Source organism: Theobroma cacao, chromosome 10 (assembly GCF_053813885.1).
Source record: "Theobroma cacao isolate CCN51 chromosome 10, ASM5381388v1, whole genome shotgun sequence".
Classification (NCBI taxonomy): Eukaryota; Viridiplantae; Streptophyta; class Magnoliopsida; order Malvales; family Malvaceae; genus Theobroma; species Theobroma cacao.
The window spans coordinates 915,691-974,399 of NC_142648.1; the positions used below are offsets into that span (position 1 = coordinate 915,691).

The following is a 58,709-nucleotide window of genomic DNA, read 5'->3' on the forward strand; positions in this document are numbered from 1 at the left end:
GATCCAAAGAGGACGAACTGTGGCCTTGCTGGTCCCACCATTTTTCACTGTCTTTCCTCTAAAAAGCTCTTTTTATCTCTTTCTCTTTCTCTCCCTTTGAATGTGAATTGGGAAAACAAGGTGGAGCCTCGAGGAACCCTTTGCCCAACGTGCTTCTCTCTGCTATATTAATGATATACGTTTGAGCTTTACTTGGTAGTTGGGAAACCAACTACACTCGCTTTTTTCTTTTAAATTTTTTTTACTGAACACTAACTCCAACAAACATACGAAAAAAGGGGTTACTCTTGTTAAACTTTTCCAAGATATAAGCACTACTTCTGTCTATGTTACATTGGCATCTTTGCATGGGGACACTGCCTATGGAGTCCAGAGTCTATTGTTAGCTTTTTCTTTAAGAAAACAAAGAATCTATAGTCAGGTTTTAGCATGACAATGTGCCTTACCTTGTTTATAGACATGAGGCTTTGATACCAACTAGGGGATGGCAAGGTATTGTCCAAATTTAATAATATTAATAGCGTTACTAAAAAAAAAAAATTTTTTGACATACTTGGATGTCATTGTTTATGTACTTTGCTGATATATATATATGAAAAAGATTTCAAAAATCAATCACTAAATTAGGGGACATTTGGCTGAAAGAGAGGTATGAAGTATTTATGCAATGGAGAGAAGACAGATGAGGAATTGATGGTGGCATAAAGTAATTCGCGGGCAGAGGGTAAGGGAGGTGGTCGGCAGCAGTGGTTTGGGTAATAACCCACCAAACTAGCCACCAAACTTTGCACCACAATAAATTGTAACACATTTCTTTCAATACCCAAATTAAGAAAAAGTCTTGATCCATCCTTTTTTCCATTCCATATGACCATACTAAAACCCTTCATAATATCACCATTGTCCTTCATTTTTCCACATCTGTTTAACAAGCCTGGTACTGATCCGAGGAGCATAAAAAACCTGCCAGCTCCATGGGGCAAAGGGTTTTCCTGATTGGGACAGCTTGGAAGGAACAAGAGTGGGAAAAATAAGGTTTACCAGAAACCAACAACTAATGCAGCAATGATTTATGAGTAATAAAGCAAAGGACATTCGGAAAGGAAGCCATTAAAGATTAAACATAAGCAGAAACTGGTTGATGAGTCTGTTTCTCTTTGATAGCATTTAATACTATTTGCCTGAATTGTGCCATCATTCAATCAAGCTCCTGTCACAAGAAAGGAACGAAGATGTATACGAGGCCACACGATACGCTTCATTCCCACATGCCATATAAAATGTTCATTAATCGATAATCAGCTGCTTCTGCTCTTTATTGAAATTGATCCATTATTGTCTGGAAAATGATGTTTCTTACAGTTTATAACTCGCCCGGTTGATGGGGTTTTACAACAATGACAATGTAATAAATTTTTTCATATCTTTGAAGAGATAAAAGAATCAATCTGTCAATCCGAGTTCAAACAACCTGCATGGAGGTGGTCTAAACAACGGGGGCAAAAAATATTGAATCCTAATATGATATTAAAAGTGTAAAGAATTGAAGAAACTACTTCGGAAACTGTATTTATGTCCAAGTCAACGCTTTCCTGACTTGCAAAAGCCACAGGGCCATCTGCATTACTAAAAGACGAGCTTCCAGGATGACCTCCTCCAACCAGATATTTAACCAACGTAATAAGGATTTCTTCTGCATCATCTTTGCCTCAACAACTGCTTCAGAAGAAACCTTCCCAATGACCAGAAATGTCTCAAGAGATGAACCCTGTAACTGTATATGAACATCCAAATCCGACCAGCAGTCAAGAAAATTTGGTGACAAATCAAAATTCATAAGTATGGTAGAGTGCTCAAACAATAAGCCTCATTGTGACCTCATGCAAACAAAGAATTCAATGGAATCAAAGATGTGGAAATACCAGAGAGTTATTAACTGCTCTTAAGCAATCATTTGTCTTCAGCATCAATAGAATAACACGGGGCAGTCTCCTGAGAAGCTCTGATATTTGAGGGAAATATTGAGATGCATACATCTGCAAGAGAAGATAGATATGGCCAACCAAGAAGTGAGAACCAATCGATTAAAAAATCCAACTTACTAATATAGCAACAAACACTCTCCTAAGAGAAAAACAGAGCTTCATTTGGAATCAGAACTTTATTCAATTATCAGTAACATCATCTATAGAAGCATCTCAGAACCCTTCTATACAATATCACCTGTAATTCTGAAAGATCACTGTCAGTGCCTTTTATGACCAAATGATCCACAGCAGGGTCAATGACCCTATTCCAGGGCCTCATGGTTAGAATCCCCGCAAATAGCACATATAGATCCTCCCCAGCACCCAATTTGACACTATTTTCCTTTATTCCATTAGCATCAGCAAACACCAATGCCTGCAATGGAAGTCAAAGCATGAAAGGAAAACATCAAGTTGCTCACAAGTAAAACTCATAAATGCACCAAGAACTAAATCCAAATTTTTGGAGAGAGCAATGATGTACCCTCCAAAGAGAAGCATAGTTGAATCTGGTAGAGAAGTCTAGTTCCTTATAAAGACCATGGTCCAGAAGTATCAACTGTGGTTTTTTCTTGCCTGCACATACAAAAGGAGAAATGGAAATAGAATAAATATTCAGACAAGGAATCCTAACATTGTGTTTGGAAAAGTAACTAAACTTCACAACCAAGCACATTAAAAGCCTCAAAAGAAGTTCATCATAGGCACTCAAATTTTTAATAAGGATGGCCCATTATATGTCTAAGTGGAAGTCATAATGTTTTCTAGATTTCTCTATTTTCTTTTTTCCATGAATATATTTCAGAGTTCCTGGAAAGAGGTACAGCAGGTTTTAGTCAATTTTATTATGAATACAGAACATTGAGAACCCAACATTTTTGGCCTTAAGAATCACAAGCTCCCCAATATATTCCTTTATTTCAAAATTATATGATTGAACATCTAAAAGATGACATCACTACTAGCAGTCAATAATTTCATACTGAAAGAAGGGGCACCATCTTAGAGGATCAAGCTGGAAGAGTTCCAATAGCTTTCACCAAAAACAGACAAGTTCCAATAGCTTTCACCAAAAACAGACAGAACAATACTCTTATTATGGATAGTTAAGAAAACAAGAAAGATTTAACATCAACGTTCTCCATTGCATCTAGTTAAGCACTACTAGAGACGTTCTCATTTAATCTCAACATAAAAGGGACCCTCACCAAATATGCTACTTTTTCCAGAAGGTAATGGCCGAACTAATAAATTAGCAGCATGTGGATCACAATGAACAAATCCATGTTTAAACATCATCTCAGCAAAAGTTTGACTAACCTGCATAGAATTAGATTAGATATCAAGATTAATTTCTTGTATATATTTATAACAATCATATAACTGTAGGCCTAATATATATTCTTTTGACACAGAAATACTAAAGTCTCATTCTAAAAATACATGATTCCTGTACACATATGTTGTTAATAAAAAATAAAGCTTAGGGTAGAGAAGTTAATACAGCTTCTAAATGCAGAAAAACAATTTGGATGACAACATTAAGTCAAACTTACTAATCTTGCAACATCATTGGGTTGGATTCCAAGTCTTCGAATGGCAATCACATCATTCACTTGCGCACCATCCATGAATTCCATTGTTAACAGCTTTGAGGTACTTAAAGACCAATGCACCTCTGGTGCATATACATAATCTGCAATATGAGGAGACAGCTTCTGGAAATTTTCCAAACATTTCACGCTGTTCTTTGCCTCTATCAAAAAGTCTAGCTCCTGAGGTCAAAAGGCTAGAAACAATCAAACTTCATGCTATACCACCTTGGATGGCAAGAAAGCCAAACACATATTGGATGACTGAAAACATGTCTATCAGAGCAAAAGACAATTATATATAGTTGACTCTAAGTCCCACCTCTTACAGGCAAGGGTACATGGAAGGTATACCCACAGAGAGTAAAACACAAGCACCATGTCATAAGAAAACTGGTTTTATAATACATCTAGATTTCTTAAAAGAGTAAATTAAGAGAATTTTTTATGGAATATCACGACATAAAGAAATTCCTGGAAAATATAACGAGAAGGTTATCAAAGCAACTTGCCTTGGGTAAACTTTCTCGAATTTCAGCCACCAACCATCTGCATGCATAAGCCAAGAAAATTTCAATAAACTATAACAGTTTGAAACCATGTAAAACCCACGGACAAGACAGCAGAAAACCTGTATGCTCAAATCAAGCAAATTCTGCAGGCATGCATTCATTTATGTATGCATCATAACTCATAGTCTAGAAGACAAACAAGGAAATTCTAAAAAACAGTACCTGTAATCTAAAGACGGGAATAACCAATGCAGAGAGTTGACAATAAATTCCACAGTAGCTTGATCTGCAGCAGCAGTATCTGTCATATGAGTGTGCTGAACCTGAATTTCAAGCAAAATAATTTGGACATGGAAAGTAAATACTAACAAGAAATACCCAAGTCCTACATCCACAAAATTCAAATGGAAAATATTTTCAGGTAAAAGTAACAAAGATTGAAACCTTCACAGCAACTTTTTGGCCATCATGGGTACGAGCAACATGAACTTGTGCAAGGGAAGCACTTGCTATTGGTCTGGGATCAAATTCATTAAAGATCTGCACATGAAAAGTTAGATTAAATTGACAAGTCTAGCTTCTAGTCTTCTACATGCCAAAAAAAGCGCCAATATCAATTTTTAAACTGGAAAAGCAGTCATGCAGCCTCCAATTCTGCTTATGTGAACATTATGTTTCAAAACAATACATACTTTATCAGGTGTCTCTCCGAGTTCCTTCTTGAAGACTTCACACACTTGATCATATGAAGAAACTGGACACCTATTCAACATCGACTCCCTCATCGTCTGAACATACTCCTGAGGAACTAGGTACTCCTAAACAAATAAAAAAGAAAACAAAAATTTTCGGCTCAAACCCACAATTAAAGAGCATCTAATGAATCCAAAATCCCAATTGCCAAACTTTATTCAAAGACACAAAATCAGCAATACTAAGAGTATACCAATTGCCCAATATGTTGGCCAAGCTTGATATAAATTCCTCCATTTCTAAAACAAAGTTCTTGAAGCTTCCGCGCCGACCTTAAATGAACTTCATGCTTTACCTTAGCTCTCTCGTTACTTCCTTCTGGTAGTCCCCATAATGAGTATTCATAATCTAATAGTATGATTAAAAATATGGGGGGTTATAAAAATTGAAAAAGAAAAAGACATAAAGCAACCCAATTCCCAATACTTCACTAAAATTCTAGCCATGGCATTTACAAATCTTAATTATCCCTTTAAATCTAACAAAGTCAACAAATTTTTCCATTAAACTTATTCAAGATTGAAACTTTAAACTCAAATTAACTCTCTCAATCAAAAAAACTAAAAAAAAGTTTAAAACTTTTGAAAGAAATTGAAAATGGTTTGACGTACCGACGACGATGGAGGCGGCAGTTACGGAGTCACGGACAAGGCGGAGAGGAACGGTGGTGCAGACCTTGAGAGCGGTGGCGGGGTCGTCCGAAGTGGCAATAGTAGCTGCGGCACCTCCCGTGCAGAGGGCAGTGGCGGCAACCGCCAGCTTGGGGCGCGAGCGCCAAAGGGATCGGACTACCATGTTTTTTTCCTTTTGGAAGACAGCAAACGGGCAAGCGAGCGAAAATAACGCGCTTATGTTTTCCTTCTCTTTTTTTTTTTTTTCTTATTTTTGACGGTTTGGTTTGAATGAGCTAACGGGTTCGGGTTGGCCCACCCTGTGAAGGCTCCAGATTTAAAAAGCTTGTTAAAAGACAAGAATGCCCATTTTAAATTTATGAGTAGGAGTTATATGTGGGTTAAAATTGCAAATTAGACAATTAAATTAAATAAGTTAAATTTTTTTAACTATTCAAAAAATTGAAATAAATTTTTATTTTTTTATTATATTAAATTAATTTTTTTATTTTAATTTTGAATTAAATAAATCTTTGTAATTAATAATTAACTAATTACTAATTACTGTTTGTTTAAATATTATTTGTTATGCTATGCCACATAACGTTGTCATGTTATCATGGATGTTATAATAGATTATGAAAATCGTATGTTGATATGAAATAATGATATGATGATATAATATTTTTTACTCTTCACATTAGTGTTATGTTAAAATGATAAATGATGTTTTTATTAATAACAGTTACGTAAAATCTGAATAGAACATGAAACATTACTCAAAGCTTAAATAACAAATACGTTTTTAAATAAATTATTATAAATACTCGAATATTTGATTCATTAATTGATGTATAATTTTTTACCTAAAAAGTAAATTCGAATTCTTCCTCTCCGATTATAAGAAATAAAAATACTGTTGTAAAATGTTTACAGTAGTTTCTCTTGCGTAGTACACAACCAAAAGTTCCTCTAAGCAAAAAGGCCAATCCCAAAAGAAGAAAACAGGGGACCCCAGGATCACTTATAGCAAGCTAGCTTGGGTAATCAATAGAGTAAATTTGACTGTGTTCTTAGACTTTCCCACTTTACATAGCTTAGCAACCATCTCCTATCTGGCTCACCAAGAGGTTTGCTAGGGTACGCGACCACCTAGCATTAGAAAGAATCTGGCAGATAAGATCAACAACATATGTGGTTGTGGTTGTGGCTGGTCCTCAACTGCTCAGTCAGCTGGCTATCGGAAAACCTTATGTACTATGCAGTAAGGGTGGATTCTGTTCTTCATTTCTGACGGTTTCTCATTCTTATGGTGATTAGTTGACTGCTTCCTGAGTTATGCAGTCAAAAATCAAGGTTCCCAGTCTTGGAGGAACCAGAGCAACTGCCAGATGTGCCATACGAAGTTCCACTTGAACCATCGACAGGGGCCTGATTTAGACATTCTAAAACCAAAAACCTTCGCTTTTGTAACTTGATTGAAAAGGTTGTTGCATCAAGAATCACGGGAACCTGCTTACATTTGGACAAATGAGGTATATGATTAAGTAAAACAATGTAAAATAATGAGTGCAATAAGGCTACTGTGAGTAAATTTTCAGACCAAGGAGCTCCTAAGTTAGGAACCAATTAAGTTGGTACAACACTAGGATGAAGGGTAATGCTAATGAACCTGTGTGTTGATGCGTGCTACTTTGTGAACGTTGAGAAAGCCAACCATATCCTGGTAACCAGTAAGGAGTTGTGACAATTCCTTGTCTTCATCTGAGATATGCATCAAATGAGATCAATAAGTCAAGATACATTTGAAAATAATGCATACCATAAGCGCAAGGTACAGGCTGATATAAACCTGGGATTGCTTTGACAGAGAGCAACGTGTCTGCCATGTGCTGCCATCTTTTACAGAAGGACGGTGAGAGAAGAGAAGGTGGAAAGGTTATCAAGGCAACTGCATTTGAAGACCGTACCATGCTTTTGAGAGATCTAATAAATGAAAGCATATCCCATTCCTGCAAATGTATTACATTAACAGAAGCAATGGATTACATCTTTAAAATCAATGGATGTACCATAAAATGAATTTTAAAACTATGATTTCTACAGTCTAAAAGGTGCAAAATCATTTTCAAAAAATTCTTAACTTAGAAGAGAACTTTTCAATGAAGGAAGGAATTTATAATAATTAACAAATCATATGGGCTTGCTACTAACCATGTTGGAATACGCACACTGAGGAGCAGAAAATGATTGTATAGCAATTCGACCAGCACATGAGATGCTGCCATCATTTCTATAAGATAGCCAAAAGAGGGAAACCAATGACAAGTAAATATACAAAATAAAAAAAAAAGACATTAATGGCAAGTTAGTTGAGACACTAAAAATATGACTTCAGAACCTTAAACAGTATTCTCAATGGAGCTGTAAGAGAGATGACATAACCGGTAAAAATGAAACAAAAATTTACTAATATGGCAGCATAATCATATGTTTCCAAATATTATGAATATATGACCAAGAAAGCAAATGATGATACCGTGGATACTGAGATAAAAATGTTGCACTACGGTCTTGAAGAGCAGAAAGATTAGGAGAATCTTGGATGCTAACACAATCTACACGCTGTGCACTAAGAAAGTGTCTCTCTAGGGGCTTCCGCAAGTCAAATTCATTAGAGTACTCATGTTTACCATCTGCACCATAATAACATAAAGAGATATGAGTGTAGAACTCTCAAGGAGAGAATAGCATTAACATAGGTTAAGAACAGTGCACTTTCAAGCGAACACCCAATAATGCATAATGAGGTGAAAGAATAAATCTTGGCTTAACCTTAATTAAGACCCAAAACCAAGCTGCATTAACTTTTTGTTAAACCTACAAGTAAAAAGAAACATAGAATAATACCAGGGAAATAAAAACTACCTCTTTGGCCATCAAAATTTAGTTGACTTTCACCGAAGTACTTCTTATACTGCCAAGCAATTCTCAAGCCTTTCTCCTGCAAGTTTTTTGGAATATGCTATTCGCATTCTTAGCATTTACACATGAGATTTCAACAAGACTGAAAAAGATACAAATAGACAAAAGGGGGTCAAGATGAGGGGCACCTGATCTGGATCGTGTTTATGGGATTTCTCATCTTTGGATGCGGCAGGACTGGGCAAAGTGCCCAAAAACCCTCTTGGGTCTATGGCTGGACTAGCATAGAGAAGAGGTTGATTATGAACAAGTCCCTGAGACATGAAATTCCTCAACAAAAGCATGTGATGAGGTGCCTCTGCATCTTCCATCACCATAACTAGGCTTCCCAAAGGGAACCCGCCACCTAGTATCTCTACATATCAAGTAAAAACTACACAATAAGAGAACAAATCACACTAATCACATGAAAGAACTAGAAGAAAGCAAAGCCAGAAGAGAATGTTATGCAACAATAAGAATGAGGGAGTGTAGGACATTACTGTCAAGGTCAGATATCCCGGAAGATAGAAAGACCGTGCCATTTGGCCCACACTTGAGTCCGGGGCCTTGAGATGGGGCTGCAGCCGAAAGGTTTCGAGAGAAGCTACTGGTCCGAGTCTTGGCCGCAGCCATAGCAGTAGCAACAGTCAAGAATCAAGACACTACACAATTCAGTGAACAATAAGGCTGATGTAAGGCTTTCCTGATTCAAAGTCCTGCAATACTTAGTCAAAACAACCATAAAAAACAATAATAAATACTCATACTATAGAAAACCAAAAGCTGCTTCTTCTTTACATTAATAATTTAACATCCTTGAGGGGCTCTGGAACAGCAATGAAATCATATGAAAGAAAAAGCATATCAATGAAGCAAACTACATTCATAATAATCCTAATCTCATTATTAAAATTAAACATATTATATTTAACTCAAATTTGAGCTTTTTCTGCTCAGAGTTTTTTCCTTTTCAATTTCATCTGTAAGCATTCAACTACACCTTTGCTAAAACCAATCAACATGAAAAAAAAAAAAATCAATTTTCCTTAAGAACCCAAATTTTGTTAAGCCCTTTTCATTCTTCTTGCTCAATAAAACTTCTTTTCTCTTTTCATTCAAGCCTTTTATCAAAGAAATCGTGCGCAGTTCTTTAGTAAACTTTACCAAACATGAAAAGGCCCCAAAATAGTTTGTTTCTCTTTCACTTTCCTCGGGTTTTTCTAAGTAACCAAACAGAGTTAGAATCAAATTCTCACCGCCGGACTCTCTTTGAATTGTTCTGAAAGGAAGTATTATAGCAAACTTCTTCACGCTCTTCGCTTCAACGTTTCTCTGCTTCAGAGTTCCGCCGTTTTGCAGAGCAATTACGCGCCGTTTCTTTTCTTTTGTTATTCAACCCAAAGTTCTGTACGGGTTTTCGCCTCAAGCCGAAAAAACGCTCCGTATGGTTGTGGTTTGGGGTTGGCCCAGAGTACATGTTCATCTGGGCTAGAGCCCATGATCTCTCCTTCATAGGCCATATTGATCAAGCTTTCTTTATCTAGTTATGGGTTGGAACATATAGATGATTGGGCCCTCACTTTAGCCACCCAAAATGGATTAGGAGTACAAAATCATATCGGTAATCAAGTTCTTTTATTTCACGAGTGGGTTTAAAAGGTTCAGACCAATCTATTTAGAATAAATTATTTAGTTATGAACACCTTGGTGAATGAAAGTGAGCCTGAATCTTAACATTTATAAGAAAATTTGAGGCATCCAGTGAGAAAAAATGGGAGCAATTTCCATGCAAATTCTAACTTGATTTCTAGAAAGCAATAAAATATCAAAAACAAAAGCCATCATGTTCTATAAAAGAAAAGAACCTATTCTCTTCAGTCCATGGCTCAGCCTCTTCTCACACTTCATTCACAAAGCCAAAAAATGGCCACAAGTTTCTTCTTTTTTATTTTGTAGAAGTGGTATTTACTAAAGATCCAAGTGATGTACTGCTGGAATCCAAATCGCTTGCCCCCGTTTCAAACTGTGATGTACTACTGTTACTCTCCACATGTAAATTAGGACCAGGAACAGGGATGTACATATGATATTTCTCCATACATACAATCACCATGAGGATCAAGATTTTTCATTTCGGAATCCGCATTTTCCTGCATCTCCAATGCAAGCTTTAGCATCAGCACCACTTCATCCATCTCAGGCCATGTATTTCCCTCCAAACAGGTACAATAATAAGCAAGATCCATGAATCTCCGAAAACACCCTGGAGCTATCTTCCCCTTCAGATATGGATCAATGATATTATAAATGGTTCCTCTGTCTATGCACCGATGGACCCAATCAGCTAGATGTTGCTCATACTCGTCCAATGTTGGATCAAATACCTTTCTAGCACACAACACTTCAAATAAAACAACCCCAAACGAGTACACATCACTTTCTTTTGGAAGTCCACCATCTTTAAGATACTCTGGATCTAAACAACCGTTACTACCCTTCACTACTGAGTTTACTTTTTCCAAAGCTTTTGACGTGCTAGAGTATGAAAGTTGTGAACACATCTTGGACAACCCGAAATCAGACAGCTTACCAACCCATTTGTAGTCTAATAGAATATTGCTGCTCTTAACATCACTGTGAATTATTGCCGGCTTTACTCTAGTATGAAGGTAATGTAATCCACGAGCTGCATCAATACATATCTTTAGCCTCTGCTTCCATGGGAGTGGATCATACTCAGAACCATAAAGATGATCACGGAGTGTCCCGTTTTTCACGAGTTCAGATACAAGGATCATCTCATCTTTATCATTGCAAATCCCAAAAAGAGACACGAGATGTTGATGGCGCAGCTGGCAGAGCAATTGCAATTCGGTTTGGAACTTATTAAGTGCTTGTGCTGCATCTGGATTTAAGCGTTTGACAGCAACCAAGTTTCCATCATCGATAAACCCTTTGTACACATTTCCAGAACTACCTCTACCGATAAGCATGTTTGGATGAAAGTTGTTGGTAGCAACTTTGATCTGGGTTAGAGAAAATTGACGGTGAATTTCCTGAGAAAAAGCTGTTAGATGAAGTATCCTAGGGTGTTTTTCATCTCTCCAAGTAAATTCTGAACTATTGCTATCGTCTACACCGATGTGGTCAGAAACAGAGATACGAAATGATATTTCTCCGTAGATACATTCACCATGAGGATCAAGATCCTTTATTACCGAATCTGCTTTCTCTTGCATCTCCAATGCAAGCTCTAGCATGAGCTCCACTTCACCTATCTCAGGCCGTTTATCTCCCTCTTCATTAATACAGCAATGAGCGATGTCCACGAATATCTTGAAACACTCTGGAGCTATCTTCCCCTTCAAATATGGATCAATGATATTATAAATGGTTCCTTCGCCTATGCAGTGATGGATCCACTCACTTAAATTTACTTCACACCTATTTTGGCTTGGATCAATGGCCGGTCTAGCACACAACACTTCAAATAAAACAACCCCAAATGAGTACACATCACATTTTTCTGAAATTTCCGAATTCCGAAAATACTCTGGATCCAAATAACCAAAAGTACCCTTCACTTTTGACTCTATTTTTTCCAAAGCTTTTGACGTGTTATATGAAGGTTGTGGACGCATCTTGGACAACCCGAAATCAGAAACCTTACTAACCCATTTATCGTCCAAAAGAATATTGTTGCTCCTGACGTCACGGTGAATGACGGCATGTTTTGCTCCAGTATGAAGGTAATGTAATCCACGAGCTGCACCAATACATATCTCGAGCCTCTGCTTCCATGGGAGTGGATCATAACCACAACCATGGAGATGATCACGGAGTGATCCGTTTTTCATAAGTTCGCATACAACGATCTTCTCGTCCTTATCATTGCAATACCCGATAAGAGACACGAGATGTTGGTGGCGCAGCTGGCAGAGCAACTGCACTTCGGTTTGGAACTCCTTGACTCCTTCTACTTCATCTCGTCTGAGGCGTTTAACAGCAACCATGGTTCTATCATCAACAATCCCTTTGTACACATTTCCAAAAGCACCTTCACCGATGACTAAGTCTGGATGAAAGTTGTTGGTAGCAGCTCTGATCTCGGGTAAAGAAAATTGATGGCAAATTTCCTCAGGAAGAGCTACTGGATATTGAATCCTAGCGTGTTTTCCCTTACTTTTTTCTGATTTTCTATTGCCTGCTGCTTTCGTAAAGACTTTGAAGTAACCTGAAAGAAATTGTGAAGGATTTCCCATGTGGGAAGTAGTGAAGGAGAAAGGAGCAAGTCTGAATCTGGATTGATAGTTGTGGTGTAATCAAGGAGAAATCTTGCTTAACTTTACTTTAATAATTCATGTGAACACAACCTAAAAGTCCTTTAACCATAGTCAATGACTTTGCCTTCGTGTTCATCACCATCCATAAAAGCCTAAATATAAAATGTTACCCCCAAAAGTATCCATAGAACAAGACCTTTACCTACCATTCAAGCTTATGCCAAGAAATCCTTAAAACTTCCGAAAATACTCATATAACCCATGGGACAACATCAGAATAACCTTGACTTCTTCCCAAATACCAGCCATTACAATATGGATACCCATAAAAAGACAAAAAAAAAATAGTGTACATAATATATTAAGTTTTGAGAAAGAAGATTAGATCTTGACTTTTTAAATCAAAGATACATACATTTATTATTAAGTAAAATATTAACATTACAAAAAGATAAAAAAATAATATAAATACCTAAGACTTATGGGTATGACAACAAACAAAATCTTAACTCTGGAGTATAATATTAAATCTAAACGAGAATTAATTAAAACGAAAGGAAAGCAAAACTTATCTTGAATCAAAATGTCGCATCTTACATGACTCATAAGCCCCTCTAATATCAATTGGGTCCAATTTTCACAACTAAAAAAATTTGTATTTCAAGAAAATTTTAATGTCTTAAAGTTATTATGTTATTAGAAATATCTCCAACATTTAAAGTTTAGGAGTATGTCGAGATAATTTTAATTATTATATTAATACGAAAGTATTAAAATGTAATGCGGTATAAAAAATTAAAAGGGTTGGAGGGTTAGTGGGAGTAGGTTGGATGACATAAATTTTATAGTCAAATTTCTAGGTAAAAAAGTGTGTGTGGTAAGGCTTGCGCAAGTTCCAAATCCAACCAAGGAAAGAATGGGACAATTTCCATGCAAATCCCCACTTGATTTCTAGAATGCAATAAAATATCAAAATAAAATCCACCATATATATCTTATTAAAAAAAGACCCCAATCTCTTCAATCCATGCCTTAGTCTCCTCATACTTCATTCATAAGGAAGAAAAGGGGCAGAATTTTTAGTAGTAGTATTTTCTATAGCTAGCTTGAAGAATGCTCCATGTTTTTACTTAGTATAGATCCAAAAAAAAAAGAAAAGAAATATAGATCGACTAAAATGTGTTTTAATTTAACTTTAATTGAATTTATATTCAATAATTGACTCATTTACTCTAAACCCTAAACCCTAATGCAAAATGGAATTTTCTTTCTTTTTTTTTTTCTTGCACAATTAATTTCATTGGTATAATTGGGTATAAAAAATTGAAAGGGTTGGGATGGGAGACCACATCTTGGATGACTTAATAGGTGACAAATATAGTAGTCAATTTTCAAGCTAAAAAGTGTGTGGGGGGGTAATGATGCAAATCCCCACTTGCTTTCTATAAAGCATATGAAATCAAAACAAAATCCATCATACAAACCCTTATTTTCTCCATGTGTAAGACGCATGTCCCATTTTAACTCATGCCTCAACCTCTTTACATTTTCGACACATTTGATTTGCGAAATGAAATAAAAGGAGAATGAAATATATAGTTGTTATCTGAGTATAGAATAAAGTAAGAATAGAATAGTTATTATATTATTTAGTTCATGAAATGAAATTCTCATCGTAACATTTTTTCAATAATTGATTAACAAGAATAGTTTTAGAATAATAAACGAATAAATGATAAAATAACAAAAATGCCTTTTATTATAATTCTCGTAGAGATATTTTGCCCCATTTTTATCCACCTAAAATGGATTAGAAATATCAAATAATACTCGTAATCAAGTTTTTAATTCTCACAAGTAAGTTTAAAAGGTTGAAATGTGTTCTTTTTTTTTTTTTTTACTCAATCATTAAGAATTTCATTTAAGAGAAGAGAGAATACAACTCCTTGGTCCTATAAAAATAATGACCCATGGGCATAAAAGAGTATTCTCATGAACAGGGGAGTATGAACCTGCTTTACAAAAAATCCCTACCTATACAGATCGGAAAAAGCTTAACCATTTAACCCAAAGGAGAAAGCATCAAAGGTTGAAATGTATTCATTCAAGATATACTTAAAAAAGTTAATTATTTAGTAACAAATATTACAATCGTGCAAGCTTATTTTATCTATTTGAAATAGATTAACAGCATAAAATAACATGGACAGTGGAGTTATTTTAACTCTACAAGCAGATTTAAAAGATTAGAATTTTATCCATATAGGTATATTTAAAAAAATCAATCATTAAGCTATTAAATAGACACGAGACAATCATATAAACTCCCTTCTAGAATTGAAAAAATCCACAGTTGATGTATAGAATAATAATCCATATGGTCAAATAGAATTCGATCAAAATGCGAAATTAATTGGTAGAAATTTTTTAATCTGATAATTAAATTACCCAACCTTTTTACAATATAAAAAATTATGAATGTACATGATAAAGGATTCAAATAGATTGTTTGTGAGGATTGCCAAGAGACGCTTAACTTGTTTTAAGGCTTTCTTTTCATTTGGTTGATGACGAAAATACCTTGGAGAATGAAAGTAAGCCTAATCTTTTATCGAGACAATGACATCAAATGCCAGTAGCCCTAATCTTCTCGTGGGCAAGACAAGTGGAACCTTGATTCTTTATGTAAATTAAAATACAGGCCTTACACTTCACCAATAAGCAAGAAAACTATGTTAGTTATAAACACAGATAAAATAAGAGCAAAAAGAGTGAGATTTATAAACTATGTTAGTTATGTCAAAGAGGATTAAGAAGAAAGATAAAAGAGTGAGATAAAGATGTAGGTTTAATATATCATCGTCCGATTGAAACAGACATTATGAATATATATACATGATAAAGGATTCAAATAGATTGCTCCTGAGGATTGCAGAGAGACGTTTAACTTGTTTGAAGGCTTTCTTTTCATTTGGTTGATGACGAAAACACCTTGGTGAATGAAAGTAAGCCTAAGCATCCATTGAGAGAAAATGGGGGCAATTTCATGCAATCCCCGCTTGATTTCTTGAAAGCATGAAATATCATAACAAAATCTATCATATTCTATGAAAAAAAAAGGCCTTATTCTCTTCAATCCGTGCCTTAGCCTCCTCATACTTCATTCATAAGCAAGAAAAGGAGAAAGGAGCAAGTCTGGATCAGGATTGATATTTGTGCTGTTATCTCATCAAGGAACTTTACTTTTATCATTCATGTACTTTTAACTACTGTTAATGTACTCGAATATTTAACTAATTGATTAGTACATAATTCTTTTATCTAGATGGCAAAGTTCGAATCTCCTTCTCCTAATTTAAAAAAGAAAAAACCTATATGATGATAGATGACTTGTAGTCTAGTAGTTTATATTACTGGATCCAGTTAAGTAAGATTAAGATATTTTATAATCAAATTCGAATATTATCCAATTCAAATAATGATATTAAACTATTTAATTAGAAATAATGATTTTTAATATTTAATTTTTTATGTCTAATTTTTTTATAATTAATTTAATTCTTGCTAAAATTTATTAATTATTTCAATTATGATTTTAAATTTTAAATTTATTTTTTATGAAATAATTTAATTTTAATTAGTTTTGGTTTAGGAACTGAAGGGGAAATACTACACCAAAATACTATGAAAGAAACCCAATTCAACCAATATCCATACTCCACCAAGTAATCAGATAATCAGTCTCTATTATTATATTATGTTAACACGAAAGGATTAAAAAGTAATGGGAATGGATTAAAAAATTAAAAGGGTTGTGGGGAGAGGGAGCCCACATCTTGGATGACTTAATAGATGACAAATTTTGTAGTCAATTTTCAAGAGAAAAAGTGTGTATTGGGGTAATCATGCAAACCCCCACTTGGTTTCTACAAAGCATATGAAATCAAAACAAAATCCATCATCTTTTATAAAAGAACTTTATTCGCTCATTGTGTTGTCCATGTCTTATCTTACATCCTACTTCTAACACATTTAGTTCGTGAAATGAAATAAAAAAAATAAAAAAAATTATTATATAAGTATAGAACAAAGTAAAAATAGAATAGTTATTATATTATTTTATTTATGAAATAAAATTTTCGTTTCGACTTTAATTCAATATTTGATTGAGAAGAATAGCATTGAAATAATAAAAGAATAAGTGATAAAATAATAAAAATACTTTTTATTATAATTTAATAAAATCTTTGAGTACCGTCCGATCACAAACATAGCTAAGATATGCGCAAAAAGAGTGAGATTTATAAGCTATGTTAGTTATTTCAAAAAGGATTAGGAGGAAAGATTAAAGAGTGAGATAAAGATGTAGACATTGTGAATATACATGATAAAAGATTCAAAACTATGTTTCCAAATATTATGAATATATGACCAAGAAAGCAAATGATGAAACCGTGGAAACTGAGATAAAAATGTTGCACTACGGTCTTGAAGAGCAGAAAGATTAAGGGAATCTTGGATGCTAATAAAATCTACACGCTGCGCACTGAGGAAGTGTCTCTCTAGGGGCTTCCGCAAGTCAAATTCATTAGAGTACTCATGTTTACCATCTGCACCATGATAACATAAAGAGATATGAGTGTAGAACTTTAAAGGAGAGGATAGCATCAACATAGGTTAAGAACAGTGCACTTTCAAGGAACACCCAATAATTAATGCATAATGAGGTGGAAGAATAAATCTTTGCTTAACCTTAATTAAGACCCAAACCGAGCTGCGTTAACTTGTGGTTAAACCTACAAGTAAAACGAAATATAGAATAATACCAGGGAAATAAAAACTACCTCTTTGGCCATCAAAATTTAGTTGACTTTCACCAAAGTACTTATACTGCCAAGCAATTCTCAAGCCTTTCTCCTGCAAGTTTTTTGGAATATGCTATTTGCATTCTTAGCATTTACACATGAGATTTCAACAAGACTGAAAAAGACACCAATAGACAAAACGGGGTCAACATGAGGGGCACCTGATCTGGATCGTGTTTATGGGATTTCTCATCTTTGGATGCGGCAGGACCGGGCAAAGTGCCCAAAAACCCCCTTAGGTCTCTGGCTGGTCTAGCATAGAGAAGAGGTTGATTATGAACAAGTCCCTGAGCCATGAAATTCCTCAACAAAATCATGTGATGAGGTGCTTCTGCATCTTCCGTCACCATAACTAGGCTTCCCAAAGGGAACCCGCCACCTAGTATCTCTACATATCAAGTAAAAACTACACAATAAGAGAACAATCATACAAATCCCATGAAAGAAGAAAGCAAAGCCAGAAGAGAATGTTATGCAACAATAAGAATGCGGGAGTGTAGGACATTACTGTCAAGGGCAGGTATCCCGGAAGATAGAAAGACTGTGCCATTTGGCCTACACTTGAGTCCGGGGCCTTGAGATGGGGCTGCAGTCGAAAGGTTTCGAAAGAAGCTACTGGTCCGAGTCTTGGCCGCAGCCATAGCAGTAGCAACAGTCAAGAATCAAGACACTACACAATTCAGTGAACAATAAGGCTGAAGTAAGTCTTTCCTGATTCAAAGTCCTGCAATACTTAGTCAAAACAACCATAAAAAACAGTAATAAATACTCATACTATAGAAAACCAAAACCTGCTTCTTCTGTACATTAATAATTTAACATCATTGAAGGGCTCTGGAACAGCAATGAAATCATATGAAAGAAAAAGCATATAAATGAAGCAAACTACATTCATAATAATCCTAATCTCAAGATTAAAATTAAACGTATTATATTTAACTCAAATTTGAGCTTTTTCTACTCAAAGTTTCTTCCTTTTCAATTATATTTCATCTGTAAGCATTCAACTACACCTTTGCTAAAATCAATCAACATGAACAAAAAAAATCAATTTTCCTTAAGAGCCCAAATTTTGTTGAGCTCTTCCAATTCTTCTTGTTCAATAAAGCTTCTTTTCTCTTTTCATTCAAGCCTCTTATCAAAGAAATCGTGTGCAGTTCTTTAGTAAACTTTACCAAACATGGAAAGGCCCCAAAATAGTTTGTTTCTCTTTCACTTTCCTCGGGCTTTTCTAAGTAACCAAACAGAGTTGAATCAAATTCTCACCGCCGGACTCTCTTTGAATTGTTCTGAAAGGAAGTATTATAGCAAACTTCTTCACGCTCTTCGCTTCAACGTTTCTCTGCTTCAGAGTTCCGCCGTTTTGCAGAGCAATTACGCGCCGTTTCTTTTCTTTTGTTATTCAACCCAAATTTCTGTACGGGTTTTCGCCTCAAGCCGAAAAAACGCTCCGTGTCGTCGTGGTTTGGCGTTGGCCCAGAGTACATGTTCACCTGGGCTAGAGCCCATGATCTCTCCTTCATAGGCCATATTGATCAAGCTTCTTTATCTAGTTATGGGTTGGAACATATAGATGATTGGGCCCCCACTTTATCCACCCACAATGGATTAGGAGTACAAAATCATATCGGTAATCAAGTTCTTTTATTTCACGAGTGGGTTTAAAAGGTTCAGACCAATCTATTTAGAATAAATTATTTAGTTATGAACACCTTGGTGAATGAAAGTGAGCCTGAATCTTAACATTTATAAGAAAATTTGAGGCATCCAGTGAGAAAAAATGGGAGCAATTTCCATGCAAATTCTAACTTGATTTCTAGAAAGCAATAAAATATCAAAAACAAAAGCCATCATGTTCTATAAAAGAAAAGAACCTATTCTCTTCAGTCCATGGCTCAGCCTCTTCTCACACTTCATTCACAAAGCCAAAAAATGGCCACAATTTTCTTCTTTTTTATTTTGTAGAAGTGGTATTTACTAAAGATCCAAGTGATGTACTGCTGGAATCCAAATCGCTTGCCCCCGTTTCAAACTGTGATGTACTACTGTTACTCTCCACATGTAAATTAGGACCAGGAACAGGGATGTGCATATGATATTTCTCCATACATACAATCACCATGAGGATCAAGATTTTTCATTTCGGAATCCGCATTTTCCTGCATCTCCAATGCAAGCTTTAGCATCAGCACCACTTCATCCATCTCAGGCCATGTATTTCCCTCCAAACAGGTACAATAATAAGCAAGATCCATGAATATCCGAAAACACCCTGGAGCTATCTTCCCCTTCAGATATGGATCAATGATATTATAAATGGTTCCTCTACCTATGCACCGACGGACCCAATCAACTAGATGTCGTTCATCCTCGTCCAATGTTGGATCAAATACCTTTCTAGCACACAACACTTCAAATAAAACAACCCCAAACGAGTACACATCACTTTCTTTTGAAAGTCCACCATCTTTAAGATGCTCTGGATCCAAACAACCGTTACTGCCCTTCACTACTGAGTCTACTTTTTCCAAAGCTTTTGACGTGCTAAAGTATGAAAGTTGTAAACACATCTTGGACAACCCGAAATCAGACAGCTTACCAACCAAATTGTAGTCCAATAGAATATTGCTGCTCTTAACATCACTGTGAATTATTGCTGGCTTTACTCTAGTATGAAGGTAATGTAATCCACGAGCTGCATCAATACATATCTTTAGCCTCTGCTTCCATGGGAGTGGATCATACTCAGAACCATAAAGATGATCACTGAGTGTCCCGTTTTTCATGACTTCGGATACAAGGATCATCTCATCTTTATCACTGCAAATCCCAAAAAGAGACACGAGATGTTGATGCCGTAGCTGGCAGAGCAATTGCAATTCGGTTTGGAACTTATTAAATGCCTGTGCTGCATCTGGACTTAAGCGTTTGACAGCAACCAGGTTTCCATCATCGATAAACCCTTTGTACACATTTCCAAAACTACCTCTACCGATAAGCATGTTTGGATGAAAGTTGTTGGTAGCAACTTTGATCTGCGTTAGAGAAAATTGACGGTGAATTTCATCTGCCCAAGTAAATTCTGAACTATTGCTATCGTCTACACTGATATGGGCAGAAACAGAGATACGAAATGATATATCTCTGTACTTACATTCACCATGAGGATCAAGATCCTTCATTTCTGAATCTGCTTTCTCTTGCATCTCCAATGCAAGCTCTAGCATGAGCTCCACTTCACCCATCTCAGGCCGTTTATCTCTCTTTGCATTCATACAGCAATGAGCGATGTCCACGAATATCTTGAAACACTCTGGAGCTATGTTCCCCTTCAAATATGGATCAATGATATTATAAATGGTTCCTTCGCCGGTGCAAAGACGGACCCAGTCACTTAGATATACTTTACAACTATTGTGGATTGGATTTAAGAGTGCTGGTCTAGCACACAACACTTCAAATAAAACAACCCCAAATGAGTACACATCACATTTTTCTGAAATTTCAGAATCCCTAATATACTCTGGATCCAGATAACCAAAACTACCCTCTACTCCTGACACCATTTTTTTCAAAGCTTTTGAATTGTTATATGAAGGTTGTGGACGCATCTTGGCCAACCCGAAATCAGAAACCTTACCAACCCATTTGTCATCCAAAAGAATATTGTTGCTCTTGACGTTACGGTGAATTACTGCATGCTTTGCTCCAGAATGAAGGTAATGTAATCCACGAGCTGCACCAATACATATCTCTAGCCTCTGCTTCCATGGGAGTGGATCATAACCACAACCATAGAGATGATGGCCGAGTGACCCGTTTTTCATGAGTTCGTATACAGCGATCTTCTCGTCCTTATCATTGCAATACCCCAAAAGAGACACGAGATGTTGGTGGCGCAGCTGGCAGAGGAACTACACTTCGGTTTGGAACTCCTTGAGTCCATATCCTTCATCTGGTCCGAGGATATGGACTCCATCTGGTCTGAGGTGTTTAACAGCAACCAAGGTTCCATCATCGACAATCCCTTTGTACACATCTACAAAACCATTTTTACCGATAACCAAGTTTGGATGAAAGTTGTTGGTAGCAGCTATGATCTCGGGTAAAGAAAATTGACGGTAAATTTCCTCAGGAAGAGCTACTGGATATTGAATCCTAGCGTGTTTTCCCTTACTTTTTTCTGATTTTCTATTGCCTGCTGCTTTCGCAAAGACTTTGAAGAAACTTGGAAAATGTGAAGGATTTCCCATGGGGGAAGTAGTGAAGGAGAAAGGAGAAAGAAGCAAGTCTGGGTCTGGATCTGGATTGATATTTGTGGTGTTATCTCATCAAGGAGAAGATTTGCTTGCCTTTGCTTTAATCATTCATGTACTTTAACCAGAGTTAAAGGCTTTGCCTTCATGATCATCACCGGCAAGAAAAATCTAAACATAAAATGTCAAAAAACCCCATCGTAGAAGACATGGAATGACCCTAATGCCTTCATCAATATCAAAAATGTAAAACTTCTTTTGATTTCAATGATCATATCTTACATGACTCGTAAGCCCCTGGAGCCTGTAGGTGACACAAAATTGGTTGCCAATTCTCTCCCAAACTTCTCTTGGTGCCGTCTACTTATTGGGGACTTTTCTTTCTTTCTTTTTTCAGAGTTCTTGATCTCGAATGATATGGAGACTGAAATTTATTTATAATATCTACAGGAGTTTCAAGCTGGTTTCAGCCCAACAGACTTTAATCGATACTCATATTATCGTTTACTATGAATGAAATGATTATTACTATTCAAAAACTTTTTTTGTCTCCAATTTTCACAACTAAAAAAAATAATTGTGTTACAATCTTTTTCCCACCCCCAGATCTGGAAATGTGCAAACCTGTCATAAGATCACTCACTAAGCTTTTCAAGAAAGTTTTAATATAAAAAACAAAGACATCAAATTCCAATGGCCCTAATCTCCCATGGGGAAGACAAGTGGAACCTTGATTCTTTATGTAAATTAAAATCCAGGCGTTACAATTCACCAAGAAGCAAGAAAAGCCCTATTAGACCCACAAATTAGTTTCCATTTCTGTTCTCTTGTTTGCATTTATATATGTTAGCTCTTTTTGCTTCTTTTTTTCTTTTTTTTTTTTGGGGGGGTGTGGGGGGTGGGGGGGTGGGTTTGAAGTTATCTGGTTAAGAAACCATCTGTCGCAGCTACAGCTAAGATTTATAACAAAAAATAAGAGATTTATAAACTATGGTCGTTATATCAAAGAGGATCTTGTTTGAGTTATTTATAGTTTATGAGAATCTCGATTTTAAAAGATTTATAGATTTAATAATTTATCATTTAATGGAAGTAGACATTCTAAATACATTATGTTATTAAAAATATCTTATTTTACCTTAATTTTGTGGTTTACGAATACATCGAGATGTTCTAGATTATTATGTATTAGCACGAAAGGATTAATAAAGTAATGGGGTATAAAAACTTAAAAGGGTTGGGTCTTGGATGACTTAATTAATAGGTTACTTAAATTTTGTAGTCAAAGGTCAAGCTAAAATGTGTGTGTGGTAAGCCTTGCAAAAGTCGCAAATCCAAACAACGAAAAGAAGGGGCAATTTCATGCAAATCCCCATAATTGCTTTCTAGAAAGCATCAAACATATCAAAACAAAATGCATCATATATTCTATGAAAAGAAACCCTATTCTCTCGATCCATCCATCAGCCCCCTTATTCTTCATTCATAAGTAGTAGTATTTTCTAAAGTAATTAAGCTTGAAGAATGCATCACGTTATCAATTAGCATAGACCCAAAAAAACAAACAAAGAAATATGGATTGATTAACATGTGTTTTAATCCAATTTTAATTAAATTTTTATTCAAGTGTTTCAAACTAGTATCAATAAGAAACAGGGATACAAAATTTTACTTCTCCGTACATATATTTACGATGAGGATCGACATCCACCAATTCGGTATCTGCTTTCTCTTGCATCTCCAATGCAACCTCCAACATTAGCTCCATTTCACCCATGCCAAGCTGTGTATCTCCCTTCTCACTGGTGCAGCAATAAGCAATGTTAACGAATATCTTGAAACACTTGGAGCTATCCTCCCCTTTAGATATGAATCAATGATATTATAAATAGTAAAAAGATCTATCCAGTCCTTATACTTTTCAATTTTGTTCAATTTAATCTTTATACTCAAAATTGAAATAATTTAGTCCATTGATTTTGAAAATTACGTTAATTTATTCTCTCTCCTCTAACGGCATATAATTTTACTATTAAAGGATAACATAAGTGATGACGTCAATGCTGACATGTCATATTTTTTGATGATGTGGTATGCCACGTCGCACTCAGTGATGACATGGCAATGCCACAGGGCACTATTGATGATGTGGCAGTACTGACGTAGCACTGACATGTTAAGATGTCAATGCCACGTGGTAGATCAAAGAAAATTTTGCCATATCATAGAGACTAAATTAAATAAAAATATATAGTATATGGATTAAATTGAATAAAATTGAGATATTGGGGGACTAAATTGAAAAAATATTTTAAAAATTATAAATTTTTAAGTAGATTATTAATATGCTTATTAATAAGCCAAATATTTAAGTGTAAAAAATTTATAGTGTTAAAGAAATATATAAATATTTTCTTACTTGATTATTTGATTCTAGAATATGTAAATTAATTTATCTTTTTTACAAAAATTAAGTTTAAATTCTCCTTCTATAAAAAAATTTTGAAAAAATTTCATACTTAAAGTCAAATTTAGATGAATAACTATTTAGATGAATAACTTACATTATGTTAAAATAAAATAATATAAAATGACTAAATATGTTGATTTAGTTACAACTTTTATAATTTACAAATACCCATTCTTTTGAAATTATTCAACTCTTACCCAATTTAGCTTTTATTTATATTTACTCAAATTAGCAAAATATGTTGATTTAGTTGTAACTTTCATAATTTACAAATACACATTTTTCTAAAATTATTCAACTCTTACCTAATTTACCTTTTATTTAAATTTACTCAAAATTTCTTATAAAATGATTTTATTTAAATTCAAATATTACAATCAAATTCTATTAAACTAAAATTTAAATATTTAATTTGGATATGTAAAATTTTTTTAATAAAATAAAATTATACAAATATTTACAATTATATTTAACTTCATTAACTATAAATGTAGTCTTTAATCTAAGAAATTTCAACTTAAAAAATATAACTTAAAATATTAAACAAAATAAAAACATAAAAAATGAATAAAAAATTGAAAGGCTGGAGCTTAGATTCTATGGTTGTAATAAAGAATTATCATATTCAAATTAAGCAAGTCAGAACGAGAAATTAGTTTTATATTCATCACTAACTCTATATATCAATTCTTCATTTTCTTAAAAGAAAAAAATTAAATCAACATATTCTGCTAATTTAACTTAACTCAAGTTAAAAACTATGTTAAATAAATTTCAAATTTTTATACTATTATAAATAGAAGAAAAAAAATTTATTTAGTTATTTTATATTATTTTATTTTAACGTAATATAAGTTATTTATCTAAATTTGACTTCAAGTATAAAATTTTTTCAAAATTTTTTTTATAGAAGGAGAATTCAACCTTAATTTTTGTTAAAAAGATAAATTAATTTACATATTTTAGAATCAAATAATCAAGAAAGAAAATATTTGTATATATTTTTTAACACTATAAATCTTTTACACTTAAATATTTGGCTTATTAATAAGTATATCAATAATCAACTTAAAGATTTGTATTTTTTAAATATTTTTTTTCAATTTAGTCCCTCAATATCTCAATTTTGTTTAATTTAGTCTCTATACTATATCTTTTTGTTCAATTTAGTCCTTATGACTTGATAGAAATTTTTTTTTTGGAAAGTTTTGTGATTTGCCATGTGGCATTGACATGCTGACATGTTAGTGCCACACCAGCATTACCACGTCATCGTATAGTGCCACATGACATTGCCACATCATCACTCGATGCCACGTGACATGCCATGTTATAAAAAATGTGGCACGTCAACGCTAACATCATTCTTTAACGGTAAAATTAGATGTCATTAGGAGAAGAGACTAAATTGATACAATTTTCAAAATTAAGGGATTAAATTACTTTCATTTTAAGTACATGGATTAAATTGAACAAAATTAAATAGTACAGAGACTGAATAGATATTTTTACTTATTATAAATGGTTCCTTCGCCTATGCACTAACAGACCCAATTAGATAGATATTGTTCATTGTCGTCTAATGTTAAATCAAATACTAGTCTTGCACACAAAACTTCAAATAAAACAAGTACAGATCACATTTTTCTGAAATCAAAGCACATGAAATCAAATGGGGTAATCATGCAAACCCCCACTTGGTTTCTACAAAGCATATGAAATCAAAACAAAATCCATCATCTTTTATAAAAGAACTTTATTGTCTCATTTTGTAATCCATTTCTTATCCTACTTCCAACACGTTTGGTTCGTGAAATGAAATAAAAAGAGAATAAAAAAAAATTATTATGTGAGTATAGAACAAAGTAAGAATAAAATAGTTATTATGTTATTTGATTTATGAAATGAAATTTTTATTTCGAATTTAATTCAACATTTGATTGGGAAGAATAGCATTGAACTAATAAAAGAATAAGTGATAAAAATTATAAAAATACTTTTTATTATAATTTAATAAAATCTTTGAGTCTTTCCAAACCATCAAATGACTTGAATTTGAATTTGTCCAACCTAAACTCAAAATGACTCAAATTAAAAAACAAAATGAACTTGAATTGATTTAAATTTAAAATTATTCGAATCAGAATGACTTGAAAGATAAATTTGAACTTAAATTGATTTTATTTTAAGTTAAAAATTTGAATTTAAAATAATCTAAATTCAAAGTTACCACTTATATTGAGTTATTGATCATAGAGTACTTGACCACATGGGCTAGAGGTCATGATCTCCCCTAAATGGGTATTTATCTAACTTTCTTTTTCACAAGTTATAGAGTATATTTCTAGATTTAAAGGATTGAAATTTATTCATATAGAATATATATTAAAAAATTAATTATTAAGTTATTAAATAGCCGACACAAGACAATCTTATAAACTCCCTTGTAGAATTAAAAAACTCCATCATTGATGTATAAAATAATAATCCATAAGTTAAAATAGAATTCAAAATGTGAAATTGATAAAAAAAAAATTTAATTTCAGAAGGACATTACCCAACCTTTTTACAATATAAAAAATTAAAGCTCATGAACATGATGATTATTATATATATAGACTTGAGAAAGGAGATTCGAACTTAGCTTTTAAATTAAAAATACATGTATTTATTATTAAGTCAGATGATTAATATATAAAAAATAAAAAAACATAAATATCTGAGACCTCTCTAATATCATAATAAACCCAAAAGAGAATTAGTTAAAATGGAAAACTTGTCTTGAATTAAAAGAAGGTCGCATCTTATATGACTCAAACTTATTATCAATTGTCTCCAATTTTCACATCCAAAAAAATTTATATTACAATTTTTTGCTACCCCCAAATCCAAAAATGTGTAAAAACATCAAAAAATCCCTCGCTTTTCAAGAAAGTTTCAACATCAAAAACAATGACATCAAATGCCAGTAGCCCTAATCTTCCCATGGGCAAGACAAGTGGAACCTTGATTCTTTATGTAAATTAAAATACAGGCCTTACACTTCACCAATAAGCAAGAAAACTATGTTAGTTATAAACACAGATAAAATAAGGGCAAAAAGAGTGAGATTTATAAACTATGTTAGTTATGTCAAAGAGGATTAAGAAGAAAGATAAAAGAGTGAGATAAAGATGTAGGTTTAATATATCATCGTCCGATTGAAACAGACATTATGAATATATATACATGATAAAGGATTCAAATAGATTGCTCGTGAGGATTGCAGAGAGACGTTTAACTTGTTTGAAGGCTTTCTTTTCATTTGGTTGATGACGAAAACACCTTGGTGAATGAAAGTAAGCCTAAGCATCCTTTGAGAGAAAATGGGGGCAATTTCATGCAAATCCCCGCTTGATCTCTAGAAAGCGCGAAATATCATAACAAAATCTATCATATTCTATGAAAAAAAAAGGCCCTATTCTCTTCAATCCGTGCCTTAGCCTCCTCATACTTCATTCATAAGCAAGAAAAGGGGCACAATTTTAAGTAATCTAAACTAAGATCTAAAAATCTAAGTCTACCATCTAGATTCAAGTGGTGAACTGTTATCCACAGGAAAATTGTGGGCAGAAACAGGGATAGAAAATGAAACTTCTCCATACGGACATTCACCATGAGGATCAACATCCTTCATTTCAGAATCTGCTTTCTCTTGCATCTTCAATGCAAGCTCTAGCATCATCTCCACTTCACCCATCTCAGGCCGTGTATCTCCCTTTTCACTGATACAGCAATAAGCGATGTCCACGAATATCTTAAAACACTCTGGAGCTATCTTCCCCTTCAGGTATGAATCAATTATATTATAAATGGTTCCATCGCCTATGCACCGACAGACCCAGTAAACTAGATGTTGTTTATGCTCGTCCAATCTTCGATCAATGACTGGTCTAGCACACAAAACTTCAAATAAAACAACCCCAAATGAGTATACATCACATTTCTCTGAAAGTCCACCATCTCTCTGATACTCTGGATCCCAATAACCTAAAGTACCAAAAAATATTTCTGAGTGAAGTGGTTTCAAAGCTTTTGAAGTGCTAGAGTATGAAGGCTGTGGACGCATCTTGGAGAAGAAGAAACTAGAAAGCTTAGTAACCCATTTGTCGTCCAAAAGAATATTTCTGCTCTTGATGTCACGGTGAATTACCGCATGCTTTGCTCCAGTATGAAGGTAATGTAATCCATGAGCTGCACCAATACATATCTCTAGCCTCTGCTTCCACGGGAGTGGATCATAATTACAACCATAGAGATGATCACGGAGTGACCCGTTTTTCATGAGTTCATATACAAGGATCTTCTCGTCCTTATCATTGCAGAACCCAATAAGAGACACGAGATTTTGGTGGCGCAGTTGGCAGAGCAACTGCACTTCGGTTTGGAACCCATCGAGTCCTTGTACTGAATCTGGTTTGAAGCGTTTGACAGCAACCAAGTTTCCATAATCAACAATCCCTTTGTACACCTTTACAAAATAACCTTCTCTGACAAGCGATTTTGGATGAAAGTTGTTGGTAGCAGCTTTGATCTCGGCTAGAGAAAACTGACGCTGATGGTAAATTTCCTCAGGAAGAGCTGCTGGATATTTTATCCTAGCATGCTTTTCATTTCCCGTACTTATTGATTTTCTATTGCCTGCTACTTTCGTAAAGACTTTGAAGCAACACGGAAGAAACTGTGAAAGATTTCCCATGAGGGAAGTAATGAAGGAGAAAGGAGCAAGTCTGGATCTGGATTGATATTTGTGGCGTTATCTCATCAAGAAGAAGTCTTGCTTGACTTTGCTTTTATCATTCATGTGAACAAAACCCAATTCAACCAATATTAATATTCCACCAAGTAATCAAATAATCTAAATTCACGAAAGTATTAAAAAGTAATTGGGTATAAAAAATTAAAAAGGGTTGGCTTGGTGGGGGATCCCACATCTTGGATGACTTAGCAGGTGACAAATTTTGTAGTCAATTTTCAAGATAAAAAGTGTGTGTTGGGCCAATCCTGCCAACCCCCAGGTTCTTTCTATAAAGCATGAAAAAAAAAAAAAAAAACTATTCATCATATTTTGGAAAAAAAAAAAAGACTTTATTTTCTCATTACGCACTATGCGTCTTTCATCATAATCCATGTCTTATCTTATTTCGAACACATTTAATTTGCGAAATGAAATTAATAAAAACTAAAATATTTATTATGTGAATATAAAATAAGGTAAGAATATAATACTTATAATGTAATTTGATTTATGAAATAAAATTCTCATTCAAGCATTATTTCAATATTTGATTAGCAAGAATAATTTTAAATAATAAAAGAATGAATGACAAAATAAAAAAATCATTTATTATAATTTAATAAAATTTTTAAATTTTTTCAAAACTATCAAATGACTTGAATTCAAACCTATCCAACTCAAACTCATAATGATTTGAATTCAAAACGATATAAACTTGAATTGACTTAAACTCCAAATGATTCAAAACATGGACTGGAGCCCATGATCTGTCCTTTTTTCATCTAACTTTCTTTTTCACAAACTATGGCCTACAACTCAGAGATATTTTCTACCTCACTTTTATCCACCTAAATGGATTAGGAATATAAAAGAATACTTGTGATCAGTTTTTTACTTATAGGTAAGTTTAAAAGGTTGAAATGTATCTATTTAAGATATATTGAAAGAATTAATTATTTAGTTATTAAGTAAATATTTTGTATAAATTTATTTTATTTATTTGAAATAAATTAGAAATATAGAATAACACGGACAGCGAAATTTTTTTAACTCTACAAGCATATTTAAAATATTAACATTTATTCATATAGGGTGTATTTAAAAAAATTAATTATTGAATTATTAAATAGATACAAAACAATCATACATCAAAAACGTGAAATTGATAGAAATTGATTCTTTATGTAAAAAGAAATCCAGGCCTTACACTTGACCAAGAAGCGAGAAAAGGCCAAGACTCCACAAATTAATTTTCAATTTGTTTTATTATTTGCATCTAAGTCAGCTCCTTTTGGGGGAGACATTCTCTGGTTAGGTGGTTCGAACTAAGAAGAAGAAACCATCCAATCACAAACATATAGGTAAGGTATAAGCAGTGAAGAGTGAGATTTATAAACTATGTTAGATCCAAAAAACAAAAGATATGATCTAAAGATCCAAGTCTACCATCTAGATTTAAGTGATATGCTGCTGTCCACAAGTAACCTGTGATCAAAAACAGGGAAATAAAATGATACTTCTCAGTACATACATTCACCATAAGGATCAACATTCGTCACCTCGGAATCTGCTTTCTCTTGCATCTCCAATGCAAGCTCTAGCATCAGCTCCACTTCACCCATATCAGGCCGTCTATCTCCCTTCTCACTGATACAGCAATAAGCGATGTTCACGAATATCTTGAAACATTCTGGAGCTATCTTTCCTTTCAAATATGAATCAATTATATTATAAATGGTTCCATCGCCTATGCAGCAGCAGACCCAATAAACTAGATGTTGTTTATACTCGTCCAATCTTCGATCAAAGACTGGTCTAGCACACAAAACTTCAAATAAAACAACTCCAAATGAGTACACATCACTTTTTTCTGAAAGTCCACATCCTCTCATATACTCTGGATCCACATAACCGAGAATACCCGCCATTGGTGCGTCTATATTTTTCAAAGCTTTTGACGTGTTAATGTATGAAGGTTGCGGACGCATCTTGGAGAACCCGAAACTAGAAAGCTTACTAACCCATTTGTCGTCCAAAAGAATATTGTTGCTATCGACGTTACTGTGAATTATCGCATACTTTATTCCAGTATGAAGGTAATGTAATCCACGAGCTGCACCAATACATATCTCTAGCCTCTGCTTCCATGGAAGTGGATCACAACCAGAACCATAGAGATGATCACAGAGTGTCCCGTTTTTCATGAGTGGGTATACAAGGATCAACTCGTCCTTATCATTGCAGAACCCTATCAGAGACACAAGATGTTGGTGGCGCAGCTGGCAGAGCAACTTCACTTCGGCTTGGAATTCATTGAGTGCATCTTGTACTGAATCTGGGAAAAAGCGTTTGACAGCAACAAAGTTTCCATCATCAAGAATCCCTTTGAACACGTTTCCAAAAAAACCTTCAGCGATAAGAGATATTGGATGAAAATTGTTGGTAGCAGCTTTGATCTCGGTTAGAGAAAATTGACGCTGACGGTATATTTCCTCAGGAAGAGTTGCTGGATATTGTATCCTGGCGTGTTTTTCATTTCCCTCACTTATATCTGATTTTCTATAGCCTGCTGTTTTGGTAAAGACTTTGAAGCAACTTGGAAGAAAATGTGAAGAATTTCCCATGGGGGAAGTAGTGAAGGAGAAAGGAGAAAGAAGCAAGTCTGGGTCTGGATCTGGTTTGATAATTTTGAAAACCAAAAAAGCCAGATTCAAACTATCAGAAAAACCAATCTTTCAAAAACAAAAATCAACAGAAAAAAATAAAAACAAAAACCTAAGTTTTCTAGCAGCCTGAACCACAATCCACAACCAATAAAAAATAAAAAAAATAAAAAAAAAAAAACGCAATGAAAATGAGAGAAGCGGAGTAGTTTTGTTTGAGGATTTCTTTCTTTTTTTTCTGGTTTGGGTTTTTGTGGTTGGAAAAGGTTGAAATTTTGGGGGTTTTTTATGCCTGAGGGACTGGCGATGAAAGGGGGTTTTATGAGGTTTGAATGACCAGCGAAGGAAAGGAAAAAGGAGATCCGGTTGGGTGTCCCGATCGGAGGAGAAATTAGGGAGTTTGAGGGAGTGACGCCGGTTAGAAAAGGAGGGAGTTTTTTTTGTTGTGCCGCTGGTTAGAGGGTAGAGAACCTTGGGTTGTGCCGCCGGTTGGAGAGTAGAGAGCCTTGGGTTTGTGCCGCCAGTTGGAGAGTAGAGAGCCTTGGGTTTGTGCCGCCAGTTGGAGAGTAGAGAGCCTTGGGTTTGTGCCGCCCGTTGGAGGGTAGGGAGCATTTTCTTAGTGCCGCCGGTTTGGGTGAGTGAAGAGGGAGAGATCTTGTGTGAGAGAGCTGGTGGAGGAGCAAAAATGGAGGCTTTTCTAAAGTAAAAAAGGAGTGATCGGCTTTAGAAGAGAAAGAGGAAGAAGAACAGTGAAAAATAGTGAAAAGTCAGCTTGTATAGTTGGAGGGAGAGCCTCTAAACGGCGTCGCATCAGCTAGAGGAAGAAGGGCTTTTCTTTTTCTCCCAAGTGGTGCAACTGGAGCAGACCATTTGGACCCAATTCAGACCGGAGACAACCTTTGAAGCCCAGTGGAGAACCCATTTGGACCAGTGAATTAATTTCAACCCGATAGGTAATAAATTTATTTTAGTAAATAGTGGATTGAGTTTACGATTTCTTATTTATTAGTTATAATAGTGTTATTATTTTTTATATTGTCTGAAATTTATGCATACGAGAAATAAAATACATGAAAGTAAAGAAAATGAAAATCTTTAATATAGTAGATAGTAGAAATGCATCATATATTCTATGAAAAGAAACCCTATTCTCTCGATCCATGCATTAGCCCCCTTATACTTCATTCATAAGTAGTAGTATTTTCTAAAGTAATTAAGCTTGAAGAATGCATCACGTTATCAATTAGCATAGACCCAAAAAAACAAACAAAGAAATATGGATTGATTAACATGTGTTTTAATCCAATTTTAATTAAATTTTTATTCAAGTGTTTCAAACTAGTATCAATAAGAAACAGGGATACAAAATTTTACTTCTCCGTACATATATTTACGATGAGGATCGACATCCACCAATTCGGTATCTGCTTTCTCTTGCATCTCCAATGCAACCTCCAACATTAGCTCCATTTCACCCATGCCAAGCTGTGTATCTCCCTTCTCACTGGTGCAGCAATAAGCAATGTTAACGAATATCTTGAAACACTTGGAGCTATCCTCCCCTTTAGATATGAATCAATGATATTATAAATGGTAAAAAGATCTATCCAGTCTTTATACTTTTTAATTTTGTTTAATTTAATTTTTATATTCAAAATCAAAATAATTTAGTCCATTGATTTTGAAAATTGCGTTAATTTATTCTCTCTCCCCTAACGGCATATAATTTTACTATTAATGGATAACATCAGTGATGACGTCAATGTTGACGTGTCATATTTTTTGATAATGTGGTGTGCCACGTCGCACTCAGTGATGACATGATAATGCCACAAAGCACTATTGATGACGTGGTAGTACTGACGTAGCATTGACATGTTGAGATGTCAATGCCACGTGGCAGATCAAAAAATTTTTTGTCATATCATAGAGATTAAATTAAACAAAAATTTATAATACATGGATTAAATTGAACAAAATTGAGATATTGGGGGACTAAATTAAAAAAATATTTAAAAAATTATAAATTTATATTCATAATGGACTTGTTTTGAGTAATTACAAAAAAACTATGTGATTAAGTAATCTAAACTAAGATCTCAAAATCTAAGTCTACCATCTAGATTCAAGTGGTGAACTGTTATCCACAGGAAAACTGTGGTCAGAAACAGGGATAGAAAATGAAACTTCTCCATACGTACATTCACCATGAGGATCAACATCCTTCATTTCAGAATCTGCTTTCTCTTGCATCTTCAATGCAAGCTCTAGCATCATCTCCACTTCACCCATCTCAGGCCGTGTATCTCCCTTTTCACTGATACAGCAATAAGCGATGTCCACGAATATCTTAAAACACTCTGGAGCTATCTTCCCCTTCAGGTATGAATCAATTATATTATAAATGGTTCCATCGCCTATGCACCTACAGACCCAGTAAACTAGATGTTGCTTATGCTCGTCCAATCTTCGATCAATGACTGGTCTAGCACACAAGACTTCAAATAAAACAACCCCAAATGAGTACACATCACATTTCTCTGAAAGTCCACCATCTCTCTGATACTCTGGATCCCAATAACCTAAAGTACCCAAAAATATTTCTGAGTGTAGTGGTTTCAAAGCTTTTGAAGTGCTAGAGTATGAAGGCTGTGGACGCATCTTGGAGAAGAAGAAACTAGAAAGCTTACTAACCCATTTGTCGTCCAAAAGAATATTTCTGCTCTTGATGTCACGTTGAATTACCGCATGCTTTGCTCCGGTATGAAGGTAATGTAATCCACGAGCTGCACCAATACATATCTCTAGCCTCTGCTTCCACGGGAGTGGATCATAATTACAACCATAGAGATGATCACGGAGTGACCCGTTTTTCATGAGTTCATATACAAGGATCTTCTCGTCCTTATCATTGCAGAACCCAATAAGAGACACGAGATTTTGGTGGCGCAGTTGGCAGAGCAACTGCACTTCGGTTTGGAACCCATCGAGTCCTTGTACTGAATCTGGTTTGAAGCGTTTGACAGCAACCAAGTTTCCATAATCAACAATCCCTTTGTACACCTTTACAAAATAACCTTCTCTGACAAGCGATTTTGGATGAAAGTTGTTGGTAGCAGCTTTGATCTCGGTTAGAGAAAATTGACGACAAATTTCCTTAGGAAGAGTTGCTGGATATTTTATCCTAGCATGCTTTTCATTTCCCTTACTTGTTTCTGATTTTCTATTGCCTGCTGCTTTCGTAAAGGCTTTGAAGAAACCTGAAAGAAAATGTGAAGGATTTCCCATGTGGGAAGTAGTGGAGGAGAAAGGAGCAAGTCTGGATTTGGTTTGATCTTTGTGGTGTTATCTCATCGAGAAGGAATCTTGCTTGACTTGACTTTTGTCATCATTCATGTGAACAGCCTAAAAGTCCTTCAATTAGACTTGATAATTTTGAACACGACATGTTAACACGAGACGAGAAGATACGGGTTAAACAAGTTTTAGGTTTACCTTTAACATGTTTCATGTCTAATCGTGTCTAACATGTTAAAACACGAAAATTTTCATGTCTTAACGTGTCAGACAAGACAAATAAGTTTAAAACACATTTAAACACGTTTAAACACGTTTACTTAATCGTATTATCGTGTTTAAACGTGTATACGTGATTAAACGTGTATTCTTGACACGTTTATTAACCTATTAAACATTAATAGTTAAATACTATTTTAACCTTATATAAATAATTTTAAATAATTATTTGATGTATATTTTAACCTTATATATGATAATGAATTTATATATGTTATTTATATTAAATTTTATTATATTTGATGTTATTATTATTTTTTTTTGTTATAATTATTTTTAAAATTATAGATTTTAAATTTAAATAATAAAATTATATTTAATTGTAAATAATTTTATTTTATCGTGTTAAACGTATTAATTGTGTAAATCTTGTTAAACGTGTTATTAATTGTGTCGTGTCGTATATTGACACATTTAATAAAAGTGTAAAACGTGTTAATCGTATCGTGTCGTGTTACACGTGTATTAAACGTATATGTATACGTATTTTAAATTTAAGACACGAATATTAAACGTGTCTGACACGTTTAAGACACGAAAACATGAATTGTCAAGTCTACCTTCAACCATATTGCCATGCATTAAATATTGCTTGCTCTTCTAAAATGTTGGACCACCCTTTTTCTCTACACAATTAATCTAGTTGACTAATTCTTTGTTTGTTTATTTATAATTCCAAAGATTTTTGTCTGAAATACCAACCATCGTGCCATGCATCCCCATAAACAAACAACCTAAAATACTATTAATATAATATATAGAGATTCGAGAAAGGAGATTCAATCTTGACTTTTTAAATCAAAGATACATACATTTATTATTAAGTAAAACAATCAATATATTAAAAAATAAAAAATATATAATTATTTAAGACTTATGAGTAGGACAAGAAGGAGCGAAAAGATATCCAGACCTTACAACTCCACCAAGAAGCAAGAAAGGGCCAAGAGTCCACAAATTAATAATGTGGTTAGGTGGTCCAAACTAGGAAGAAGAAACCATCAAATCACAAACATAGCTAAGATATGAGCAAAAAGAGTGAGATTTATAAAGTATGTTAGTTATATCAAAGAGGATTAGGAGGAAAGATTAAAGAGTGAGATAAAGATGTAGACATTGTCAATATACATGATAAAGGATTCAAAAGTAATAGGGTATAAAGAGGAAGTGGGGGAAAGCAAATATCTTGGGTAACTTACTAGATGATATAAATTGTTTGTGAGGATTGCAAAGGGACGTTTAACTTGTTTTCAAGCTTTCTTTTCATTTGGTTGATGGCGAAAACATCTTGGTGAATGAAAGTGAGTCTAAATCTTAACATTTCTAGGAAAATCTGAAGCATCCATTGAGAAAAAATAGTGGTTTCTGCAAATTGTGGTAGGAAAGGTGCTATGGTATCTAACTGATGCTGCGAATAGCAGGAATTTTGGGTGACTATTTCGTTCTTCTGCTACTGATAATGGAAGTTGCTTGGGGATGAGCTGTGTTGTCCTAGTTTTGTTTTATTCCTTTTCTTCAGGCTGGATTTCAACAGTTTAGTACCGTTTATGGAGTGCTGTCTTGCATTTCTTGTATGGGGATTCTGCTTCTCTTACTTTTATGGTTGTAGTATGGTGTGTTGAGGGGGATTTCTGCTTAATTTGGTAAGGGCTAAGCCCTGCAAAAGTTGCAAATCCAAACAATGAAAAAATGGGGGCAATTTCATTCAAATCCCCACTTGATTTCTAGAAAGCAAGCTTGAAGAACGCTTCACATTATCACTTAGCATAGACCCAAAAAACAAAACAAATAAAAAATAATAATTAAAAAAAGAAATTTGTATTGATAAAGATATTTTTTAATTCAATCTAAATTAAACTTATATTCATAATTAACTTTTTTTGGTTTAATTCCAAAATGAGCGCAATTCTTTTAGATTTTCAACATGGCTTTAATCGTCCATATTCAAATTGTGGTCAGAGACGGGAATACAAAATGCTACTTTTCCATACTTGCATTCACCACGAGGATCATGATCCCTCATTTCAGAGGCTGCTTTCTCTTGCATCTCCAATGCAAGTTCTGGCATCAGCTCCACTTCACTCATGTCTGGCCGTGTATCTCCCTTAAAATTGATACAGCAATAAGCGATATCCACGAGTATCTATTTTTTTTTTTTGGAAAGGTAAATTTATTGAGCCACTGCAGCCCACAAATGCCATTACAAATCAAAGGTTGTCTGCCAAAGACTTTCCATGGCATATCATGGAGACCGCTTGCTCGGGCAAAGAAGAATCTGTACAGCAGGCAAAAGAAGCTGCTCATGAATAAATCGACAGCGAACGGAGAGATCAGAGTCAAAACAGAGCAAGCTCACATTGCCTTAAAAACAGAGCGGCAAGAGAGCACAAAAAATAGGCCTATACAATCACCTAGACAAAGTAAACCTGGGAACTTGGACAAAAGGAAAACAGAAACATCAGCAGCAGCTCAAAAAGATTAGCAAGCCGGACGCACCATGAACCAAACAGTGAAAGAGCCATAAGCGGAGAATCAAACAGTAGAAGCTCTGACATTCCTCAAAGCGGCGGACTGTCAGGAGAAGAGCCGTAGGCAGAGTGAAGCAAAGAACGGACATCACGACCAGCCAAAAAACCAGACGAGAGGCAAGACCTATCCACGAATATCTTGAAACACTCTGGAGCTATCCTCCCTTTCAGATATGGATCAATTATATTATAAATGATTCCTTTGCCAATGCACCGACGGACCCAAGTACTTAGATCTCGTTCATCCTCGTCCAATCTTAGATCAATGACTGATCAAAGGAGAAAGAAGCAAGTCTGGGTCTGGATCTGGATTGATATTTGTGGTGTTATCTCGTCAAGGAGAAGTCTTGCTTGACTTTGCTTTAATCATTCATGTACTTTCACCAGAGTTGAAGACTTTGCCTTCATATCATCACTGGCAAGAAAACTCTAAAGGTAAAATGTCAAAAAAACCCCATCACAGAAGACTTGGGAATTGGAATGACCCTAATATCTTCATCAATTTCAAAATGAGAAACTTCTTTTGAATTAAATGATCACATCCTACATGACTCGTAAGCCCCTGTAGGTGACACAAAATTGGCTGTCATTTGTCTCCCAAACTTCTCCTGGTGCCGCCTGCTTATTAGGGACTTTTCTTCTTTTCTACCCCCAAATCTAAGAATGTGCAAACCTGTCATAAAATCCCTCCCTTTGCATGCTTTTCAAGAAAGTTTCAATATAAAAACAAACACATCATATTCCAAGGGCAATAATCTTCACATGGGCAAGACAAGTGGAACCCTGATTCTTTATGTAAAATGAAATCCAGGCTTTGCTTCTTCCTAAACCAGGGCCAAGAAAATATCAAAACAAAATCCATCATTTTTAGTAGTAGTATTTACTAGAGCAAGCTTGAAGAATGCTTCACGTTATCACTTAGATTAGACTCGAAAAACAAAAGAAATATGGATTGATTAAGAAGTGTTTCAAATTTATATTTATAATTGACTTGTTTTGATTAATCACAAAAAAAAATATATCGTTAAGTAATCTAAACTAAGATCTAAAAATTCAAGTCAACCATCTATAGATTCAAATGATGAACTGCTGTTTACACGCAAAATGTGGTCAGAAACAGGGATAGAAAATGATATTTCTCCATACATGCATTCACCATGAGGATCAACATCCTTCATTTCAGAATCTGCTTTCTCTTGCATCTCCAATGCAAGCTCTAGCATCAGCTCCACTTCACCCATCTCAGGCCGTCTATCTCCCTCCTCACTGACACAGCAATAAGCGATGTCCACGAATATCTTGAAACACTCTGGAGCTATCCTCCCCTTCAGATATGGATCAATAATATTATAAATGGTTCCTTCACCTATGAAATGGCGGACCCAATCAACTAGATTTACTTCATGCTTGTCCAAGCTTAGATCAAAGACCTTTCTAGCACACAACACTTCAAATAAAACAACCCCAAATGAGTACACATCACATTTCTCTGAAAGTTCATCTCTTTTGGCATACTCTGGAGCCATATAACCGAGAGTACCTATTGTTCGTGATTCTATCTTTTTCAAAGCTTTTGACATGTTATATGAAGGTTGTGGACGCATCTTGGACAACCCGAAATCAGAAAACTTACTAACCCATTTATCGTCCAAAAGAATATTGCTGCTCTTGACGTCACGGTGAATTACAGCATGCTTTGCTCCAGTATGAAGGTAATGCAATCCACTAGCTGCACCAATACATATCTCTAGCCTCTGTTTCCATGGGAGTGGATCATAACCACAACCATAGAGATGATCACCGAGTGACCCGTTGTTCATGAATTCGAATACAACGATCTTCTCGTCCTTATCATTGCAATACCCGATCAGAGACACGAGATGTTGGTGGCACAGCTGGCAGAGCAACTGCACTTCGTTTTGGAACTCACTGACTGCATATCGTGCTGAATCTGGTCTGAAGCGTTTGACAGCAACAACGTTTCCATCATCAACAATCCCTTTGAACATATTTCCAAAACCACCTACACCAATAAGAGATTTTGGATGAAAATTGTTGGTAGCAGCTTTGATCTCGGTTAGAGAAAATTGACGGTAAATTCCCTCAGGAAGAGCTGCTATCCTTGCGTGCTTTTCATTTCCCTTACTTATTTCTGGTTTTCTATTGCCTGCTCTGAAGCAACTCGGAAGAAAATGTGAAGGATTTCCCATGGGGGTAAATAGTGAAGGAGAGAGGAGCAAGTCAGATCTGGATTGATATTTGTGGCGTTATCTCATCAAGGAGAAATCTTTCTTGGCTTTTCTTTGTGCTCTAACCATAGTTAAAGGCATTGCCTTTATGATCATCACCGGCAAGAAAAATCTAAACGTAAAATGTCAAAAACCCCCATGGTGGAAGACATGGAATGACCCTAATACCTTCATCAATTTCAAAGTGAGAAACTTCTGTTGAATTAAAAGGTCACATCTTGCGTGACTCATAAGCCCCTATTGGTGACACAGCTAATTGTCTCCAATTTTGCACAACTATTAAAGATACTAGTGTTCCAATCTTTTTGCCACTCCCCAAATCTAAACTGTGCAAACCTGTCATAAAATCCTTCAATCGCTTTTCAAGTAAGTTTTTATGTCAAAAACAAACACATCATATTCCAATGGCCCTAGTCTTGGCATGGGCAAGACAAGTGGAACCTTTATTCTTTATGTAGAAACAATCCAGGCATTACACTTGACCAAGAAGCAAGAAAAGGCCAAGAGCCCCAAATTAATTAATTTTCATTATTACTTTCTTGTTTGCATCTAAGTCAGCTCTTTCTGAGGGGAAATTATCTGATTAGGTGGTCCGAACCAGGAAGAAGAAACCATTCAATCATAAACATAGATAAGATATAAGTAAAAAGAGTGAGATTTATAAACTACAAGTGAGATAAAGATTTTTGGTTCAAGTTGATTATTATATTTCTTTTTGAAACTTTAATTTACAAGTTTTTTTATTTTCAAAAGATTATAAATTCAACATTTTATCGTCCTATCAAATCGATATAATAAATATACATTATATTATTAAAAATATCCTAGCTTTTGAAATTTATGAATAAGTCACATAATCTAGATTATTATATACTAACAAGAAAGAATAATCTACATTATTCTATCAATATGTATATCTTGGATGACATCATAGGTGACATAAATTTTATAGTCAATTTTCAAGCTAAAAAGGTGTGTGTGGTAAGCCTTGCAAAAGTTGCAAATACAAACAAGGAAACAATGGGGGTAATTTCATGCAAATTCCCACTTGCTTTCTAGAAAGCAATAAAATATATCAAAACAAAATCCATCATGTTCTATAAGAAAACAAGACCCTATTCTCTCCGTGTGTAAGTCGTGGGCATCTTCCATCTCAATCCATTCCTTAGCCTCTTCTCAGACTTCATTCACAAGGCAAAACACTGGCCACAATTTTCTTTTTGTAGTATAGTAGTATTTTCTAGAGCAAGCTTGAAGAATGCTTCACTTCATTACTTAGCATAGACCCACAAAATAAATTAAAAAATATAGATTGATTAAGATGTGTTTTAATTGAATTTTAATTATATTTATCTTAATTGATTTCGCTTCGAACATCCTGTCACGTAATTTCTTACATCTACGACATATTTTTATCAATGCAAAATGGGATTTTCTTTCTTTTTTTTTACGCAATTAATTTTTATTGGTATGATTTCTTAAATTTTTTGTGCTACTAGTATTTAGGTTTTTCAACTTTTAGATTAAGTAACAAGGACAAAACTTTACCTGTTTTGAAAGAGTTTGGACACCAAATTCAAGTTAGGGGTGATCAATATATACTCTTTGGAGGAAGTTTCCCTTTCACACTCACTCTCAAGATATCTCTCTGTCTTTTTTTACTTGTACACTTTTTGGAGGAAATTTTCTGATGTAATTAATATTAATTTAATTTTTTTCATATATTGTAAATTAATCATTGGATGATTAATTTTTCCTTGTTGCTTTTCTTTCTCACCAAAATTATCATAACCCTTGGGATGAAATTTCAAACTATCCTATTAAAAATGACAAAAAAAATATTAGAGAAAATAAATATAAAATTAATAGAACATTAGGCATATTAAGAAAGTTTTGGCTTGGAAAAGAGAGTAATTAAGGGGGGAAACACTACACCAAAACACTATGAACAAACCTAATTCTAACACCCATTGACACAAAATTGGGAAAAAACAGCCCTTACTCCTTCATATATTTGGATTTGGTAGCATGAACCATGAATCGAAACCCATACAGACAGAACATGGAAGTAGCTTTTCAACATTGTTCGATAAGCTATAACCAAAAGAAGTGTCTAGTCCAAGCCTTATGGGTATTGAGAAAAATCTAAAACCTTTGTTTGTTGGGTGAGTTAAAGTACAAGCCGGTCTCCAAATGGGCTCCACAGGTTAAAGTGTGGGAACCATTATTTAACAAATGTGTGTATGTATGTACCCACACAAAGCAGCTTTTGGTCATGTCGTTTTGCAATCTGTCTACAGTGCACTCCATCATACCAAGTCCCCCCTGGTGTCTCCTTCACCTTGTCTCTAACACCTTCTTTCGTTCCTTCTTTCTTCACTTTGTTGAAACGTTAGTTGTCAGATTAAACAGCCCTACCTTCTGATATTGCAACCTCTAATCCATTCTTCTTTTATGTTTTAAGTATCTACCATTCCTTCCCTTTTAGACCTCATCCACAAGCATTTGCCACTTGACCACAAGCTTTTCCTCGATTTAACTTCAACTTCATGTTTCTTAATCAGAATTGTCTGCTAAACATGTAATTCTAACTGAATTTACAGATTGGGTTTTATGAGTTTGTGTTAAGAAAGAAAAGGAAATGAAAAAGAATCTTTTATTAATTTTATTCATCAAGGAAATGGAACCAGTTATCTCATATTTATCTTTTACTTGAATGTCTAGCACTGTTGATCAGTCTCTTTTGCTGTTGGAGGTATATTTTAGCAGGCAGTCACATCACAAATTCATAGCTCTTCCTCCCCCCAAAGAAGGAAATGGCCTGCTGGCTTCTTGAATGGGTTATCTCCATTTTCATCTACAGTCATTTTCTGATATTCAACTTTCCAGGGTTTTTTTGGGTCTTGAACTCTCAGCTTTGCAATGTAGCGGCTGCTTGACTTTGGTTTCATGACAGACTTCCATGGACTACAAGATGGACGAGGGACCAATCTAAAGAATGATTAATCACTTAGCCACTCATTTTCTTGTGTGAAATCCAATGAATCTCATCAAAGATGGGAACATAGCAATGACGTGTGGTTTCTGGAGCAAAATGTACGTTGGTAGAAGCGATTATAAAACATATGAATCAAGGGGTAGATATGGGAAACACTACACCAAAACATATGAATCAAGAAAGTTAGAGCATCTTTAAATAGGGCGAAAGGAGTAGATATGGGAAAAAATTGGGAAGAATAATTAATGAAAGCATTGCATATTGACATCCATTGATGGCCAATCCACCCACCAAATGGAAAAAGAAAAATGGGATACACGTTTGCATTGTCTTATCCAACCATCCTATCCAATTTTCCAAACAATAATCAAGGAAGAAGATGAGAGCTATGAACTAAATTTTCCCATACCTTTAATTATTGTTGGTAAAAAGTGTTACATTCATAGATGAAATACATAGATTAGTGTCATTTATGATTACAGGTCGACAAAGAATTGAGTAAAAATCTTAAATTAGAGTTGTAATATTCGTTCTATTTATATATTTTAATGTACCCGTTTTTCAATGAAATGTAATTACGGTCATATTTTTTTATAAAATGTTTGTTGATACTAAATTCATGAATAAATAAGTTGGTACGGTTAGAAAGTTAAAAATTATTGAAATTAAAAAAGGAATTAAAAATGATTTTGTAAGTTCACTTTGAAGATTAACTTAAGAATTGTATTATATACAATAAAATTTCAAACAAAATGTTTAAAAAGCTTTATATAGTCAAAAATATGAGCTCCAATAGGCTGAAAAATTCAAACTTGCCCACGTCAAAACTTATAGGCAAAGTCCTACCTGAAAAAGGTGTTGTATCAAATGTATACATCAATGGCTGCTTTCTCCCCTAACATAGACTTAACTGGTTGCAATTTTAGACTACTTCTACAAGGAAAACATGTATAGGAAGAACAATTTTTTTTCTTTGGAGTTGTTAAAATTTTAAACTGGTATCAATATCACAAACTGTAGTCAGAAACAGATATAGAAAATGATATTTCTCCATACATACATTCACTATGAGGATCAATATCCCTCATTTGGGAATCTGCTTTCTCTTGCATCTCCAATGCAAGCTCTAACATTAGCTCCACTTCACCCATCTCAGGCCGTGTATCCCCCTTCTCACTGATACAACAATAAGCGATATCCACGAATATTTTGAAACACTCTGGAGCTATCTTCCCTTTTAGATGTGGGTCAATTATATTATAAATGGTTCCTTTGCCTATACAGTGACGGACCCAATCAGGTAGACGTAGTTCATACTCGTCCAATGTTGGATCAACCACCTTTCTAGCACACAAAACATCAAATAAAACAACTCCAAATGAGTACACATCACATTTTTCTGAAACTCCAAAGCCTCCGAGATACTCAGGATCCACATAACCGACAGTACCCGCCAATCGTGAATCAATTCTTTTCAAAACATTTGATGTGTTAGAGTATGAAGGTTGTGGACGCATCTTGGAAAACATTAAATTAGAAAGCTTACTAACCCATTTGTCATCCAAAAGAATATTGCTGCTATTGACGTCACGGTGAATTACGGCATGCTTTGCTCCGGTATGAAGGTAATGTAATCCACGAGCTGCACCAATACATATCTCTAGCCTCTGCTTCCATGGAAGTGGATCATAAACAGAACCGTAGAGATGATGACAGAGTGTCCCGTTTTTCATGAGTTCATATACCAGGATCAACTCGTCCTTATCATTGCAGAACCCTATCAGAGACACGAGATGTTGGTGGCGCAGCTGGCAGAGCAACTTCACTTCGGTTTGGAACTCATTGAATACAGCCCGTACTGAATCTGGATTGAAGCGTTTGACAGCAACAACGTGTCCATCATCAACAATCCCTTCGAACACCTTTCCAAAATAACCAACAGCAATAAGATATTTTGGATGAAAATTGTTGGTGGCAGCTGTGATCTCGGTTAGAGAAAATTGACGGCAAATTTCCTCAGGGAGAGCTGCAGGATATTGTATCCTGGCGTGTTTTTCGTTTCCCTTACTTATTTCAGATTTTCTATTGCCTGCTGTTCTCGTAAAGACTTTGAAACAACTTGGAAGAAAATGTGAAGGATTTCCCATGTGGGAACTAGTTAAGGAGGACGAAGCAAGGTTGGATCTGGATTGATATTTGTGGTGGTATCACGTCAAGGAGAAGTCTTGCTTGACTTTGCTTTAATCATTCATGTGCTTAAACCATAAGGACAGACTTTGACTTCAAAATCATCACCGTCAAGAAAAATCTAAGCTTAAAATGTCAAAAAAGCCCATCGTAGAAGACATGGAATGACCCTAATACCTTCATCAATATCAAAGTGAGAAACTTCTTTTGAATTAAGAGAAGGTCACATCTTGCATGACTCATAATCCCCTCGTGGTGACACAACCAATTGTCTCCAATTTTCACAACTAAAAAGATTTTTTTTTTTTTTTGAAAAGTTATAATCTTTTGCCACCTCCAAATCTAAAATGTGTAAACCTGTCATAAAATCACTCACTAAGCTTTTCATGAAAGTTTTAATATCGAAAACAAAGACATCAAATTCCAATTGCCTTAATCTTCCCATGGCCATGGGGAAGACAAGTTGAGGCTTGACTCTTTTATGTTTTGCTTCTTTTTTCTGAGAAATTATTTGGTTAGGTGTCCGTTTTAGGAAGAAGAAACCATCCTTCACAATCATAGCTAAGATATGAGCAAAAAGAAGATGAGATTTATAAATTATATTAGTTATATCAAAGAGGATTAGGAGGAAAGATAAAAGAGTGAGAAAATTTTTGTTTGAGTGATTATATTTTTAATCTAATCTTAATTAAATTTATATTCATAATTTACTTATTTTGATTAATTAAAAAAATTGTATGGTTAAGTCAATTTTAAACTAATATCAATATCACAAACCGTAATTAAAAACAGGAATACAAAATAATACTTCTCGGTACATATATTTACCATAAGGATCAACATCCACCAATTTGGAATCTGCTTTCTCTAATGCAAGCTCTAGCATCAGTTCCACTTCACCCATCTCAAGCTGTGTATCTCCCTTTTTACCAATTACAGCAATAAGCAATGTCCACGAATATTTTTTTTTAAAAAAAGGTGAATTTATTAAGCCACTGCAGTCCACAGGTGCCATTATAAGTCTTGAGACTGTCTGCCAAAGACTTACCATGGCATATCATGGAAGCTGCTCGGGCAAAGGAGCAACTATAAATAGATGATATTATAAATAGTTCCTTCGCCTATGCACCCACAAACCCAATAAACTAAAAACTTTTCATCCTCGTCCAATGTTGGATTAAAGACTGGTTTAGCACATAACACTTCAAAGAAAACAACCCCAAATAGGTACATTTCACATTTTTCTGAAAGTCTCCGATCTTCATGATACTCTGGGTCCATGTAACAGTAGGATGTGTTTTATCATTCATAATAATCCTAATCTTATTATTAAAATTAAACATATTATTTTTAACTCAAATTTAAGGCTTTTCTGCTCAAAGTTTCTTTCTTTTCAAATCTATTTCATCTATAAGCATTCAACTACAACTTTCTCTAAAATCAATCAACATGAAAAATAAAATAAAATCAATTTTCCTTAAGAATCCATATTTTGTTAAACACTTTTCATTCTTCTTCTTCAATACAAATTCTTTTCTCTTTTCATTCAAGCGTTTTATCAAAGAAATTTTGTGCAGTTCTTTAGTAAACTTTACCCAACATGAAAAGACCCCAAAAGAGTTTCTTCTTCTTTCACTTTCCTCGGGTTTTTCTAAGTAACCAAACTGACTTAGAATCAAATTCTCACCGCCGGCTTCTCTTTGAATTGTTCTGAAAGGAAGTATTACGGCAAACTTCTTCACGCTCTTCGCTTCAGAGTTCCGTCGTTTTGCAAGCAATTACGCGTCGTTTCATTCCTTTTGCCATTCAACCAAATTTGCCTTCTGGGCTTTCGCCTTGGGTAGACAAAACGCTCCGTATCGTCGTGGTTGTTTTGGGCTTAGCCCAGAGTACCTGCGCATTTGGGCTAGAGCCCATGATCTTTCCTTCATGGGCCATATTTATCAAGCTTTCTTTTTCTCGAGTTGTTGAATTTAAAAGGTTGAAACGTATCTATTTAGAATATTATTTATTAAAAAAATCAATTATTTAGTTATTAACACCTTGGTGAATGAAAATGAGCCTGAATCTGAACATTTCTAGGAAAATCTGAAGTCATCCATTGAGAAAAAATGGGGTCAATTTCCATGCAAATCCTCACTTGATTTCCAGAAAGCAATAAAATATCAAAACAAAATCCATTATATTCTATAAAAAAGGAAGACCCCATCCTCTTCAATCCATGCCTTGGCCTCTTCTCACACTTGATTCACAAAGGCAAAAAAGTGGCCATAATTTTCTTCTTCTTTTTTCGGTAGTAGTAGTATTTTCTGAAGATGCAAGTGATGTACTTCTGGAATACAAATCCCCTGCCTCGGCTTCAGACTCTGATGTACTGTTGATACTGTCTACACGCAAACTGTGATCAAGAACAGGGATACAAAATGATATTTCTCCATACATACATTTACCATGAGAATCGAGATCTACCAAATCGGAATCTGCTTTCTCTTGCATCTCTAACGCAAGCTCTAGCATCAGCTCCACTTCTCCCATGTCAGGTCATGCATCTCCCTCTTTATGAATGCAGCAATAAGCAATGTCTACAAATATCTTGAAGCACTCTGGAGCAATCCTCCCCTTGAGATATGGATCAATAATATTATAAATGGTTCCTTCGCCTATGCACCGACGAACCCCTTTCAATAGATCTAGGTTATCCTCATCCAATATCGTTGTACCCACGACTGATCTAGCACACAACACTTCAAATAAAACAACCCCGAATGAGTACACATCACATTTTTCTGAAAGGTCACCATAAATGGCATACTCTGGAGCCATATAACCGAAAGTAAAGATATAAAAAAAATTATGTTGTTACAATTTTAAACTGGTCTCAATATCACAAACTGTGGTCAGAAACAGATATAGAAAATGGTACTTCTCTATGCATACATTCACTATGGGGATCAACATCCCTCATTTGGGAATCTGCTTTCTCTTGCATCTCCAATGCAAGCTCTAACATTAGCTCCACTTCACCCATCTCAGGCCGTGTATCTCCGTTCTCACTGATACAGGAATAAGCGATATCCACGAATATTTTCAAACACTCTGGAGCTATCTTCCTCTTCAGATGTGGGTCGATTATATTATAAATGGTTCCTTTGTCTATACACTGACAGACCCAACCAAGTAGATATTGTTCATTCTCATCCAATATTGGATCAACCACCTTTCTACCACACAAAACTTCAAATAAAACAACTCCAAATGAGTACACATCACTTTTTTCTGAAACTCCATAACCTTTGAGACACTCAGGATCCACATAACCCTTAGTACCCGCCAATGGTGAAATAATTTTTTTCAAAAGTTTTGACGTGTCAGAGTATGAAGGTTGTGAACGCATCTCGGAGAGCGTGAAATTAGAAAACTTACTAACCCATTCATCGTCCAAAAGAATATTGCTGCTCTTGATGTCACGGTGAATTACGGCATGCTTTGCTCCAGTATGAAGGTAATGTAATCCACGAGCTGTACCAATACATATCTCTAGCCTCTGCTTCCATGGGAGTGGATCATAATCAGAACCATAGAGATGTTCGCGGAGTGTCCCGTTTTTCATGAGTTCGTATACAACGATCTTCTCACCCTTATCATTGCAGTACCCGATAAGAGACACGAGATGTTGGTGGCGCAACTGGCAGAGCATCAGCACTTCTTTTTGGAACTCTTTGAGCGCCTTTTGTGCTGAATCTGGTCTGAGGCGTTTGACAGCAACAACGTTTCCATCATCAACAATCCCTTTGAACACCTTTGCAAAATAACTAACACCAATAAGAGATTTTGGATGAAAATTGTTGGTAGCAGCTTTGATCTCGGTTAGAGAAAATTGACGGCAAATTTCCTCAGGAAGAGGTGCTGGATATTGTATCCTAGCGTGCTTTTCATTTCCCGTACTTATTTCTGGTTTTCTATTGCCTGCTGTGAAGCAACTTGGAAGAAAATGTGAAGGATTTCCCATGGGGGAAAATAGTGAAGGAGAAAGGAGCAAGTAAGATCTGGATTGATATTTGTGGTGTTATCTCATAAAGCAGAAATCTTTCTTGACTTTTCTTTGTCCTTTAACCATAGTTAAAGGCCTTGCCTTTATGATCATCACCGGCAAGAAAAATCTAAACGTAAAATGTAAAAAACCCTCATAGTGGAAGACATGAAATGACCCTAATACCTTCGTCAATTTGAAAGTGAGACACTTCTCTTGAATTAAAGAAGGTCACATCTTGCGTGACTCATAAGCCCCTACTGGTGACAAAACCAATTGTCTCCAATTTTGCACAACTGTTAAAGATACTAGTGTTCCCATCTTTTTGCCACACCCCAAATCTAAAATGTGCAAACCTGTCATAAAATCCTTCACTTGCTTTTCAAGAAAGTATTTATGTCAAAAACAAACACATCATATTCCAATGGCCCTAATCTTGCCATGGGCAAGACAAGTGGAACCTTGATTCTTTATGTAAAAACAATCCAGGCCTTACACTTGACCAAGAAGCAAGAAAAGGCCAAGAGCCCACAAATTAATTAATGTTCATTACTACTTTCTTTGTTTGCATCTAATTGAGTTCCTTTTGGGGGAGAAGTTATCTGGTTAGGTGGTCCGAACCAGGAAGAAGAAACCATTCAATCACAAACATAGATAAGATATAAGCAAAAGAGTGAGATTTATGAACTACAAGTGAGATAAAGATATTTGGTTCAAGACATCGTGAATATATTAGATTATTAAAAATATCTTAGCTTTTGAGATTAATGAATACGTGGACATAATCTAAATTATTATATATTAACACGAAAGAATAAACATATTATATTTAACTCCAATTTGAGGTTTTTCTGCTCAAAGTTTCTTTCTTTTCAAATATATTTCATCTGTAAGCATTCAACTACAACTTTCTCTAAAATCAATCAACATGAAAAATGAAAAAAAAAAATATTTCCTTAAGAACCCAAATTTTGTTAAACACTTTTCATTCTTCTTCGTCAATACAAATTCTTTTCTCTTTTCATTCAAGCCTTTTATCAAAGAAACCGTGTGCAGTTCTTTAGTAAACTTTACCAAACATGAAGAGGCCCCAAAAGAGTTTGTTCTTCTTTCACTTCCGTCGGGTTTTTCTAAGTAACCAAACAGAGTTAGAATCAAATTCTCACCGCCGGCCTCTCTTTGAATTGTTCTGAAAGGAAGTATTACGGCAAACTTCTTCACGCCCTTCGCTTCAAAGTTTCCTGCTTCAGAGTTCCACCGTTTTGCAAAGCAATTACGTGCCGTTTCATTTCTTTTGCCATTCAACCAAATTTGCTTTCCGGGCTTTCGGCTCGGGTAGACAAAACGCTCCGTATCCTCTTGGTTGTTTGGGGCTTAGCCCAGAGTATCTGCCCATTTGAGCTAGAGCCCATGATCTTTCCTTAATGGGCCCTTTTGTCAAGCTTTCTTTTTCTCCTGTTATTGAGTTTAAAAGCTTGAAACGTATCTATTTAGAATATTATTTATAAAAAAAAAATCAATTATTTAGTTATTAGCACCTTGGTGAATGGAAATGAGCCTGAATCTTAACATTTCTAGGAAAATCTGAAGTCATCCATTGAGAAAAAATGGGGGCAATTTCCATGCAAATCCTCACTTGATTGCCAGAAAGCAATAAAATATCAAAACAAAATCCATTATATTCTATAAAAAAGGAAGACCCCATCTTCTTCAATGCCTTGGCCTCTTCTCACACTTGATTCACAAAGGCAAAAAAGTGGCCACAATTTTCTTCTTCTTTTTTTTGGTAGTAGTATTTTCTGAAGATGCAAGTGATGTACTTCTGGAATACAAATCCCCTGCCTCGGCTTCAAACTCTGATGTACTGTTGATACTGTCTGCACGCAAACTGTGATCAGGAACAGGGATACAAAATGATATTTCTCCATACATATATTCACCTTGAGAATCGAGATCCACCAATTCGGAATCTGCTTTCTCTTGCATCTGCAATGCAAGCTCTAACATTAGCTCCACTTCACCCATCTCAGGTCGTGTATCTCCCTTCTCACTGATACAGGAATAAGCGATCTCCACGAATATTTTGAAACACTCTGGAGCTATCTTCCTCTTCAGATGTGGGTCGATTATATTATAAATGGTTCCTTTCCCTATACACTGACAGACCCAACCAAGTAGACCTACTTCATACTCGTCCAATGTTGGATCAAGCACCTTTCTAGCACACAAAACTTCAAGTAAAACAACTCCAAATGAGTACACATCACATTTTTCTGAAAAGTCACCATGAATGGCATACTCTGGAGCCAGATAACCGAAAGTACCCATCACTCGTTCTGAGTTCATTTTTTTCAAAGCTTTTGACGTGCTAGAGTATGAAGGTTGTGAACGCATCTTGGACAGAGCTAAATTAGAAACCTTACCAACCCATTTGTCGTCCAAAAGAATACTCTTGCTCGTGACGTTACGGTGAATTACTGCATGCTTTGCTCCGGTATGAAGGTAATGTAATCCACGAGCTGCACCAATACATATCTCTAGCCTCTGCTTCCATGGCAGTGGATCATAATTAGAACCATAGAGATGATCACGGAGTGACCCGTTTTTCATGAGTTCGTATACAACGATCTTCTCGTCCTTATCATTGCAGTACCCGATTAGAGGCACAAGATGTCGGTGGCGCAGCTGGCAGAGCAACTTCACTTCGGTTTGGAACTCATTGAGTGCATCTCGTACTGAATCTGGATTGAAGCGTTTGACAGCAACCAAGTTTCCATCATCAACAATCCCTTTGAACACGTTTCCAAAATAACCTTCAGCGATAAGAGATTTTGGATGAAAATTGCTGGTAGCAGCTTTGATCTCGGTTAGAGAAAATTGACGCTGATGGTAAATTTCCTCAGGAAGAGCTGTTGGATATTGTACCCTGGCGTGTTTTTCATTTCCCTTACCTATTTCTGATTTTCTATGGCCTGCTGTTTTCGTAAAGACTTTGAAGCAACTTGGAAGAAAATGTGAAGGATTTCCCATGGGGGAAGTAAAGAAGGAGAAACGAGCAAGTTCGGATCTGGATTGATATTTGTTGTGTTATCTCATCAAGGAGAAGTCTCACTTGCCTTTGACTTAAGCATTCATGTACTTTAACCATAGTTAAAGACTTTTTTTTTGGTACATCATAGTTAAAGACTTTGCCTTCATGATCATCACCGGCGAGAAAAATCTAAACATAAAATGTCAAAAAATCCCATCATAGAAGACATGCAATGACCGTAATACTTTCATCAATTTCAAAATGTAAAACTTCTTTTGAATTAAATGATCACATCTTTCTTGACTTGTAAGCCCCGGTAGCCTGTAGGCGACACAAAATTGGTTTGTCAATTGTCTCCCAAACTTCTCTTGGTGCCGCCTGCTTATTAGGGACTTCTCTTTCTTTTCTTTTTTTTTAGAGTTCTTGATCTTGAATGATGTTGAGACTGAGATTTATTTATAATGTCTATAGGAGTTTCAAGCTGATTTCAGACTAACAGACTTTAATTGATACTCATATATTATTGTTTATTATGAATAAAATGATTATTAGTATTCAAAAAAAAATTTATCTCCAATTTTTACAACTAAAAAAAATAATAATTGTGTTACAATCTTTTTGCTACCCCAAATCTGGAAATGTGCAAACCTGTCATAAGATCACTCACTAAGCTCTTCAAGAAAGTTTTAGTATCAAAAACAAAGACATCAAACTCCAATGGCCCTAATCTTCCCATGGGAAGACAAGTGGAACCTTGATTCTTTTATGTAAATTAAAATCCAGGCCTTCCAGTTCACAAAGAAGCAAGACAAGGCCAATTAGAGCCCATAAATTAATTTCGATTTCTGTTTTCTGGTTTGCATCTATGTCAGCCCTTTTTGCTTGTTTTTTTCTGGAAAATTATCTGGTTAGGTGTCCGTTTTAGGAAGAAAAAACCATCATCACAGTCATAGCTAAAATATAAACAAAAAGAATGAGATTTATAAACTATGTTAGTTACATCAAACAGGATTAGGAAGAAAGATAAAAGAGTGAGAAATATTTTGTTTCAGTAGTTATTATATTTTTTAATTTAATCTTAATTAAATTATTATTCATAATTGACTTATTTTGATTAATTAAAAAAATTGTTATTAAGTAAATTTTAAACTAGTATTAATATCACAAACTATAATCAGAGACAGGAATACAAAATGATACTTGTCCGTACATACATTTACCATGAGGATCAACATCTACCAATTCGGAATCTGCTTTCTCTTGCATCTCCAATGCAAGCTCTAGCATCAACTCTACTTCACCCATGTCAGGCCGTGTATCTCCCTTCTCACTAATACAGCAATAAGCAATGTCCACGAATATCTTGAAACATTCTGGAGCTATCCTCCCCATCAGATATGGATCAATGATATTATAAATGATTCCTTCGCCTACGCACCGACGAACCCAATGAATTAGAAATTTTTCATCCTCGTCTAATGTTGGATCAACGACTGGTCTAGCACACAACACTTCAAATAAAACAACCTCAAAAGAGTAAACATCGCATTTTTCTGAAAGTTCACAACCCTTGGTATACTTTGAACCCACATAACTCGGCGTACCCACCATTCGTGAGTCGATTTTTTCCAAAGCTTTTGACGTGCTAGAGTATGAAGGTTGGGGACGCATCTTGGACAATGTGAAATCAGAAAGCTTACTAACCCATTTGTCGTCCAAAAGAATATTGCCGCTATTGACGTCACAATGAATTACCCCATGCTTTACTCCGGTATGAAGGTAATGTAATCCACGAGCTGCACCAATGCATATCTTTAGCCTGTGCTTCCATGGGAGTGGATTATAACCAGAACCATAAAGATGATGAAGGAGTGCCCCGTTTATCATGAGTTTGCATACGAGGATCATCTCGTCCTTATTAGCCCTGTCCAAGGGCGGCTTTCGTATGCAAATTACTTGACTACTTGTCCAATCAGGATTTTGACCAAATTATATTAAAAACAAAGGCGGCTGCTCCAACTAAGAAAAAAAATGGGAATTCGTTGATATAAGTATACATTTCCATAGTTAGGCTCTTGGGGCTTTCTCTGTTCTCTAGCCGCCTGTCTTTCCTGCAAGCAGGTTAAGATTTTTGTAATTGTACAGGAACTTCACCACCAAAGCTTGTGGTTTATGCCAATAACGTCTTTGACCAACATACTCTAAGATTTTGGTTGGGCATACTTTCTTTAATTCGAATAAATAACAACCGCTTTTCAAAAATATATATATATATTTTTATGGTCAAATTAAATATATAATTTATAAATAAAAAATATGGTGTGATTTTGTTTAAACATGAAATTTCACATGGTAATGATCACCATTGATCTTTCTTAAGACTTGTGTCAAAACATAAATTTTATTCATAGTATTCTATATTTATAAAAAAAATAAAAATCGAGTAAATTTATCTTTCCAATCATAATATTGCTCACGATCAAGTGAGACATGAATGAATTAAAAGAAAATCAAGTAAATTTAGAATTAAAAATTAGAGATCATTTGTAATTTTAAATGGAAAATTATAGCATATATCCGATTTATAGAAATTAGATGCAGAGAATTGGAATTTCTTGGCTCTTTTGTCTTTCTGTGAATCTTCCATCTTAATCCATCCCTTAGCCTCCATATACTTCATTCACAAGTAGTAGTGTTTTCTAGAGCAAGATTGAAGAATGTTTCAGGCTATCACTTAGCATAGAACCAAAAACACAAAAACAAAAATGGATTGATTGACATTTGTTTTAATCCAATCTTAATTAGATTTATATTAATGTGTTTTAAACTAGTATCAATATCACAAACCGTGATCAGAAACAGGAATACAAAATGATACTTCTCCATACATACATTGACCATGAGGATCAACATCCACCATTTCGGAATCTGTTTTCTTGTCGTAACGTGCGGGTCCGGGAACCCGACCGCTAGACGTGAAGGTGAAAACTCACTAAAAAAAAATTAAACTAGGAGTCGCCACCAATCTTTTTTTTTACTAGGTGCGATTGACCACCTATTGACTCGATTTTAATCGATGCAAACTTAAATTAATTTTAAGCCCACCGAAAAAAACCTTAAACCGGTCTATAATTTTCTGGATCTAGGTTCGGGAGTACGGTTACGCCCGGGGAAGGATTAGCACCCCTTGGACGCCCGTTCCATGAACGGTACCATTTTTAGATTATCCTATTGGGCTTTTATTTTTTAATTTCACTAGATTTTCTTAATTATTATTTTTATTTTATCTCCTATTTAACCTAAAATGGAATGCAAATGGGTGGCGAGATGAAATGCATGGCGTGAGATAAAAAATGCCGGACAAATGACCTTTTGTGGAGGATATTTTCCGAATCCGCCCATCATACCGGTGGGACTCGGGATATTCTCTCACCTAGGGAATTATCCGAGAAACTCGCCTTCGCAAATTCGACGAATAATTCCCGTCTTCGGGTCATTGTACGTTTTCTTTTTAAAATAATATTTTTGTGCATAATGAACCTAATTCGGGCAAAAGCCTTTTATTGAAGATGGTTCTCGAGCCCTCCCATCATACTGGTGGGACTCGAGGACATCTTTTCACCTAAGGAACTTTTCGAGAAATACCCGCCTTCGCAGGATCCTCGAAAGATCCCATCATCGGGGCTTAAACTCGAAAACAGAAATATTTATATGCAATGATATGTATGATGCAATACATATATGCTATGCTAATGCAATTATCTATATTTTTTGTTATTATTAATTATTTTTATTTTATTATATATTTTATTATCATATTTCCTATTCTTATTTCTTATTATTATTATTTTTTTTATCTTTATCTTTACATTTTTATTCTAAGTTCTTATGTTTTCCATTTATACTTAGACAAATTGCTTATAATTCTATATTATTTTAGTGAATAAAAATTATATATTTTTTATTATACTATTTTTATTTTATATTTTTTTTATATTTTTATTATTATATATTTTTCATAAGCAATCTTTTATTCAAACCTAATGCCTAAGATCTTACTTCATATATATATTATTATTATTATTTATCTTTATCTTCACATTTCTTATAGTTTATGCCACTTAATGCTCAATATTTAATTTTGAATTAGTTATTTTTTACTATTATATATTTATTTATTTTTATTTATTTAATATCATGTATATTGTATTTTCAAATTAGTTATTTATTATACGTTTGAATTGTTATTATTTTATCATTTTTTATCATTTAGTATTTATTTATTATTTTTATCGAGTAATTTTTTTTTGTATAATCAAACTCTTTATTTATTAAGAATTCCGGAATCTTGAAATCGAGGCCCTCCCATCGTACTGGTGGAGCCTTGATTCGGATTCCGAGCCTAGGGAACATAAGCTCGGGATTGCGACTTCTCGCATCCCGAACGATTATCCCATCATCGGCATATTATTTTATTAATCATATATATATTTTTAAAAGAGTTAACTTTCTAATATTGATTCTCATACCTATTTTATTATTTTAACGCTTAACCTAATAATTTTTAATTTCTTAATTTAATCTTTTAGCCTACCATTTGTTTCATTCATTTATATTATTATTTTATTATTGTTGTTTTTGTTATTTACCTATTTTTTTTATGTTTTCTATTTTAATGATTTTGATTGATTTTGATTTTTTTATATATTTACATTATCATGTTTATTATACTATGTTCCCATTATCTTACTAACAAAAGGCTACATATATAAAAAAAATCATCATAACCATCACCAACAAAAGCCCAAGATTTAAAACTTACCCAAGATTCAAGCCCGACTTAGCCCAGTACGCATCAGTCTGGCAGAAAGCCCGTGAGCATGCCCCAAGTATTCAGCCTTCCTGAGCCAAAACGCAGTCGTTTTGAATGCCCTTGAGCTGCCCAATCTTATTCCCCAAAAACGACACCGTTTTAGCTTTCAGTTCTAACTATAAAACCCATTCTTCTTTCTTTTCTTCCCATTTCTTCCTTTCACTTTCTCTCTCTACCTATAAACTCTCTGACTTCTCTCTACACTATTCCTCTGTTGGATTTCTCCTCCTCACGCCGGCGAACTCCCCTTGGCCGTCAATCTGCAGGAGACCTCACGCCGGCGAACTCCCCCTTGCAGCCGATCTGTAGGTGGTCTCACGGGTTCCCTTACGGTCGACTTCCCCAACCGGTGACGTCGCTCCTCACCTGGATCGGCTCTTCCTTCCAGCGTCGACAGATCTGGTGGCGCGATGGTCGGGCTCCTTCTCGCGTCGGCGAATTCCTCCTTGCGGTGTCGGTCAAGTCGGCTCTTCCTTCCAACGTTGACAGATCTGGTGGCGCGATGGTCTGGTCCCTTCTCACGCCGGCGAACTCCTCCTTGCGGCGTCGCTAAAGTCGGCTCTCCTCAACCGGCGACAGATCTGGTGGCGCGACGGTCTGGTTCCTTCTCACGCCGGCGAGCTCCTCCTTGCAGCGTCGCTAAAGTCAGCCCTCCCCAACCGGCGACAAACCCTCAGCCGCAATCGGTCCTCTCTGGCCGGACTCCCCTTTTCACTCTCACTGAACACGTTTTCTCCTTTTCGGTTATTTTTTTTGGATATATCTCTTCGATTTTTTTTTGTGGATTTTTTAGTGTCTACATTTCTCTTGCATCTCCAATGCAAACTCTAACATGAGCTCCACTTCACCCATCTCAGGCCGTTTATCTCCCTTCGCACTAATACAACAATAAGCGACATCCACAAATGTCTTGAAACACTCAGGAGCTATCCTCCCTTTAAGATATGGATCAATGACATTATAAATGGTTCCTTGGCTTATGCACTGGCGGACCCAATCAGCTAGATCTAGTTCATACTCATCCAAGCTTAGATCAAAGACCTTTCTAGCACACAACACTTCAAATCAAACAACCCCAAATGAGTACACATCACATTTTTCTGACAGCATACCATAAAGGGCATACTCTGGATCCATATAACCGAAAGTACCCACCATTCGAGAGTCTATTTTTTTCAAAGCTTTTGGTGAGTCAGGATAAGAATGTGGACGTATCTTGGACAACCCGAAATAAGAAAGCTTACTGACCCATTTGTCGTCCAAAAATATTTCGACGTGAAGTGAACTCTAACACAACCCCGGGAGTTACCCTCATCGCCTCTACAACCGGAGTAACTATGAAACCGGGTTTACCATGCCCCTCTAGTAGGCAATCCATGGAAACTCGTCACTGCAGTGACTAAACTCATCAATTTTAATAAAATTTCGACAGAATAATGTGGCTTTTATTTATTTACCCAG

The 58,709-nt window shown here is 35.1% G+C and overlaps 8 protein-coding genes, 1 non-coding gene and 6 pseudogenes across 12 annotated transcripts in view; all 15 read right to left on the reverse strand.

Annotated features, from left to right (window-relative positions):
• The window catches only part of LOC18585871 (SGNH hydrolase-type esterase superfamily protein), a 3,318-nt gene extending 3,122 nt beyond the window's left edge, over positions 1–196 (reverse strand). Inside the window, exon 1 of the mRNA XM_007008926.3 lies at positions 1–196. This exon is cut by the window's left edge and continues 70 nt beyond it. Coding sequence (XP_007008988.1) covers positions 1–41 — 41 coding nt within the window. The 5' untranslated portion in view covers positions 42–196.
• A 1,091-nt stretch (positions 197–1,287) lies between these two features.
• On the reverse strand, positions 1,288–5,728 carry ATH9 (ABC2 homolog 9). Its single transcript, XM_007008927.3, has 12 exons — positions 5,496–5,728; positions 5,078–5,232; positions 4,824–4,949; positions 4,576–4,671; positions 4,354–4,454; positions 4,132–4,168; positions 3,584–3,802; positions 3,236–3,347; positions 2,512–2,603; positions 2,224–2,403; positions 1,923–2,036; positions 1,288–1,774 (listed from the first exon to the last, which is right to left on the reverse strand). The coding sequence occupies exons 1-12, from the start codon at positions 5,677–5,679 to the stop codon at positions 1,571–1,573; spliced, it is 1,620 nt and encodes a 539-aa protein (XP_007008989.1). The 5' UTR covers positions 5,680–5,728; the 3' UTR covers positions 1,288–1,570.
• A 641-nt stretch (positions 5,729–6,369) lies between these two features.
• Positions 6,370–9,876, reverse strand: LOC18585873 (elongator complex protein 4-like). 3 transcript variants are annotated; one of them, XM_007008929.3, is made up of 9 exons: positions 9,719–9,876; positions 8,963–9,124; positions 8,609–8,835; positions 8,424–8,499; positions 8,035–8,191; positions 7,710–7,788; positions 7,348–7,507; positions 7,168–7,259; positions 6,370–7,007 (listed from the first exon to the last, which is right to left on the reverse strand). In XM_007008929.3, exons 2-9 carry the CDS (start codon positions 9,093–9,095, stop codon positions 6,840–6,842), a joined length of 1,092 nt encoding a protein of 363 aa, XP_007008991.3. In that variant the 5' UTR covers positions 9,096–9,124; positions 9,719–9,876; the 3' UTR covers positions 6,370–6,839. The 3 variants fall into 3 exon arrangements, with proteins under 3 accessions (XP_007008991.3, XP_017984138.2, XP_017984139.2); XM_018128649.2 differs by having other exon boundaries at positions 8,963–9,178; positions 9,719–9,875; XM_018128650.2 differs by having other exon boundaries at positions 8,963–9,186; positions 9,719–9,869.
• Positions 9,877–10,170: 294 nt separating this feature from the next.
• LOC148760218 (uncharacterized) lies at positions 10,171–12,801 on the reverse strand. The gene has a single exon (XM_088810581.1). The coding sequence runs from the start codon at positions 12,722–12,724 to the stop codon at positions 10,520–10,522; it is 2,205 nt and encodes a 734-aa protein (XP_088666707.1). The 5' UTR covers positions 12,725–12,801; the 3' UTR covers positions 10,171–10,519.
• Positions 12,802–17,077: 4,276 nt separating this feature from the next.
• Positions 17,078–19,225, reverse strand: LOC148760219 (elongator complex protein 4-like). Its single transcript, XM_088802495.1, has 5 exons — positions 18,877–19,225; positions 18,119–18,334; positions 17,772–17,998; positions 17,590–17,662; positions 17,078–17,355 (listed from the first exon to the last, which is right to left on the reverse strand). The coding sequence occupies exons 2-5, from the start codon at positions 18,249–18,251 to the stop codon at positions 17,078–17,080; spliced, it is 711 nt and encodes a 236-aa protein (XP_088658621.1). The 5' UTR covers positions 18,252–18,334; positions 18,877–19,225.
• Positions 19,226–19,327: 102 nt separating this feature from the next.
• Positions 19,328–22,165, reverse strand: LOC108663826 (receptor-like protein kinase FERONIA). Its single transcript, XM_088810447.1, has one exon. The coding sequence runs from the start codon at positions 21,435–21,437 to the stop codon at positions 19,677–19,679; it is 1,761 nt and encodes a 586-aa protein (XP_088666573.1). The 5' UTR covers positions 21,438–22,165; the 3' UTR covers positions 19,328–19,676.
• A 1,292-nt stretch (positions 22,166–23,457) lies between these two features.
• On the reverse strand, positions 23,458–29,140 carry LOC18585875 (receptor-like protein kinase FERONIA). Its single transcript, XM_088810629.1, has 2 exons — positions 27,985–29,140; positions 23,458–23,668 (listed from the first exon to the last, which is right to left on the reverse strand). The coding sequence occupies exons 1-2, from the start codon at positions 29,072–29,074 to the stop codon at positions 23,625–23,627; spliced, it is 1,134 nt and encodes a 377-aa protein (XP_088666755.1). The 5' UTR covers positions 29,075–29,140; the 3' UTR covers positions 23,458–23,624.
• On the reverse strand, positions 24,922–25,013 carry LOC148760220 (small nucleolar RNA snoR8a). Its single transcript, XR_016023277.1, has one exon. It is a non-coding gene; the product is annotated as a small nucleolar RNA snoR8a (small nucleolar RNA).
• Positions 29,141–30,457: 1,317 nt separating the features above from the next.
• On the reverse strand, positions 30,458–31,885 carry LOC18585876 (receptor-like protein kinase FERONIA pseudogene; annotated as a pseudogene).
• Positions 31,886–32,024: 139 nt separating this feature from the next.
• LOC108660450 (receptor-like protein kinase FERONIA) lies at positions 32,025–35,112 on the reverse strand. Of its 2 annotated transcripts, XR_016023119.1 has the most exons (3): positions 33,978–35,112; positions 32,317–33,280; positions 32,025–32,281 (listed from the first exon to the last, which is right to left on the reverse strand). XR_016023119.1 is itself a non-coding variant. In XM_088802607.1 (2 exons), exons 1-2 carry the CDS (start codon positions 35,062–35,064, stop codon positions 33,237–33,239), a joined length of 1,131 nt encoding a protein of 376 aa, XP_088658733.1. In that variant the 5' UTR covers positions 35,065–35,112; the 3' UTR covers positions 32,025–33,236. The 2 variants fall into 2 exon arrangements, 1 of the variants encoding a protein (XP_088658733.1); XM_088802607.1 differs by having other exon boundaries at positions 32,025–33,280.
• Positions 35,113–38,926: 3,814 nt separating this feature from the next.
• Positions 38,927–40,251, reverse strand: LOC148760221 (receptor-like protein kinase FERONIA pseudogene; annotated as a pseudogene).
• Positions 40,252–44,078: 3,827 nt separating this feature from the next.
• LOC18585878 (receptor-like protein kinase FERONIA pseudogene) lies at positions 44,079–45,313 on the reverse strand (annotated as a pseudogene).
• A 2,122-nt stretch (positions 45,314–47,435) lies between these two features.
• LOC108663786 (receptor-like protein kinase FERONIA pseudogene) lies at positions 47,436–49,476 on the reverse strand (annotated as a pseudogene).
• Positions 49,477–50,915: 1,439 nt separating this feature from the next.
• On the reverse strand, positions 50,916–52,492 carry LOC148760222 (receptor-like protein kinase FERONIA pseudogene; annotated as a pseudogene).
• A 1,044-nt stretch (positions 52,493–53,536) lies between these two features.
• Positions 53,537–54,283, reverse strand: LOC108663787 (receptor-like protein kinase FERONIA pseudogene; annotated as a pseudogene).
• Between the last annotated feature and the right edge of the window lie 4,426 nt (positions 54,284–58,709).

What these genes read in the sequence shown, in the direction of transcription:
- ATH9 (XM_007008927.3), bottom strand. Translation starts at nt 5,679, where the DNA reads ATGGTAGTCCGATCCCTTTGGCGCTCGCGCCCCAAGCTGGCGGTTGCC. An exon ending in TGGAAAAAGTAGCATATTTG is followed by an intron (nt 2,604 to 3,235) that starts GTGAGGGTCCCT and finishes TTGTATGTGCAG; the next exon opens with GCAAGAAAAAACCACAGTTG. An exon ending in GTGATCTTTCAGAATTACAG is followed by an intron (nt 2,037 to 2,223) that starts GTGATATTGTAT and finishes CTTCTCTTGCAG; the next exon opens with ATGTATGCATCTCAATATTT.
- LOC108660450 (XM_088802607.1), bottom strand. Translation starts at nt 35,064, where the DNA reads ATGGGAAATCCTTCACATTTTCTTTCAGGTTTCTTCAAAGCCTTTACG. An exon ending in TGTTGATCCTCATGGTGAAT is followed by an intron (nt 33,281 to 33,977) that starts GTACGTATGGAG and finishes TTGCTGCACCAG; the next exon opens with TGAGAAGGGAGATACACAGC.
- LOC18585873 (XM_007008929.3), bottom strand. Translation starts at nt 9,095, where the DNA reads ATGGCTGCGGCCAAGACTCGGACCAGTAGCTTCTCTCGAAACCTTTCG. An exon ending in TTTTTATCTCAGTATCCACG is followed by an intron (nt 7,789 to 8,034) that starts GTATCATCATTT and finishes GCTATCTTATAG; the next exon opens with AAATGATGGCAGCATCTCAT. An exon ending in TAGCACGCATCAACACACAG is followed by an intron (nt 7,008 to 7,167) that starts GTTCATTAGCAT and finishes AAATGTAAGCAG; the next exon opens with GTTCCCGTGATTCTTGATGC.
- LOC148760218 (XM_088810581.1), bottom strand. Translation starts at nt 12,724, where the DNA reads ATGGGAAATCCTTCACAATTTCTTTCAGGTTACTTCAAAGTCTTTACG.
- LOC148760219 (XM_088802495.1), bottom strand. Translation starts at nt 18,251, where the DNA reads ATGGCTGCGGCCAAGACTCGGACCAGTAGCTTCTTTCGAAACCTTTCG. An exon ending in CGGGATACCTGCCCTTGACA is followed by an intron (nt 17,999 to 18,118) that starts GTAATGTCCTAC and finishes CTTGATATGTAG; the next exon opens with AGATACTAGGTGGCGGGTTC. An exon ending in ATAAACACGATCCAGATCAG is followed by an intron (nt 17,663 to 17,771) that starts GTGCCCCTCATG and finishes AAAAACTTGCAG; the next exon opens with GAGAAAGGCTTGAGAATTGC.
- LOC108663826 (XM_088810447.1), bottom strand. Translation starts at nt 21,437, where the DNA reads ATGAAAAACGGGTCACTCGGCCATCATCTCTATGGTTGTGGTTATGAT.
- LOC18585875 (XM_088810629.1), bottom strand. Translation starts at nt 29,074, where the DNA reads ATGGGAAATCTTTCACAGTTTCTTCCGTGTTGCTTCAAAGTCTTTACG. An exon ending in TGTTGATCCTCATGGTGAAT is followed by an intron (nt 23,669 to 27,984) that starts GTCCGTATGGAG and finishes TTGCTGCACCAG; the next exon opens with TGAGAAGGGAGATACACAGC.